We start from the raw sequence: 72,089 nt of genomic DNA on the forward strand, positions 1-72,089 counted from the left end.
GACACAGTGTGTAGACAGAAAAGGGAGAATGGACGCATTTTGGTGTAAAAAGTAAAGATAAAGGTGAAGTTATAACACTGAAACACCCTCAGGAAGAGCTGCTTTAAGACATGGCTAACTAGCTCGCAGCTAACACACATCCACAGTGTTTCAGCTACTTCTAAATCACTAATCCTGGCCTCCATGGCGACAAATAAAGTATGTTTTTTACAAGTAGCATTATCACTGGAGGACGAGGAATACCGAAACATGCTTCACTACACACCGTAGGAGGATACAATATCTCACCGCCGTCACAATGTAAACAAACGCCATGGGTGGATCTACACCTGACATCTACTGTAATGATACCAAGTACAAGAGCGTATCTAGTCGATACTACTATGATTACATCGATATTTTTTATCGTCACAAAATCTTTTTTCCTTTTTTTGTAAATGTATATTATGTTTATAAAGTCAGTAAATATGTCCCTGGACACATGAGGACTTTGAAAATGACCAATGTATGATCCTGTAACTACTTGGTATCAGATCGATACCTAAATGTGTGGTATCATCCAAAACTAATGTAAAGTATCAAAGAAGAGAAGAATAAGTGATTATTACATTTGAACAAAAGTGTAGATAGAAAATGTTGAAACAGAAAATAAGCAGATTTTAACAGCAAATGAACAAGTAGATTAATAAGCAATTTTTGCAGTTTGTCCCTCATAATGTGTATAAAATAATAGGTAGATAAATGACACAATATGTTAATGCATACGTCAGCAGACTAATTAGGAGTCTTTGTTTGTTTACTTATTACTAAAAGACAAGTTGTCTAGTATGTTCACTTTTTTATTTGAGGACTAAATGACAATAATAAACATATGTTTCATGTACACTAAGATGTTTTGTTCAAATAAAGCTAATAATGCAATTTTTTGTGGTACCCTTTTTTTTAGAAAAGTATCAAAATACATTTTGGTACCGGTACTGTTACGTAAGACGAAGGGGGAAGGAGACGGTACGACAGCAGGAGGTCTAGCTCAACGGGTTTTATTTGAGCTTGATGATTACGTCGGGTGTGTATGCTACTATGTGTGTGGATGCAGGGCTATGTGTAGAAGTTAACCAAATATAAGTTACCAGAGGTTATTGTAAGTGTGTGTTGGTTGTTGCAGCAAAGAAGTCCAGAGGGGCGAAGCAAAAGAGGTTCGTGATCCGAGCGAGGTCCGTGGGGGCAGGAGAGAGGCGTCCAGAAGTCCAGGTCCGAGTGCGGAGGTCGAGGAAGGCAGTCAGAGTCCAGGGGGAAGATCGGCAGGTGAGGCGCACGGCTCACTGCGGAGACACGGAGGTACTGTGGGAACAGGAGATGCCATTTTTAGGTTTTGTAGGGACTCCTGATGACGTTTTGAGACATCTCCTACAACTACAGCACCAGAATTGTGCTGCTGAAGCAAGTCTGTTTTTTGAATTTTTACGACAGGGTCCCCCCTTACGACATTTTAGCAAAAAATGTTTTTCTTAAAAAATGCATTTTCTTACATTTTCTTACATTTACAAGTTTAGTCGGGACTCCTGATGACGTTTTGAGACATCTCCTACAACTACAGCACCAGAATTGTGCTGCTGAAGCAAGTCCGTTTTTTGGAATTCTTACGACATTTTAGCAAAAAATGTTTTTCTTAAAAAATGCATTTTCTTACAGTTTCTTACATTTACGGGTTTAGTCGGGACTCCTGATGACGTTTTGAGACATCTCCTACAACTACAGCACCAGAATTGTGCTGCTGAAGTAAAGTCCGTTTTTTGGAATTCTTATGACATTTTAGCAAAAAAAAATTTTCTTAAAAAATGCATTTTCTTACATTTACGGGTTTAGTCTGGACTCCTGATGACGTTTTGAGACATCTCCTACAACTACAGCACCAGAATTGTGCTGCTGAAGCAAGTCTGTTTTTTGAAAATTTTTTTGTAAATAAAAAGTTTTCCCAAAAAAAGCATTTTATGCCATTTTTAGGTTTTGTAGGGACTCCTGATGACGTTTTGAGACATCTCCTACAACTACAGCACCAGAATTGTACTGCTGAAGCAAGTCCGTTTTTTGGCATTTTTACGACAGGGTCCCCCCTTAAGACATTTTAGCAAAAAATGTTTTTCGTAAAATATGCATTTTTTTACATTTACGAGTTTAGTCGGGACTCCTGATGACGTTTTGAGACATCTCCTACAACTACAGCACCAGAATTGTGCTGCTGAAGCAAGTCCGTTTTTTGGCATTCTTACTACATTTTAGCAAAAAATGTTTTTCTTAAAAAATGCATTTTCTTACATTTTCTTACATTTACGGGTTTTGTCGGGACTCCTGATGACGTTTTGAGACATCTCCTACAACTACAGCACCACAATTGTTCTGCTGAAGCAAGTCCGTTTTTTGGAATTTTTACGACAGGGTCCCCCCTTAAGACATTTTAGCAAAAAATGTTTTTCTTAAAAAATGCATTTTCTTACATTTTCTTACATTTACGGGTTAAGTCGGGACTCCTGATGACGTTTTGAGACATCTCCTACAACTACAGCACCAGAATTGTGCTGCTGAAGCAAGTCAGTTTTTTGGAATTTTTAAACGACATTTTGCAAAAAAAAATGTTTCCGTGAAATATGCATTTACTTCTAATTTCTTCCATTTTCGGGTTTTGTCGGGACTCCTGATGACGTTTTGAGACATCTCCTACAACTACAGCACCAGAATGGTGCTGCTGAAGCAAGTCCGTTTTTTGGCATTTTTACGACAGGGTCCCCCCTTACTACATTTTAGCATAAAATGTTTTTCTTAAAAAATGCATTTTCTTACATTTTCTTACATTTACGGGTTTAGTCGGGACTCCTGATGACGTTTTGAGACATCTCCTACAACTACAGCACCAGAATTGTGCTGCTGAAGCAAGTCCGTTTTTTGGAATTTTTACGACAGGGTCCCCCCTTACGACATTTTAGCAAAAAATGTTTTTCTTAAAAAATGCATTTTCTTACATTTTCTTACATTTACGGGTTTAGTCGGGACTCCTGATGACGTTTTGAGACATCTCCTACAACTACAGCACCAGAATTGTGCTGCTGAAGTAAGTCCGTTTTTTGGAATTTTTTTTACGACATTTTGCAAAATATTTTTTTTCCGTAAAATATGCATTTTCTTCTAATTTCTTCCATTTTCGGGTTTAGTCGGGACTCCTGGTGACGTTTTGAGACATCTCCTACAACTACAGCACCAGAATTGTGCTGCTGAAGCAAGTCCGTTTTTTGGAATTTTTACGACATACCCCCTTACAACATTTTAGCAAAAAATGTTATTCTTAAAAAATGCATTTTCTTACATTTTCTTACATTTACAGGTTTAGTCGGGACTCCTGATGACGTTTTGAGACATCTCCTACAACTACAGCACCAGAATTGTGCTGCTGAAGCAAGTCCGTTTTTTGGAATTTTTACGACAGGGTCCCCCCTTATGACATTTTAGCAAAAAATGTTTTTCTTAAAAAATGCATTTTCGTACATTTTCTTACATTTACGGGTTTAGTTGGGACTCCTGATGACGTTTTGAGACATCTCCTACAACTACAGCACCAGAATTGTGCTGCTGAAGCAAGTCAGTTTTTTTTTATTTTTTTTACGACATTTTGCAAAATATTTTTTTTCCGTAAAATATGCATTTTCTTCTAATTTCTTCCCTTTTCGGGTTTAGTCGGGACTCCTGATGACGTTTTGAGACATCTCCTACAACTACAGCACCAGAATTGTGCTGCTGAAGCAAGTCCGTTTTTTGGAATTTTTACGACAGGGTCCCCCCTTACGACATTTTAGCAAAAGATGTTTTTCGTAAAAAATACATTTTATTACATTTTCTTACATTTACGGGTTTAGTCGGGACTCCTGATGACGTTTTGAGACATCTCCTACAACTACAGCACCAGAATTGTGCTGCTGAAGCAAGTCTGTTTTTTGAATTTTTTTTTGTAAAAAAAAAGTTTTCCCAAAAAAAGCATTTTATGCCATTTTTAGGTTTTGTAGGGACTCCTGATGACGTTTTGAGACATCTCCTACAACTACAGCACCAGAATTGTACTGCTGAAGCAAGTCCGTTTTTTAGCATTTTTACGACAGGGTCCCCCCTTACGACATTTTAGCAAAAAAAATTTTCTTAAAAAATGCATTTTCTTACATTTACGGGTTTAGTCGGGACTCCTGATGACGTTTTGAGACATCTCCTACAACTACAGCACCAGAGTTGTGCTGCTGAAGCAAGTCCGTTTTTTGGCATTTTTTTCACGACATTTTGTAAAATATTTTTTTTCCGTGAAATATGCATTTTCTTCTAATTTCTTCCATTTTCGGGTTTAGTCGGGACTCCTGATGACGTTTTGAGACATCTCCTACAACTACAGCACCAGAATTGTGCTGCTGAAGCAAGTCAGTTTTTTGGAATTTTTACGACAGGGTCCCCTTACGACATTTTAGAAAAAAATGTTTTTCTTAAAAAATGCATTTTCTTACATTTTCTTACATTTACAAGTTTAGTCGGGACTCCTGATAACGTTTTGAGACATCTCCTACAACTACAGCACCAGAATTGTGCTGCTGAAGCAAGTCCGTTTTTTGGAATTCTTACGACATTTTAGCAAAAAATGTTTTTCTTAAAAAATGCATTTTCTTACATTTTCTTACATTTACGGGTTTAGTCGGGACTCCTGATGACGTTTTGAGACATCTCCTACAACTACAGCACCAGAATTGTGCTGCTGAAGTAAAGTCCGTTTTTTGGAATTCTTATGACATTTTAGCAAAAAAAAATTTTCTTAAAAAATGCATTTTCTTACATTTTCTTACATTTACGGGTTTAGTCTGGACTCCTGATGACATTTTGAGACATCTCCTACAACTACAGCACCAGAATTGTGCTGCTGAAGCAAGTCTGTTTTTTGAATTTTTTTTTGTAAATAAAAAGTTTTCCCAAAAAAAGCATTTTATGCCATTTTTAGGTTTTGTAGGGACTCCTGATGACGTTTTGAGACATCTCCTACAACTACAGCACCAGAATTGTACTGCTGAAGCAAGTCCGTTTTTTGGCATTTTTACGACAGGGTCCCCCCTTAAGACATTTTAGCAAAAAATGTTTTTCGTAAAATATGCATTTTTTTACATTTACGAGTTTAGTCGGGACTCCTGATGACGTTTTGAGACATCTCCTACAACTACAGCACCAGAATTGTGCTGCTGAAGCAAGTCCGTTTTTTGGCATTCTTACTACATTTTAGCAAAAAATGTTTTTCTTAAAAAATGCATTTTCTTACATTTTCTTACATTTACGGGTTAAGTCGGGACTCCTGATGACGTTTTGAGACATCTCCTACAACTACAGCACCAGAATTGTGCTGCTGAAGCAAGTCAGTTTTTTGGAATTTTTAAACGACATTTTGCAAAAAAAAAATTTTCCGTAAAATATGCATTTACTTCTAATTTCTTCCATTTTCGGGTTTTGTCGGGACTCCTGATGACGTTTTGAGACATCTCCTACAACTACAGCACCAGAATGGTGCTGCTGAAGCAAGTCCGTTTTTTGGCATTTTTACGACAGGGTCCCCCTTACTACATTTTAGCAAAAAATGTTTTTCTTAAAAAATGCATTTTCTTACATTTTCTTACATTTACGGGTTTAGTCGGGACTCCTGATGACGTTTTGAGACATCTCCTACAACTACAGCACCAGAATTGTGCTGCTGAAGCAAGTCCGTTTTTTGGAATTTTTACGACAGGGTCCCCCCTTACGACATTTTAGCAAAAAATGTTTTTCTTAAAAAATGCATTTTCTTACATTTTCTTACATTTACGGGTTTAGTTGGGACTCCTGATGACGTTTTGAGACATCTCCTACAACTACAGCACCAGAATTGTGCTGCTGAAGCAAGTCTGTTTTTTGAAAAAATTTTTGTAAATAAAAAGTTTTCCCAAAAAAAGCATTTTATGCCATTTTTAGGTTTTGTCGGGACTCCTGATGACGTTTTGAGACATCTCCTACAACTACAGCACCAGAATTGTACTGCTGAAGCAAGTCCGTTTTTTGGCATTTTTACGACAGGGTCCCCCCTTAAGACATTTTAGCAAAAAATGTTTTTCTTAAAAAATGCATTTTCTTACATTTTCTTACATTTACGGGTTGAGTCGGGACTCCTGATGACGTTTTGAGACATCTCCTACAACTACAGCACCAGAGTTGTACTGCTGAAGCAAGTCCGTTTTTTTGAATTTTTTTTACGACATTTTGCAAAATATTTTTTTTCCGTAAAATATGCATTTTCTTCTAATTTCTTCCATTTTCGGGTTTAGTCGGGACTCCTGGTGACGTTTTGAGACATCTCCTACAACTACAGCACCAGAATTGTGCTGCTGAAGCAAGTACGTTTTTTGGAATTTTTACGACAGGGTCCCCCCTTACGACATTTTAGCAAAAAATGTTTTTCTTAAAAAATGCATTTTCTTACATTTTCTTACATTTACGGGTTTAGTCGGGACTCCTGATGACGTTTTGAGACATCTCCTACAACTACAGCACCAGAATTGTGCTGCTCAAACAAATCCGTTTTTTGAATTTTTTTTTGTAAAAAAAAAGTTTTCCCAAAAAAAGCATTTTATGCCATTTTTAGGTTTTGTAGGGACTCCTGATGACGTTTTGAGACATCTCCTACAACTACAGCACCAGAATTGTGCTGCTGAAGCAAGTCCGTTTTTTTAAAATTTTTTTACGGCATTTTGCAAAATATTTTTTTTCCGTAAAATATGCATTTTCTTCTAATTTCTTCCATTTTCGGGTTTAGTCGGGACTCCTGATGACGTTTTGAGACATCTCCTACAACTACAGCACCAGAATTGTGCTGCTGAAGCAAGTCCGTTTTTTGGAATTTTTTTTACGACATTTTGCAAAATATTTTTTTTCATGACATTTTGCAAAATATTTTTTTTCCGTAAAATATGCATTTTCTTCTAATTTCTTCCATTTTCGGGTTTAGTCGGGACTCCTGATGACGTTTTGAGACATCTCCTACAACTACAGCACCAGAATTGTGCTGCTGAAGCAAGTCCGTTTTTTGGAATTTTTACGACAGGGTCCCCCTTACGACATTTTAGCGAAAAATGTTTTTCGTAAAAAATGCATTTTATTACATTTTCTTACATTTACGGGTTTAGTCGGGACTCCTGATGACGTTTTGAGACATCTCCTACAACTACAGCACCAGAATTGTGCTGCTGAAGCAAGTCTGTTTTTTTTAAAAAAATTTTTTGTAAAAAAAAAGTTTTCCCAAAAAAAGCATTTTATGCCATTTTTAGGTTTTGTAGGGACTCCTGATGACGTTTTGAGACATCTCCTACAACTACAGCACCAGAATTGTGCTGCTGAAGCAAGTCTGTTTTTTGAATTTTTTTTTGTAAAAAAAAAGTTTTCCAAAAAAAAGCATTTTATGCCATTTTTAGGTTTTGTAGGGACTCCTGATGACGTTTTGAGACATCTCCTACAACTACAGCACCAGAATTGTACTGCTGAAGCAAGTCCGTTTTTTGGAATTTTTACGACATTTTGGCAAAAAATGTTTTTCTTAAAAAATGCATTTTCTTACATTTTCTTACATTTACGGGTTTAGTCCGGACTCCTGATGACGTTTTGAGACATCTCCTACAACTACAGCACCAGAATTGTGCTGCTGAAGCAAGTCCGTTTTTTTGAATTTTTTCACGACATTTTGCAAAATATTTTTTTTCCGTAAAATATGCATTTTCTTCTAATTTCTTCCATTTTCGGGTTTAGTCGGGACTCCTGATGACGTTTTGAGACATCTCCTACAACTACAGCACCAGAATTGTGCTGCTGAAGCAAGTCCGTTTTTTGGAATTTTTACGACAGGGTCCCCCTTACGACATTTTAGCAAAAAATGTTTTTCGTAAAAAATGCATTTTATTACATTTTCTTACATTTACGGGTTTAGTCGGGACTCCTGATGACGTTTTGAGACATCTCCTACAACTACAGCACCAGAATTGTGCTGCTGAAGCAAGTCTGTTTTTTTTTTTTTTTTTTTTTGTAAAAAAAAAGTTTTCCCAAAAAAAACATTTTATGCCATTTTTAGGTTTTGTAGGGACTCCTGATGACGTTTTGAGACATCTCCTACAACTACAGCACCAGAATTGTGCTGCTGAAGCAAGCCTGTTTTTTGAAATTTTTTTTGTAAAAAAAAAGTTTTCCAAAAAAAAGCATTTTATGCCATTTTTAGGTTTTGTATGGACTCCTGATGACGTTTTGAGACATCTCCTACAACTACAGCACCAGAATTGTACTGCTGAAGCAAGTCCGTTTTTTGGAATTTTTACGACAGGGTCCCCCCTTACGACATTTTAGCAAAAAATGTTTTTCTTAAAAAATGCATTTTCTTACATTTTCTTACATTTACGGGTTTAGTCGGGACTCCTGATGACGTTTTGAGACATCTCCTACAACTACAGCACCAGAATTGTGCTGCTGAAGCAAGTCTGTTTTTTGAATTTTTTTTTGTAAAAAAAAAGTTTCCCAAAAAAAGCATTTTATGCCATTTTTAGGTTTTGTAGGGACTCCTGATGACGTTTTGAGACATCTCCTACAACTACAGCACCAGAATTGTGCTGCTGAAGCAAGTCCGTTTTTTGGAATTTTTACGACAGGGTCCCCCCTTACGACATTTTAGCAAAAAATGTTTTTCTTAAAAAATTCATTTTCTTACATTTTCTTACATTTACGGGTTTAGTCGGGACTCCTGATGATGTTTTGAGACATCTCCTACAACTACAGCACCAGAATTGTGCTGCTGAAGCAAGTCCGTTTTTTGGAATTTTTACGACAGGGTCCCCCCTTACGACATTTTAGCAAAAAATGTTTTTCGTAAAAAATGCATTTTATTACATTTTCTTACATTTACGGGTTTAGTCGGGACTCCTGATGACGTTTTGAGACATCTCCTACAACTACAGCACCAGAATTGTGCTGCTGAAGCAAGTCTGTTTTTTTTTTGTTTTTTTTTTGTAAAAAAAAAGTTTTCCCAAAAAAAACATTTTATGCCATTTTTAGGTTTTGTAGGGACTCCTGATGACGTTTTGAGACATCTCCTACAACTACAGCACCAGAATTGTGCTGCTGAAGCAAGCCTGTTTTTTGAAAAAATTTTTGTAAAAAAAAAGTTTTCCAAAAAAAAGCATTTTATGCCATTTTTAGGTTTTGTATGGACTCCTGATGACGTTTTGAGACATCTCCTACAACTACAGCACCAGAATTGTACTGCTGAAGCAAGTCCGTTTTTTGGAATTTTTACGACAGGGTCCCCCCTTACGACATTTTAGCAAAAAATGTTTTTCTTAAAAAATGCATTTTCTTACATTTTCTTACATTTACGGGTTTAGTCGGGACTCCTGATGACGTTTTGAGACATCTCCTACAACTACAGCACCAGAATTGTGCTGCTGAAGCAAGTCTGTTTTTTGAATTTTTTTTTGTAAAAAAAAAGTTTCCCAAAAAAAGCATTTTATGCCATTTTTAGGTTTTGTAGGGACTCCTGATGACGTTTAAAGACATCTCCTACAACTACAGCACCAGAATTGTGCTGCTGAAGCAAGTCCGTTTTTTGGAATTTTTACAACAGGGTCCCCCCTTACGACATTTTAGCAAAAAATGTTTTTCTTTAAAAATGCATTTTCTTACATTTTCTTATATTCACGGGTTTAGTCGGGACTCCTGATGACGTTTTGAGACATCTCCTACAACTACAGCACCAGAATTGTGCTAATGAAGCAAGTCCGTTTTTTGGAATTTTTACGACAGGGTCTCCCCCCTTACGACATTTTAGCAAAAAATGTTTTTCTTAAAAAATTCATTTTCTTACATTTTCTTACATTTACGGGTTTAGTCGGGACTCCTGATGATGTTTTGAGACATCTCCTACAACTACAGCACCAGAATTGTGCTGCTGAAGCAAGTCCGTTTTTTGGAATTTTTACGACAGGGTCCCCCCTTACGACATTTTAGCAAAAAATGTTTTTCTTAAAAAATGCATTTTCTTACATTTTCTTACATTTACGGGTTTAGTCGGGACTCCTGATGACATTTTGAGACATCTCCTACAACTACAGCACCAGAATTGTGCTGCTGAAGCAAGCCTGTTTTTTGAATTTTTTTTTGTAAAAAAAAAGTTTTCCCAAAAAAAGCATTTTATGCCATTTTTAGGTTTTGTAGGGACTCCTGATGACGTTTTGAGACATCTCCTACAACTACAGCACCAGAATTGTACTGCTGAAGCAAGTCCGTTTTTTGGCATTTTTACGACAGGGTCCCCCCTTACGACATTTTAGCAAAAAATGTTTTTCTTAAAAAATGCATTTTCTTACATTTACGGGTTTAGTCTGGACTCCTGATGACGTTTTGAGACATCTCCTACAACTACAGCACCAGAATTGTGCTGCTGAAGCAAGTCCGTTTTTTTGAATTTTTTTTACGACATTTTGCAAAATATTTATTTTCCGTAAAATATGCATTTCATTCTAATTTCTTCCATTTTCGGGTTTAGTCGGGACTCCTGATGACGTTTTGAGACATCTCCTACAACTACAGCACCAGAATTGTGCTGCTGAAGCAAGTCAGTTTTTTGGAATTTTTACGACAGGGTCCCCCCTTACGACATTTTAGCAAAAAATGTTTTTCGTAAAAAATGCATTTTATTACATTTTCTTACATTTACGGGTTTAGTCGGGACTCCTGATGACGTTTTGAGACATCTCCTACAACTACAGCACCAGAATTGTGCTGCTGAAGCAAGTCTGTTTTTTGAATTTTTTTTTGTAAAAAAAAAGTTTTCCCAAAAAAAGCATTTTATGCCATTTTTAGGTTTTGTAGGGACTCCTGATGACGTTTTGAGACATCTCCTACAACTACAGCACCAGAATTGTACTGCTGAAGCAAGTCCGTTTTTTGGAATTTTTACGACAGGGTCCCCCCTTACGACATTTTAGCAAAAAATGTTTTTCTTAAAAAATGCATTTTCTTACATTTTCTTACATTTACGGGTTTAGTCGGGACTCCTGATGACGTTTTGAGACATCTCCTACAACTACAGCACCAGAATTGTGCTGCTGAAGCAAGTCCGTTTTTTGGAATTTTTTTTACGACATTTTGCAAAATATTTTTTTTCCGTAAAATATGCATTTTCTTCTAATTTCTTCCATTTTCGGGTTTAGTCGGGACTCCTGATGACGTTTTGAGACATCTCCTACAACTACAGCACCAGAATTGTGCTGCTGAAGCAAGTCCGTTTTTTGGAATTTTTACGACTGGGTCCCCCCTTACGACATTTTAGCAAAAAATGTTTTTCTTAAAAAATACATTTTCTTACATTTATGGGTTTAGTCGGGACTCCTGATGACGTTTTGAGACATCTCCTACAACTACAGCACCAGAATTGTGCTGCTGAAGCAAGTCCGTTTTTTTGAATTTTTTTTACGACATTTTGCAAAATATTTTTTTCCCGTAAAATATGCATTTTCTTCTAATTTCTTCCATTTTCGGGTTTAGTCGGGACTCCTGATGACGTTTTGAGACATCTCCTACAACTACAGCACCAGAATTGTGCTGCTGAAGCAAGCCCGTTTTTTGGAAAAAAAATTTGTAAAAAAAAAGTTTTCCCAAAAAAAGCATTTTATGCCATTTTTAGGTTTTGTAGGGACTCCTGATGACGTTTTGAGACATCTCCTACAACTACAGCACCAGAATTGTACTGCTGAAGCAAGTCCGTTTTTTGGCATTTTTACGGCAGGGTCCCCCCTTACGACATTTTAGCAAAAAATGTTTTTCTTAAAAAATGCATTCTCTTACATTTTCTTACATTTACGGGTTTAGTCGGGACTCCTGATGACGTTTTGAGACATCTCCTACAACTAGAGCACCAGAATTGTGCTGCTGAAGCAAGTCTGTTTTTTGAATTTTTTTTTGTAAAAAAAAAGTCTCCCAAAAAAAGCATTTTATGCCATTTTTAGATTTTGTAGGGACTCCTGATGACGTTTTGAGACATCTCCTACAACTACAGCACCAGAATTGTGCTGCTGAAGCAGGTCCGTTTTTTGGAATTTTTACGACAGGGTCCCCCTTACGACATTTTAGCAAAAAATGTTTTTCTTAAAAAATGCATTTTCTTACATTTTCTTACATTTACGGGTTTAGTCGGGACTCCTGATGACGTTTTGAGACATCTCCTACAACTACAGCACCAGAATTGTGCTGCTGAAGCAAGCCCGTTTTTTGGAAAAAAAATTTGTAAAAAAAAAGTTTTCCCAAAAAAAGCATTTTATGCCATTTTTAGGTTTTGTAGGGACTCCTGATGACGTTTTGAGACATCTCCTACAACTACAGCACCAGAATTGTGCTGCTGAAGCAAGTCTGTTTTTTTTTTGTTGTTTTTTTGTAAAAAAAAAGTTTTCCCAAAAAAAACATTTTATGCCATTTTTAGGTTTTGTAGGGACTCCTGATGACGTTTTGAGACATCTCCTACAACTACAGCACCAGAATTGTGCTGCTGAAGCAAGCCTGTTTTTTGAAAAAATTTTTGTAAAAAAAAAGTTTTCCAAAAAAAAGCATTTTATGCCATTTTTAGGTTTTGTATGGACTCCTGATGACGTTTTGAGACATCTCCTACAACTACAGCACCAGAATTGTACTGCTGAAGCAAGTCCGTTTTTTGGAATTTTTACGACAGGGTCCCCCCTTACGACATTTTAGCAAAAAATGTTTTTCTTAAAAAATGCATTTTCTTACATTTTCTTACATTTACGGGTTTAGTCGGGACTCCTGATGACGTTTTGAGACATCTCCTACAACTACAGCACCAGAATTGTGCTGCTGAAGCAAGTCTGTTTTTTGAATTTTTTTTTGTAAAAAAAAAGTTTCCCAAAAAAAGCATTTTATGCCATTTTTAGGTTTTGTAGGGACTCCTGATGACGTTTTGAGACATCTCCTACAACTACAGCACCAGAATTGTGCTGCTGAAGCAAGTCCGTTTTTTGGAATTTTTACAACAGGGTCCCCCCTTACGACATTTTAGCAAAAAAATTTTTTTCTTTAAAAATGCATTTTCTTACATTTTCTTATATTCACGGGTTTAGTCGGGACTCCTGATGACGTTTTGAGACATCTCCTACAACTACAGCACCAGAATTGTGCTAATGAAGCAAGTCCGTTTTTTGGAATTTTTACGACAGGGTCCCCCCTTACGACATTTTAGCAAAAAATGTTTTTCTTAAAAAATTCATTTTCTTACATTTTCTTACATTTACGGGTTTAGTCGGGACTCCTGATGATGTTTTGAGACATCTCCTACAACTACAGCACCAGAATTGTGCTGCTGAAGCAAGTCCGTTTTTTGGAATTTTTACGACAGGGTCCCCCCTTACGACATTTTAGCAAAAAATGTTTTTCTTAAAAAATGCATTTTCTTACATTTTCTTACATTTACGGGTTTAGTCGGGACTCCTGATGACATTTTGAGACATCTCCTACAACTACAGCACCAGAATTGTGCTGCTGAAGCAAGCCTGTTTTTTGAATTTTTTTTTGTAAAAAAAAAGTTTTCCCAAAAAAAGCATTTTATGCCATTTTTAGGTTTTGTAGGGACTCCTGATGACGTTTTGAGACATCTCCTACAACTACAGCACCAGAATTGTACTGCTGAAGCAAGTCCGTTTTTTGGCATTTTTACGACAGGGTCCCCCCTTACGACATTTTAGCAAAAAATGTTTTTCTTAAAAAATGCATTTTCTTACATTTACGGGTTTAGTCTGGACTCCTGATGACGTTTTGAGACATCTCCTACAACTACAGCACCAGAATTGTGCTGCTGAAGCAAGTCCTTTTTTTTGAATTTTTTTTACGACATTTTGCAAAATATTTATTTTCCGTAAAATATGCATTTCATTCTAATTTCTTCCATTTTCGGGTTTAGTCGGGACTCCTGATGACGTTTTGAGACATCTCCTACAACTACAGCACCAGAATTGTGCTGCTGAAGCAAGTCAGTTTTTTGGAATTTTTACGACAGGGTCCCCCTTACGACATTTTAGCAAAAAATGTTTTTCGTAAAAAATGCATTTTATTACATTTTCTTACATTTACGGGTTTAGTCGGGACTCCTGATGACGTTTTGAGACATCTCCTACAACTACAGCACCAGAATTGTGCTGCTGAAGCAAGTCTGTTTTTTGAATTTTTTTTTGTAAAAAAAAAGTTTTCCCAAAAAAAGCATTTTATGCCATTTTTAGGTTTTGTAGGGACTCCTGATGACGTTTTGAGACATCTCCTACAACTACAGCACCAGAATTGTACTGCTGAAGCAAGTCCGTTTTTTGGAATTTTTACGACAGGGTCCCCCCTTACGACATTTTAGCAAAAAATGTTTTTCTTAAAAAATGCATTTTCTTACATTTTCTTACATTTACGGGTTTAGTCGGGACTCCTGATGACGTTTTGAGACATCTCCTACAACTACAGCACCAGAATTGTGCTGCTGAAGCAAGTCCGTTTTTTGGAATTTTTTTTACGACATTTTGCAAAATATTTTTTTTCCGTAAAATATGCATTTTCTTCTAATTTCTTCCATTTTCGGGTTTAGTCAGGACTCCTGATGACGTTTTGAGACATCTCCTACAACTACAGCACCAGAATTGTGCTGCTGAAGCAAGTCCGTTTTTTGGAATTTTTACGACTGGGTCCCCCCTTACGACATTTTAGCAAAAAATGTTTTTCTTAAAAAATACATTTTCTTACATTTATGGGTTTAGTCGGGACTCCTGATGACGTTTTGAGACATCTCCTACAACTACAGCACCAGAATTGTGCTGCTGAAGCAAGTCCGTTTTTTTGAATTTTTTTTACGACATTTTGCAAAATATTTTTTTCCCGTAAAATATGCATTTTCTTCTAATTTCTTCCATTTTCGGGTTTAGTCGGGACTCCTGATGACGTTTTGAGACATCTCCTACAACTACAGCACCAGAATTGTGCTGCTGAAGCAAGCCCGTTTTTTGGAAAAAAAATTTGTAAAAAAAAAGTTTTCCCAAAAAAAGCATTTTATGCCATTTTTAGGTTTTGTAGGGACTCCTGATGACGTTTTGAGACATCTCCTACAACTACAGCACCAGAATTGTACTGCTGAAGCAAGTCCGTTTTTTGGCATTTTTACGGCAGGGTCCCCCCTTACGACATTTTAGCAAAAAATGTTTTTCTTAAAAAATGCATTTTCTTACATTTTCTTACATTTACGGGTTTAGTCGGGACTCCTGATGACGTTTTGAGACATCTCCTACAACTAGAGCACCAGAATTGTGCTGCTGAAGCAAGTCTGTTTTTTGAATTTTTTTTTGTAAAAAAAAAGTCTCCCAAAAAAAGCATTTTATGCCATTTTTAGATTTTGTAGGGACTCCTGATGACGTTTTGAGACATCTCCTACAACTACAGCACCAGAATTGTGCTGCTGAAGCAGGTCCGTTTTTTGGAATTTTTACGACAGGGTCCCCCTTACGACATTTTAGCAAAAAATGTTTTTCTTAAAAAATGCATTTTCTTACATTTTCTTACATTTACGGGTTTAGTCGGGACTCCTGATGACGTTTTGAGACATCTCCTACAACTACAGCACCAGAATTGTGCTGCTGAAGCAAGTCTGTTTTTTGAATTTTTTTTTGTAAAAAAAAAGTTTTCCCAAAAAAAGCATTTTATGCCATTTTTAGGTTTTGTAGGGACTCCTGATGACGTTTTGAGACATCTCCTACAACTACAGCACCAGAATTGTGCTGCTGAAGCAAGTCCGTTTTTTGGAATTTTTACGACATACCCCCTTACGACATTTTAGCAAAAAATGTTTTTCTTAAAAAATTAATTTTCTTACATTTTCTTACATTCACGGGTTTAGTCGGGACTCCTGATGACGTTTTGAGATGTGTGAAAATGGAAAAAGATGAAGAACATTTTTATTTGAATATATTTTCTGTAGGAGAACAAACATGACACAAACCTTCCTAATTGTTAGAAGTCCCACTGTTTATGTTAAACATGCTTCACTGATGAGAGGATTTAGCAAGCACTGTTTTGTCCTACTAATTTCAGCGATCCTTGAACTCATTGTTGTTTGTTTACATGTACAACTTTCTCCGACGCTGCCACAGAAAGACGTGTTTTATGCCACTTCTTCTTTGTCTCATTTTGTCCACCAAACGTTCTACGCTGTGCGCAAATGCACAAAAGGTGAGCTTTGTTGATGTTATTGACTTGTTGGAGTGCTAATAAGCATATTTGGTCAGAGCATGACTGCAAGCTAATCAATGCTAACATGCTATTTAAGCTAGCTGTATGTACATATTGCATCATTATGACTCGTTTGTAGGAATATTTGAGCTCATTTAATTTCCTTTACTTATGTCCTCTGTGCATTTCATTTATATTTGCATGTCTCATGACACATTATCTGTACGTAATATTGGCTGCATTTCTGATAGTTGTTTGTGCGCCATGTTGTTCCAGACCACAGCAAACGTTACCCAGCTTGTAAAGATTGTAATAAATCCATTAGAAGAAGACAGCCTGCCTTTTCCTTTAACTTGGACACACACATTTATACCTTTGACCCTTATGAGCCAGTCATTTCCAGAAGTTATCTCATCATGTGAGAAGCCTCCATTTAAATAACATATTATTATTTGATCTTAATAGATTAAAAATGAACACCAATGAGTTGACTGATGAACATTATCACATCATTTAATCAGAAAGTATACATATCGACAAATAAAGGTAGAATACTATTAACCGCAACATGTAAGTGTAAAAAAAAAAACAACAACATTATGATTTGTACATTTTCAGAATGTGCTTGCTCTATTTTTAACAAAGAAAAAAACAAACAATCTGAAGTTGTCTTTATTTTTAAGTTATCGTGCCTTGATTTTACCAGTCCGGCCCACTTGGGAGTAGATTTTTGTCCATGTGGCCCCCGATCTAAAATGAGTTTGACACCTCTACATTAGAACTTACGAATAATGGATTGGTAGGTTCATCGTAGCCAGCCTTGTGTATTATTCTAATGACCCTTTTTTCAAGTTGAATTATTGAGCCTGTGTTTGTTCTATAAACATTTCCCCAAAGTTCAACACAGTATGTTAGATATGGAAAAATAAAAGAATAATATAACTACAGCTGCAGCTATCGAATATTTTAGTAATCGAGTATTCTATCGAATATCCCGATCGATTAATCGAATAAATCATAATTTTGTTTAATTATACACGTTAAGATGTGCCCTCAATTATTGTGGTTGGCCTAATCGTCTTATTTCCTAAACGCCTGTTTTCATTATTGAAGGCTGACACGCACAGCTAAAAATGTGTATGTGCTAATAAAAACAGGTGCGCTCACAGCCCTATGTGCTGTGTGGTGTGACCGCATAAAAGAAGTTCTTGTCTCTCGTGCGTTTTTGATGATTATCATACGGTGCCGTTTAAACGTTTTCTAAACTGGAGCGTACTTAAAAGAGCGGTGTCGTGCAGTGCAAGGGGGGGATGATCTGTGACGTAAACACGCTGTGCAACACCTAAACAGTCTGTGCGAAACGTGAGCTTTGACTACTGTTTAGTGAACCAGGCAAAATGCCGTAAAAAAAAATATGTACGACACCTCGAGGCAGCAACAATTCCTCGAATGTATTTTGTAATCGAATTACTCAAGGAATCATGTGCAGATATTTCTTATTCAGCATGTGTCTTACTTTATATAAAGAATAGCAATGGATTTTGATGTTTTTAGAATAGAATACAATAGAATAGAAAGTACTTTATTGATCCCTCGGGGAAATTCAGCACCACATTTCGCTCACAATAAAAATAAACACTAAGGTATTTTTTACATGTGAATAATATAAATACAGTCTATTATACAGCATTATTCACTTGTGAATAATATAAATACAGTCTATTATACACAGTGTTGGGTTAGTTACTGAAAACCAGTAACTAGTTACAGTTACTAGTTACTTTATTTCAAAAGCAACTCAGTTACTAACTCAGTTACTTACACCAAAAAGTAATGCGTTATTGTGAAAAGTAACTATTTAGTTACCGGTACTTGTTTTTTTCTTCTTCTTTTTTTAAAGCTACCATTAATGCCCTTTAAGCCTTCATTTAAGTACTGTTATTGTACTGGAGAATAATACAATCTGTTGATCAGCGCTAGGAATTGTCAAAATGGGGTCCCAGGGACCCCATCAAGTCATAAAAATGGGGTCCTACAGTAAATTTTTGGGGTCCCACTTTTTGGTAAGCGTTTTGACAACAAAAAAGATAAACGTATGCATTATCCTGTTATATCTCACATTATATATTGTGTTTTGGAAAAAGGTTGTCATAAACGTTACTTAATTCATTAAAAAAAATAATAAAGAAAGAAAACAAATTTGTATACATATGTAAATGTATTCAGTTATAAACATTCATTCACTTTCTTCTTTCCTTCATGGATCTAAACTTTACCGCTGCTGGTAGTTTTTTCTATGTTTTTATTGAATAAGTTGTAGGTGTATTTATTTCAGTATAAAAGTGTAAAAAGTGTTTTGCTTGGGTCATGAAATGATGATAATGGTGTGCCAGGGCATACAAACATTTTATATTTAACGCTTAAATCTCTGGAGTCTACATCAACTTCAGATCTATCCCTCATTTCAAAATGTTTTAGTTATGTTGTTTTTTTGTCTGTTTGTTTTCCGCCCTTTTTTGTCAAAAAAAACTATGTTTTTAATGGCAAACACACAAAATATGCAAAATCTTCCACCAAAAATATTTTTCAAAGTGGAATATTTGATGTGAAGTAATGGGAACCTTGGATAGGTCAATAATTCATAATAACATTGATTTTGATTCAATATTATGTTTTGAGCAATGACAGTTTGAAATAAATGGATTAATGTGGACCCCGATTTAAACAAGTTGAAAAACTTATTCGGGTGTTACCATTTAGTGGTCAATTGTACGGAATATGTACTGTACTGTGCAATCTATTAATAAAAGTCTCAATCAATCAATCCACTCCCTCGCTCTCTCTGTCCCTCCCTCACGAATGCTGCTGCGTGTGCACAATTAGTTTTGTTTTTAACCCCATCTTAACCCTGAACGTACATTGAAAATATACGCAACCCTGCCGGACATTTGAGGCATTTAAGAAACTCCGCCCGGACAGCCCCGCAAAAGAAGACACATGGTCAGTCTAGAATATCTCCATGTTAAGAAACTCGGCTTCAGCTCCACCATGATGTCTTGTAAGTAAACACAGACACGCCCCCCCCACCCACACAAACACACACACACACACACACACACACACACACACACACACACACACACACACACACACACACAGCGCCTCTTCTCTTGTCCCTGTTGTGACACAGGAAGAATTAAGTTAAGTTCAAGTTAAAGTACCAATGATTGTCACACACACACACTAGGCGTGGTGAAATTTGTCCTCTGCATTTGACCCATCCCCTTGGGGAGCAGTGGGCAGCAGTGGCGCCGCGCCCGGGAATCATTCAGAAGGACGACACTGCAACTCTCCAATAAAACACACTCAGATCTTCTGTTTTTAGCCGATACTACATAAGAAATGACATAAAATAACGCAGTAACGCATCATGTAGTAACGGTAACTGAGTTACTGAATATAAAAAATAACGCGTTAGACTACTAGTTACTTTGTAACGCGTTAGTCCCAACACTGATTATACAGCATTATTCACATGTCAATAACATAAATACAGTCTATTATACAGCATAATTCACATTTGAATAATATAAATACATTTAAGCACAGTTAAGTATTGTTTTCCCTTTAACATCACAAATGAGTTTGACATTTGAAGTTAATTGCTGACATGAATGGACTTTTCCAGCATATTATGTGTGTATGACTTTCACCTGTGTAATAGAATGACTTCATGCAACTTTTCTCGGAGGACAATTGAACACTCACCTACCGAAAATGCAAACTTCGTCGCTGCTCGGTGACCTTCGTCTAGCGGCAGAATGTCTCTCTCGTCGTGTTGATCTAAATGAGAAGGAATGAATGACATTGGAACAAATAACAGCGCTGACATGATAGGAGGCGTGTTAGTTAGCAAGCTGTTGTATTCTGATGACGTGCTAGCGTCACTTCCGCTGGGACGAGACCGGAGCGGTTAAAAAACGTGACTTTCATTTATAATAATTGAATGGTGTGTGTTCAAATAACCCTCCTCGGCCTTATAATTGTTACAAGTCGCGCTGTTGACATCTTTTCTTGGGAAATGGAGTCGACTCCAGGGGGTCTTTCCGCGGGCTCTGCCATTTTGAAATATGACGTCACGACGCGACGTCATCACCACCCGGAAGTGTGGATCTTCTTCTTCTTCTTCTTTTGTTTTTATAGCAGGTTGGCAAGCAACCTTCTGGTGTGCATTACCGCCACCTACTGACATGGAGTGTGGACCACTTTTAGAGCTCACCTTAGCACAGACCTGGGCAAATGAACGTCCGGGGGCCACATGCGGCCCCTTAAGCTTTTCAATCTGAATAATATGAATAACATCATTAAAAGTTCAGTTAAAGTGCCAATGATTGTCACACACACACACTAGGTGTGGCGAAATTATTCTCTGCATTTGAACCATCACCCTTGATCACCCCCAGGGAGGTGAGGGGAGCAGTGAGCAGCAGCGGTGGCCGTGCCCGGGAATCATTTTGGTGATTCAACCCCCAATTCCAACCCTTGATGCTGAGTGCCAAGCAGGGAGGTAATGGCTCCCATTTTTATATAATAAAATACATGAATAAATCTTATTCATACACTCTTATTCATACACTCTTATTCATCCACTCTTATTTATACACTGTTATTCATATACTCTTATTTATACACTCTTATTCATACACTCTTAGTCATCCACTCTTATTCATATACTCTTATTCATACACTCTTATTCATTGTCATGTCTGTGTTCATGTTTTTGTTTGGCCATGTGCTGTTTTGTTTTTTGGACACTTCCTTAGTTCCTTGTTTCACTTCCTGGTTTTGTTTGTCACCATAGCAACCATTAGTTTCACCTGTTCCACGTTTGTACTCACACACACCTGTCTCACGTTTTCACATTGTCATGTCACGCACCTGTTCACAGTTAAGTCACGCACCTGTTGTCACTATATAGGCTTTTCTGTTTCTGTTGTTCGTCCTGGCGACATCACCCATTCATGCCATGTCCACAGTTCCTTGTCACGTTAGTTCTTGTTTCATCTCTTGTCACGTAAGTTTTTGTTTGTTTAATGTTCATAGTTCTCCGCCATTGTGCGCGCCTTTTGTTTTCCTAGTCAAGTTTTTTTTTACCTCCTCTGTGAGCGCCTTTTGTTTGTACCTTTTGTTTGAGTTTATAGTAATAATTAAACTATGTCTTTACCTGCACGCCACGTCCGTTCCAATTCTTTTGCACCACGGGAGAGCAAACCACGCCATAGACCAAGTCTTGACAGATGTCGCCAGCATAAGAGCTCTCCCGCAAAAAATTTGGACAATTTTGACGAGGCAACGTGGGAGGTCCTCCGCGCGATGGAGGAAGAGACACTCCGCCATTCCCCCATGGAGCGCAGGGATCTCATGTGGGGTCCGACCGGCAAACTGGTGCCGATCAGCTCCCTTTGGCCCGGGGACGTTGGCACGTCATCCCTGTCCCGGAAGCGGCGCTCCAGACCGAGGATGTCAGGGAAGGTGAGCGGACAGCACGCTGCGCTCCTGCAGGCTCCTCCTCCTCCGGGCGGAAATGGAAATCAGCCAGCCTGGCAGCTCTAGGAGCACTCCACAGACCTGGAGATTGTTTTCCCAAATGCTTTACCGGTTCAATCCAAGCCACCCAAATTCCATGCCCCGCCCTCCAGGACTCATGCCACGCCCAAGTCAGAAATTTTTTTTTCACCCACAAAAGCCCAGGTGGGGGGGAACGAAAGACCTTTTGGACAATTTAGAGGGGAGGATTCTGCCCTCCTCCTGAACCCCCTCCGCCCACCCCAAAAGACGGTTCCAGACCGCGGGGAGCGCGTCTGGGATCCGCTCCTTGAGGGGGGGGCTAGGGCTGGGAATTGTTCAGGTGGGGTGGGTCAGCATCGTCACGCCAAGCCACAGCCTCCAGCACGACCACCACCACCAGTCTTTCGTCACGCCAAGCCACAGCCTCCAGCACGACCACCACCACCTGTCTTTCGACCTACCAAGCCACAGCCACCAGCACGACCCCCACCACCTGTCTTTCGACCTGCCAAGCCACAGCCACCAGCACGGCCGCCACCACCAGTTTTTCGACCATGCCAAGATCCACCTGCTCCACGCCCAGCTCCACGCCAAGCGCCACCAGTACCTGCTCCACGCCAAGCGCCACCAGTACCTGCTCCACGCCAAGCGCCACCAGTACCTGCTCCACGCCAAGCGCCACCAGTACCTGCTCCACGCCAAGCGCCACCAGTACCTGCTCCACGCCAAGCGCCACCAGTACCTGCTCCACGCCAAGCGCCACCAGTACCTGCTCCACGCCAAGCGCCGCCAGTACCTGCTCCACGCCAAGCGCCGCCAGTACCTGCTCCACGCCAAGCGCCGCCAGTACCTGCTCCACGCCAAGCGCCGCCAGTACCTGCTCCACGCCAAGCGCCGCCAGTACCTGCTCCACGCCAAGCGCCGCCAGTGGCTGCCCCACGACGCCAAGCGCCGCCCGTGGCTGCCCCACGCCGCCAAGCGCCGCCCGTGGCTGCCCCACGCCGCCAAGCGTCGCCCGTGGCTGCCCCACGCCGCCAAGCGCCGCCCGTGGCTGCCCCACGCCGCCAAGCGCCGCCCGTGGCTGCCCCACGCCGCCAAGCGCCGCCCGTGGCTGACCCACGCCAAGACCAAAGCCAAGACCAAGAACCGCCAAGTGACCAAGAACCGCCAAGTGACCAAGAACCGCCAAGTGACCAAGAACCGCCAAGTGACCAAGAACCGCCAAGAGACCAAGACCAACCACGCCAAGTCCAAGACCAAGACCAAGACCAACCACGCCAAGTCCAAGACCAAGTCCAAGACCAAGACCCAGACCCTCGCCAAGACCAAGACCAAGACCCACGCCAAGACCAAGACCCTCGTCAAGACCCGCCACGCCAAGCTTCGCCGCCTGACGCACCACGCCAAGCTTCGCCGCCTGCCACGACAACGCGCCCACCTCCTCGTCGGCCAAGGATGTGGCCATTCCATGGGCGTCCGCCACGCCAGGTGCGCCGACCTCCTCGTCTGCCACGAATGTGGCCATTCCCAGGTCGCCCACCTCGTCAGGTTCAGCGGCGGTCTACCCGCCGCCGCCACCTGACTCTGCCCCGGTGGATTCGGGGACACCTGGTCTGGCGACCCACCGCCATGTCCCCCTCCCTCCCTCCCATGACTCTTGATCCTGTTTTTTGTTTTTGGCCATCTGGGATCTGTCCGTAAGGGGGGGGTTCTGTCATGTCTGTGTTCATGTTTTTGTTTGGCCATGTGCTGTTTTGTTTTTTGGACACTTCCTTAGTTCCTTGTTTCACTTCCTGGTTTTGTTTGTCACCATAGCAACCATTAGTTTCACCTGTTCCACGTTTGTACTCACACACACCTGTCTCACGTTTTCACATTGTCATGTCACGCACCTGTTCACAGTTAAGTCACGCACCTGTTGTCACTATATAGGCTTTTCTGTTTCTGTTGTTCGTCCTGGCGACATCACCCATTCATGCCATGTCCACAGTTCCTTGTCACGTTAGTTCTTGTTTCATCTCTTGTCACGTAAGTTTTTGTTTGTTTAATGTTCATAGTTCTCCGCCATTGTGCGCGCCTTTTGTTTTCCTAGTCAAGTTTTTTTTTACCTCCTCTGTGAGCGCCTTTTGTTTGTACCTTTTGTTTGAGTTTATAGTAATAATTAAACTATGTCTTTACCTGCACGCCACGTCCGTTCCAATTCTTTTGCACCACGGGAGAGCAAACCACGCCATAGACCAAGTCTTGACATTCATACACTGTTATTCATATACTCTTATTCATACACTCTTATTCATACACTCTTAGTCATCCACTCTTATTCATATACTCTTATTCATACACTCTTATTCATACACTCTTATTCATACACTCTTATTCATACACTCTTATTCATACACTCTTATTCATCCACTCTTAGTCATCCACTCTTTCCATCCACTGCGGAGGTCGAGGAAGGCAGTCAGAGTCCAGGGGGAAGATCGGCAGGTGAGGCGCACGGCTCACTGCGGAGACACGGATGTACTGTGGGAACAGGAGATGACAAGGACAAATAAGGACTAGGCACGAGGGAGACAAAGCGAGCAAAAGAGAGAGACACAGGTGAGGAGCCAGAGACGTGAAGCTTACTGAATCAGGGCTTTGTTCCGGCGTGGAGTAGTCAGTGGAGTGAGCCTTTATGCTGCTGCTTCTCGTCAAGACCAGGTGCGTTGACTGATGATTGCCGCCGGCTGTGGAGGCGCGTGGCCGCGGTCTGCGTGGCGCGTGCGGGGGCGTGTCCTGCGGTGCTTGCAGCGTAGCTTCGAGGAGCTCCTGCCGAGGAGGGAGAAGCAGACTGCGCGAGCGCCGTAACAGTGCCCCCCCTCTTATGCGAGGCTCTCGACGAGCGCCGGAGAGCTCCAGGGTTGACCTGATAGAAGTCCTCCAGAAGGGTGGGGTCAGCAAGGTAGGAGGCCGACACCCAGGATCTATCCTCTGGACCATAACCCTCCCAATGTACCAAAAATACCAGGCCCCTACCTTGCCGACGGACCCCAAGGATCTCCTTGACGGTCCAAACTGGGTCACCGTTATCCAGAATTCTAGGAGGGGTAGGGTCAGGGGAAGAGAGTGGAGAACTGGAGACAGGCTTACTCTGGGATACATGGACCACCGGATGTCGCTTCACTGAGGGGGGTAGAGACAGACTAACAGATACTGTTGGATAAGCTCAGAGCAATCGGATTCAACAAAACCTCATGGAGCTGGATGCAATCCTACTTGGAGGGGAGGAAACAGGTTGTAGAGGTGAACGGCACCGTGTCCCCCCCCCCCCCTCTCAGTGAGCTGTGGAGTCCCCCAAGGCAGTATATTAAGGCCTTTACTGTTCCTGGTATACATTAACGACTTGTCATCGGCATGCGACTGTGAATTGTTTTTGTTTGCGGATGACTCGACCCTGCTGGTATCCGGCAAGGACAAGTCACAGGTGGAGAAAATCCTCAGTGCTGAACTCTGTAGAACTTGCACCTGGCTCGCTGACAACAAGCTATCCATACACTTGGGTAAAACAGAATCCATCCTGTTTGGGTCCCACATCAACCTTAAGAAAGTCAATGACTTCACTATAAAAGTGGGTGACGTTGTTCTCACCAGGAAAGATGAGGTCACCTACCTAGGTTCCATTCTAGAGGCTAATCTTTCCTGTGATAAAATGGCAACCAAGGTAATCAAAAAGGTCAACCAACGAACGAGATTTCTCTATAGAATCTCCTCTCTGGTCAACAAAAGCACCTTGAGGATTCTGGTGGGAACTCTCGTTCAACCCTTTTTTGATTATGCATGCACCTCCTGGTACCCTAGCACCTCTAAAACCCTCAAATCTAAACTCCAAACATCCCAGAACAAGCTAGTCAGATTACTTCTAGACCTCCACCCCAGATCCCACCTCACTCCTACCCACTTCTCCAAAGTGGGCTGGCTCAGGGTGGAGGACAGAGTAAAACAACTTGCACTGAGCCTAGTCTATAAAATCCGCTACACCTCCCTGATACCGAAGTACATGTCAAACTACTTCCATAACGTTAATGACCGCCATAACCACAACACCAGGGGGAGCTCCACTAACCACGTTAAACCCAGATTCCGATCTAACAAAGATCTTAACTCATTCTCTTTCTATGCCACATCAATGTGGAATGCACTCCCAACAGGTGTAGAAGAAAGCATAAGAAAAAGTATCTACATTTGATTCTTAACATTTGATTTATATATGTTTATTTTTTAAATATTTTTATGAATTTATTAATCAATCAACAAAACAATACACAACAATGCAATCCAATTCCAAAAGCAAACCCGCCCCAGCAACACTAAGAACAACAGTAAACAGAGCAATTGAGGACACACAAACATGACACGGAACAATCCAAATGTAGTGAAACAAAAATGAACATTATCGACAACAGCATCAATACTAGTAACAATTTCAAAACAGCAGTGATTAAAAATCCCTCATTGACATTATCATTAGACATTTATATATATAAAAAAAAGAACAATAGTGTCACAGTGGCTTACACTTGCATCGCATCTCATAAGCTTGACAACACACTGTGTCCAATATTTTCACAAAGATAAAATAAGTCATTTTTTGGTTCATTTAATAGTTGAAACAAATTATTCTTGAGACAAGATTTCAGGCCCCAATGACATATTTATTTGAGAAGCTGTCTCAGAAAATTTTGATATAAAACAATAACTCCCCAGCTGGAGCCTTCCTAGTCACTGCTGGACCATGACTTGGATTTGAACCTAGTACCCTTTGATTGGGAGCTAGCTGCTATAACCACTCAGCTATCTTTTGTCTGCCATTTCACAGTTTTCAGGCCCCAATGACATAACCTGTCCTAGTAAACTAGGATATAAAACAGCAACTCTTCCAGTTGGAGCTTTCCTAGTCACTGCACGACATGACGTGGATTTGAAACCAATCCCCTTTGAGTGACAGCTAGCTGCCTTAACCACTCAACTATCATTGGTCTGCTGGAGCCAAGACTTCGGGCCCGAATGACATATTTAATTGAGAAACTGTCTCAGTAAACTATGATACAAAAAAGTAACTCATCCAGCCGGAGTTTACCCAGTCACTGCTCGGCCATGACTGGGATTTGAACCCAGTCCTCTTTGATTGGAAGCTAGCTGCTTTAACCACTCCGCTGCCCTTGGTTGGCTGAAGATCAGATTTTGGTGCCCCAATGACATATTTAAATGAGAACCTGTCTCAGTTAACTACAAATGGACGTGTAAAAAAACACTGACTCTTTTGGCTGGAGTCTTGTAACCTGACCGGGATTTGTACCCAGTACCCCTTGGTGCACAGTTACCAGTGTTAACCACTCAGCTACATATATATACTGTACATACTGTATATGTATATATACATATACAAAAATTAACATTTACACCATATATCTAAGGGTTGTCAAGTGATTAATTTGTTTTAATCAGATTAATCACACTCTAGATCTGTGATTAATCACAGATTATTTTTCTAGCATTTTTTAAATTATATATATATATATATATATATATATATTAGGGGTGTGGGAAAATGTGACATACAATTACAACATCTCTCTAATCCTTCATGTTTTCCTCATTTGCTGTTTTGGAACAATCTGGAGTACCCACCGAAGGTCGGCCGGGATAATATAAGTGAGGCCTGTTATTAGGGCAAACGCGCTTAAGCCTCTCAAACCTCAAGTTCAAGAGCTTTTTTGATCTTTTTTTTTTTAGGCGATCAGAAAGATCCACTGAAGAGGAGCTGCAATTTACCAACAGCGACTGAGGAACAGCACGGTTGGAGAGGGGTTAGTGCGTCTGCCTCACAATACGAAGGTCCTGGGTTCGATCCTGCGCTCTGTGTGGAGTTTGCATGTTGTGACTGTGTGGGTTCTACTCCGACTTTCATATATATATATATATATATATGGGGTGACGGAGTGATATATATATATATATATATATATATGTACATATATATACATATATATATATATATATATATACATATATATATATATGTATATATATGTATATATATATATATATATATATATATATATATATATATATATATATATATATATATATATATATATATATACATATATATATAATGTGGGGTGAAGGAGTGATGCGTGGGATGATGCAACACTATGCCCAGATGTGGGATGTGAGTTCAGGATGTTGGTGTGGCTTGTGCAGCCCTTTGAGACACTCGTGATTTAGAGCTATATAAGTACTGTGAAGTCTGGGAAGCTAAATAAGGCACACTTGGAAATAATGAATTTCTTTGTGTGCAATTGCGGCAGAAGTCCACAGGAGGGCGCACGTTCCCTTCCAGAGTCTATTGCTGTCATTAAAAGACACTTGGGCAATAGCCGAGTAACCCCTGGCTGCAGCCCGCAGATCGAGGAGGGGCTTATTTTCCCTCAATGTGGGCGGGTCTCAACGTTGAGCCCGCGGGCTCCATCTGGTGGCGGAGATCCGGCAGCACACATTCTCAAACGTCAATAAAGCTACTTTTAACTTGTCAAATGTATTTTTTTTACCATGAAAAAACAATAAAATATATATATATATATAAACCATAGTATGAAAAAAGGTTCATGTATTTGATAGACTTAGACATTCCTACTTTTAACTTGTCAAATGTATCTGCCATCTTTTTTGTAGTTTTATTCCTTTTTTATTATCTTCATTATTTTCTGTATTGATCCTACACTATTATTGTGTTTTTTTTGTTACTTCTGATATGTCACTCAACTTCAATCAACTTTTGATTGAAAAGCACGCATAAACGCTTGGAACAAAGCCTGAACTGAATAAGGAAGAGGTTGGAACTTCAAATCAAAAAGTTTTCATAACAGGCTTAAACAGAACTGCCCGTCTCAAAACAGATAAATAGTTCTGTTTCCATCTGTTTAAGGAATCAAAATAGTCGGAATATGGAATGGAATATTTTAGATCAAATAAAAACAGAACCATTAATTAAAACAAACAAAGGACAAGTGGTTTAAAACAGAACTACCACTGTCCAGGAGGTGCCCTAAAAACCTGAATAGACTGGTTCTACTCTCATCTCTCCAAGACATGAGACAGCTAGTGGAAGAATACAAAGTCTTAATACATGTATGATTATATGAGTGACATTCATAGATAACCACAGTGGCACAATAGTTAACTTTACCAGTTGTTCCTGGCTGTCTTGGAGTTTCTGTCCCCAGTATGCTGTGTGTGCTGAAAACTTGTGGAGACTAGGGAAGTCTCCATGAGGTCTCTGCTCACTGTCATCATTTACTAGTGTAGAAAGCAACAACCGAAAAATAAAATCAAGTGTGAAATGTCACATTTCTCATTTGAATGATGTGCAAAATAGAGCCAAAACTTTTTGATTTGAAGTTCCAACCTTTTCCTTATTCAGTTCAGGCTTTGTTCCAAGCGTTTATGCGTGCTTTTCAATCAAAAGTTGATTGAAGTTGAGTGACTTTTATTTGGCTTATTATTTGTACAGACACGTTGGTCACAGCCTCTCTTCTGGCCCCTGGAGAGAGCTTGGTGTGAATGATGTCCAGGTGAGACATTACATAATAGCATTTGCTAACTTTTTACTATTTTCTTGCCATACTTTTATTAAAATACATTGTTCACACCTCAGGGCCTAACAAAGCAAGGGTGCTCCAACAACTGTGGCGTGTTTGTTTTGATGCTAAGACCAAATCAGCATGTTATAGCATTGCTGTTGTCTGTCAAAATGTTTGCTTGCTACATTAAAACCACATTAATTTGTATTGAAAAAAATGTATCCTTGGGACTACGCCTGACATTATATTAAGCAGTACCTCTTGGCTTACAGTACACTCTGTACATTGTAATGGGAGCCAATTGTGATTTCAGAGAGGTATGTGTAAATCGTGACACATTATGCTTAGTGTACAAGGTGTTATTTTTTTTACAACATATTAACATCTCTGCGATGAGGTGGCGACTTGTCCAGGGTGTACCCCGCCTTCCGCCCAATTGTAGCTGAGATAGGCTCCAGCGCCCCTCGCGACCCCAAAGGGAATAAGCGGTAGAAAATGGATGGATGGATGGATATTAACATCTTCCTGCATTTCCTCCTTCAAAGGAAAACATGCTGCAAATTAGGAGATGGTGGTGTCTCGCTCTCCTGCAGAACTTCCCCATGCCGTAAGTGCTTTGAATATCACAAATCACAAAAAAAATGTTTTACTCACGGTCAACAGACCAACATGAATGTTTTCATAGTGAATGTATGTTGTCATTAAATCACTAAGGTCTGAAGAAGACCGATTGCAGGACAGAAAACGGCGACGAGTGCAAGGAGGGCTACAGGTGAGAGGTCATGTGATTAATTAGTCTTGTAGTCAACTATTGCTAGACTAAAGCGTAATTCCTCCACTTATTTCAATTACCTTAGTTTTACATCTTGCATTGATATTGTGCCTATAAGAACCGCAATCTGTTTCCTTTCTAGACAGTGGAAAATTAACAGAACTGGAAACAAGGAACAGGGTTGCTTGTTATGGGCCAGAAAAATACCTTGATACTTGCCATTGTTAAACATTTATGGGAGCTTAAGGAATGTATTTGGCTAGGCTACAACATTTTTTTTTCTTTACAGATCAAACATTTTTAGCCTGGGGTGAAAAATAAAATCAATGATGCAAAGTCTTCTGTCTTTGGTTTATTTGACTTTGCTAATATAATTGAGTGTGCAAAATAATATGTGTCTATACTCTTATGGAAATGCTATGGTTTAGATATATATTTTTTTAAATTGTTTTTTCATGGTAAAAAAAAATACATTTGACAAGTTTTTTTTGTGGTTTTTTTTGCAAATATTTGTATTGAATTTTACAGTTAAAATCGCATTTAACAGTCATACTTTGGTCACGCAAAACCTTCATACAATCGCACATCCACTCATACCCACTCACATGCACACTTGAGGAGAGAGATGCACTTAAACTTTAACAATTCAAGGTTTACAGTATAAACAGTATTAGAAAAGATACCCAGATATTGTATATATATATATATCCATTCATCCCGCTCTGGCTCAGGATCAGCTACAGGCTATCCAGACCATAGTGGATTAACATTCCTCGGCATCAAGGATCCTCAGGAAGTGATCCCAAGATCACCTCTCGAGGACCTCTCCACCGTTCACACTTAAAAAAGAAAAGGAAAGTCACAGAAGTTGATCAGATGTAAAACAATACAAAATAAAAAGACACAAAAAATAAATAAATAAATAAGCAAATAAACCGTGGCAAGGCCATATCAGAAGTAACAAAAAAAAACACAATAATAGTGTAGGATCAATACAGAAAATAATGAAGATAATAAAAAAGGAATAAAACTACAAAAAAGATGGCAGATACATTTGACAAGTTAAAAGTAGGAATGTCTAAGTCTATCAAATACATGAACCTTTTTTCATACTATGGTTTGTATATATATATATTTTTTATTGTTTTTTCATGGTAAAAAAAAATACATTTGACAAGTTAAAAGTAGCTTTATTGACGTTTGAGAATGTGTGCTGCCGGATCTCCGCCACCAGATGGAGCCCGCGGGCTCAACGTTGAGACCCGCCCACATTGAGGGAAAATAAGCCCCTCCTCGATCTGCGGGCTGCAGCCAGGGGCTCTCAACGTTGAGCCCGCGGGCTCCATCTGGTGGCGGAGATCCGGCAGCACACGATCTGCGGGCTGCAGCCAGGGGTTACTCCAAGATGCAGAGCCTTCAAAGGCGGCATCAAAATGGCGCCGGGTAGTCACGTGAGGAGCTTTTGACCAATCATATAGAAGATCTTCTAGCCATAGTCTCTCTTATTGGTCAGAATCCCCTTAGTGAAAATAGGGCGCCATATTGAGGCAACTATGAAACCAAGATGGATAAGAACGCTGTTCCTTATAAGACCCAGGTATGAATACATTTATACATATTAGTCTATTCAGGGTTTTAAAAGTGTATTTTAAACATACATATTATGTATTTGAATTTGTGGACCCATCTCGATGTAAAGAAGTAATGTACCGCCATACTAGAAGTGTTTGACCAGATAGCTTGAAAAGTGAGTTTATGGATCCATTCCATTCCACTTAGCTCTTTTGTGACGTTATCCGACTTGTGAATTCACCATTAAACCTTTCACATTCACTCACCTAAGTAAACGGTAGCTATGTTGAATGTGTAAATAAATAGTCGCCATGTTGAACGTTTGCCCATCTGGGAGGAGTGGCGGTCTCTAGGCCGGTGTTTTTCAACCTTTTCTGAGCCAAGGCACATTTTTTTCATTGAAAAAATCTCGAGGCACACCACCAGCAGAAAACATTAAAAAATGAAACTCAGCAGCCAATATTGACAGTAAAAAAAGTCGTTCTCGCAATTGTTGGATATAACGGGAAGCAATATGTGAAGATGGGTGAAAATATGTCAACACAGCTAGATATATCCTGTGGTGTATCCCAGGGATCAATACTGGGACCAAGATTGTTTAATCTTTATATAAACAACATTTGTAAAGTTATACAAAGGACTTAAAGTTAGTTTTATTTGCAGACGACACAACTGCTTTCTGTTCATGAGAGAACACACAAAAGATAATACAAATAATAACAGAAGAAATTAACAAATTAAAAAGATGGTTTGACAAAAACAGACTGTCTTTGAATCTCAGTAAAACTAAAATAATGCTATTAGGTAATAGTAAAAAAGAGCATCATACACGAATACAAATAGACGGAGTATTAATAGATGATCAAATGAACTGGAAAGCTCATATACAAAATATACAACATAAGGTGGCAAAAAACATTTCAATAATGAATAAAACAAAAATACGTCCTGGGCCAAAAATCACTTCATATTCTCTACTGCTCGCTAGTGTTACCATATCTGAGTTATTGTGCAGAAATTTGGGGAAATAACTACAAATGTGCGCTACATTCGCTAACCATGTTACAAAAAAGATCAGTTAGAATAATACATAATGTCGGATATAGAGAACATACAAACCCTTTATTTATTAAGTCAAAAATATTAAAGTTCGGTGATTTGGTAAAATTGCAAACAGCTAAAATTATGTACAAAGCAAACTATAACCTGCTACCAAAGAATGTACAACAATTCTTCTCAACTAAAGAGGACAAATATAACCTTAAAGGGAAAAAATAATTTAAAACATTTGTATGCACGTACAACACTTAGAACTTTTAGCATATCAGTATGTGGAATTAAATTATGGAATGGATTAAGTAAAGAAGTTAAAAATTGTACTGATATGATCCAGTTTAAGAGGTTGTTCAAAATAATAGTGCTTACAAAGTACAGAGAAGAAGAATTATGAGAAATACTTCCAACCTTATTGAAAATAAGATATTCTTCATCTCGGTATGTTAATAATGACTGAATTAATTAATTACATATTACAAAACTGTTGTGTATACTAATTCATAGATGTTATTTTATTATATAAAAAGGTCGGTAAATGATTCTATATAATTGTAAACGCTTGAAGGGGAAAGGGGTAGGATTAAATAAGCTTTGCTTCTTCCTACTCCTTTTCGGGCATGATGTAAAATGAAATGATATGAAATTGTGTGATGTATTATGATGTAAGTGTGTTCATGTTCGAAATAAAGTAAAGAAAGAAAGAAAGAAAAATTCAAAGCATAACTATAGCATCACTTTAGCGCTTGTCTCAAAGTACACTGCAAAAACTGAAATCTAAGTAAGATGAAATATCTCAAATAAGGGTGATATTTGTTTATTTTCTGTTTGATAAGATAATTCTTCTCACTAAGCAGATTTTATGTTAGTGTTTTACTTGTTTTAAGGGTTATGGTCCTAAATGATCTCAGTAAGATATTACAGCTTGTTGAGATTTTATGACCTATATTGAGTAAAACATGCTTGAAACCAGAATATCAACTGTTGTAAAGCTGTGTCATTAACACTCACAAGTATAAAACTACTTTTTTAAAGTAATAATTTCTTACATCAAGTATGAAAAAAAAATCATGATGTATTCATATCATTATGTCAAGACAATGGCACTAGCACTTACTTAATTTAAGAATATTTTTCAACATATTGAGCAAAAAGGTCTCTTTTTTTATACCGAGAAACATGCACTTGTTATTAGTGAGAATATACTTATTTTAAGGTATTTTGGGTTCATTGAGGTTAGCTAATTTCACTTGTTTTGGAAAGTCTTGACAAGCCAAATTTTCTTGTTCTATTGGCAGATAATTTTGCTTAGTTTAAATAAAATACCCCTAATTTTTGTATTTTTTTTTCTTGTTTTTGAACACTGACTTTTTGCAGTGTAGGTGTACTGTCACCACCTGTCACATCACATCCTGACTTATTTGGACTTTTTTGCTGTTTTCCTGTGTGTAGTGTTTTAGTTCTTGTCTTGCGCTCCTATTTTGTTGTTGATTGTCATGTCATGTACGGATGTACTTTGTGGACGCCGTCCGCTGCTCCACACGCTGTAAGTCTTTGCTGTCATCCAGCATTCTGTTTTTGTTTACTTTGCAGCCACTTCAGTTTTAGTTTAGTTTTGCATAGCCATCCCTAAGATTTAATGCCTGTCACTTGGCTTTTGTTTATTTTTGGCTTAAGCATTAGATACCTTTTTACCTGCACGCTCCCTCCCACTGTCGTCTGCATATTGTGATCTCAACAAACCATGTTTCTGACATCTACAGAGCAATTAGCTGCCGGCTGCCACCTACTGATATGGAAGAGTATTACACGGTTAATCTGCCGAGCTCTAGACAGTACAGACAACAATGGCATATTTTTAACCCAATTAGGGGAAATTACATAATCTCCTACGCAAACCAGACTGTATCTCACGGTATACTAGTGTGCCACGGCACAGTGGTTGAAAAACACTGCTCTAGGTCACGTGGTAACAATACTAGCAGGGGGAATACATAGATAAGGAAGTCAGTGTGGGAAGAAAAGTTGACGAACTTGTCCTTATTCTCTCTTTTTTTAAATGTTTTAATTTCCCTTACTCTCATGTCTATTTTTGTAACTGTTTTACATCTTCTCTCTTTCAGCTATAATTTTCACCTGAGGCATTCTGCTCTTGTTTTACCTGCTCCCTTCTCCAGTACATGATCCATTACTGTCTACTCGGGCAATGAATCTTTGGGCACGATTCGATTCTTGTGAGTAAAGATTTGATTCAGAATTTATTCTTGATTCCAAAACAATTCTCGATATTTTAATAACATTGGGTGCCAGTTCTATGATTAACTACCTTCCTCCATAAACAAAAAAAACCCCAGCTGCGATACATTTTTATATTACTGAAAAAAAAAACTGGTTTTGTTTAATAAAATTCTACCCAAAGGTTTAATAAAGTCAAATACAAATAAGTTTCCCACACTTCTCTTTTCCAAAGTAAATATGTAGATATACCGTATTTTTCGGAGTATAAGTCGCCCCGGAGTATAAGTCGCTCCGGAGTATAAGTCGCACCGGCCGAAAATGCATAATAAAGAAGGAAAAAAACATATATAAGTCGCACTGGAGTATAAGTCGCATTTTTGGGGGAAATTTGTTTGATAAAACCCAACAACAAGAATAGACATTTGAAAGACAATTTAATATAAATAAAGAATAGTGAACAACAGGCTGAATAAGTGTACGTTATATGACGCGTAAATAACCAACTGAGAACGTGCCTGGTATGTTAACGTAACATATTATGGTAAGAGTCATTCAAATAACTACAACATATAGAACATGCTATACGTTTACCAAACAATCTGTCACTCCTAATCACTAAATCCGATGAAATCTTATACGTCTAGTCTCTTACGTGAATGAGCTAAATAATATTATTTGATATTTTACGGTAATGTATTAATAATTTCACACATAAGTCGCTCCTGAGTATAAGTCGCACCCCCGGCCAAACTATGAAAAAAACTGTGACTTATAGTCCGAAAAATACGGTAAGCATCTACATCAGCAACATGATTTGCCTGAGTGGCTGGACAGGACAGGTTAATTGTTGGGTTTTTTTAAGAATCAAATTTGTTTTTAATCTATTAAAAATCGTTACAAGTTAGAATCGCAATTTATTCATTCCAAAATCGATATTTCTTTTGGCACCCCTACTTGTCTGTATTACATTTGTTGTTATTACATTGGGGTTTATTTAATTATTGACCATATAGCAAGAGTTTGTGTGTGACTCAATTTTAGGATTTATCATATTATTTATCAAACATTGTGTACAGATCCTAAAAAACAATCCAATGTAGGTCAATGTGCTGACTGAACAAAACATCCAGGATTCAAGACACTTTATTGTCATACCACCATGATCACATGAGAAATTTAGTACCTGAGTTGCCAGATTTAGCCCAATGAGTACCACAAGAACGACTTTGTGTACATAATACTTTACATATAATACAATTCAAATAGAGTAGATTATAAATAGGTTAATGGGAATTATGCTGGTGCTCATTACACATCTAAGCTCCTATATCATTACAACAGTGAGCATGTTTATTGTTCTTCTGCAGTGTTCAAAGGTAAAAATATTGCAGTGTTTATTATCTAATACTGTTTATTATGCTGCAGTGTTTATTTAGTTGGGATGGAGCGCTGGCTTTTAACAACACGTGTGTTCTATAAAGAGAAAAAACTGTTTTAGTTTATTAGTCAATGCTAATATGGCAGTAATACAGTGCAGACACGCACAACAAAGCAGCTCTTTAGTCTGAAAGATTAGTTTCTATTACATGTTGTGTTTGTATTATACATTTTTGCTTTATCCTCCACTGCTTAATTATCCTACTACATTTGTATTATGCCTTAACTACACAACTAATTTTCTTGTAAAAAGATGGACCATATGCCCAGGTAAGAAATATGCATCTTAGTGCAAATCTGGATATAACGCAAACAACAAGTTTTCACTCATTCTCCATGAACTAGGAAGTTGCTTCATGCTGACTTTTTGTGTGTGTTCCAGATGATCAAATATATTACAAATGTTTTAACTGATCCATTCTAGAATCTTTATTCTGTGCGCCCACATTTTTTGCAATCGTTGATGTTTTTGTAATACGCGAAACGCCTTTCTGATATCGCAGGCAACCAAAAATGTTTGACAATTTCCTCGAGACCACATTCCATGTGTAAACCTTTCATCTCTTAGCAAAATGTTAAGACAACATCCACACACCTGCAACATCTCAAAGTTTTGGGCATTACCCTCAAAAAACAATGAATGAGCAGAAAAATGTGTTCGTATTACATCTGAGCCACTATTATGTATAAAATATGTTGTATTTGAAATAAAGTAAACATACATTTTTACTAGACTGCCATTGAGTGAATCTGGTGGAGATTACAGGATGAGACACATGAACATGTTTAAACAGTAATTTTGCTAATGACCGTGATCAAAAAACACACATCATCCATTTTCTATCGCTTGTCCCTCACATTCATTTTATAAATTAAGGTAGGAGAAGTAGAATGTTTTCACAGTGCCAACTAGGCAATATGGTGAAAAGCATGGTTGCTAATAATGCGAATGAAAAGAGTGAAAGAGTTGTAATTTGTATTTTTATTTTCAATATTAAAAATAATCATTAACTTTTTTTGTATGGTAAATAGGTTGTACATGTATTGCGCTTTTTATTTTTATTTTTTTTTTACCTTCAACGTTCTAAAAGCACTTTGACACTATTTCCACATTCACCCATTCACCCATACACTGATGGCGGGAGCTGCCATATAAGGCCCTAACTACGACCCATCAGGAGCAAGGGTGAAGTGTCTTGCTCAAGGACACAATGGACGTGACTAGGATGGCGGAAGCCAGGGATCGAACCAGGAACCCCACGGCCACTCTACCAACCGAGCCACGCCGACCATATGGAAAATGATGTAAAACCATTAATTTTCCAGAATGCATTACTTTATCCAAGTACTCATAATGGTAAAAATGTGTGTTAGTTAGCATGTTAAGTAGTTAACATTTTGGCCATTTGGCCCGGTTTTCACTGTTCAGAGTAGATGACAGACAGCGTGTGCGGCGTCTTGTGGGAGAGTAGTTTACATATGTTTCGGACAACAAACGCAAGGGCTTTTTATTGATGGCCTTTTGAATGGACAAAGATGTCGTGACGAGATCCTGAGGCCCATTGTCGTGCCATTCACCCGAGATGATCATCTCATGTTATTATAAAAACTTTGTTTGTACGGAAAACTCTGCCTCTTTTGCTTCTGGATCAATTTTGCTCCAAGAGCGTAACACTACCTCTGAGACAGTTGGGATAATTAACAGATCAAGCGATGTGTTTAGAGCAGAGGGCTGGGAGTTGCTGCTTACATAGCAGAAAGAAGCCTTGTGGTTGGGGCAACAAGGAGCGAAAGGAAGCATGGCTGCTGGCAGTAGAGGGACCGCAGGTCTGAGGGCCGTTGGGTCTGAGCAGAGACCGCGGCTACTCCTCTGCCCGCAGCAGAGATCTGAGGAGAGCGCCGCTGACTGAGAGTAAGAAGTGGACCGCAGGAGGAACAGGCCAGCCACAAGCGAGAGTGACATGCAAAGAAAATGGAATGTGCTTTGCAAACCTACTGTAGAAAGAGGAAAAGGACTGGAGTGAGGACGGACGGCAGGTGGCCAGAATGAGAACGCGCCGAATGGCAACATCGGCTCAAGGCTTGCAATGCACTAACAGTGGGGACTGGTGTGAGGATCTGCAGGGCCGTAGAGTCAAGCCTAAGGGATAGACGTGCTCGGAAAGCCTTTCTAATCTTTATTGCACATGTTTACCATTATCTATGTTTCTTGACTTTTAGCTGTTGTATTAAATTAATTACGGCTGTTGGTATCTATTTCTTAACAGTGGAATTTTGCTTTTTAATTACTTGTATAAGCATAAAAAGAACTTCACCTTTCCCGACATATTCAAACTAGGTTTGTACGGTATACCGGTATTAGTATAGTACCGCGATACTAATGTATCACATTCGGTACTATACCGCCTCCGAAAAGTACCGGTCGGCATTCCCCAAATGTAAACAAACGCCATTGGTGGATCTACACCTAACATCCACTGTAATAATACCAAGTACAGTCGATACTACTATGATTACGTCAATATTTTTTGGCATCACAACATCTTCTTTCGTTTTTTTTAAATTTACATTATGTTTATAAACTCAGGACATATGTCCCTGGACACATGAGGACTTTGAATATGACCAATGTATGATCCTGTAACTACTTGGTATCGGATTGATACCCAAATTTGTGGTATCATCCAAAACTAATTTAGAGCTTTAAACAACAGAAGAATAAGTGATTATTACATTTTAACAGAAGTGTAGATCGAACATGTTAAAAGAGAAAGTAAGCAGATATTAACAGTAAATGAACAAGTAGATTAATAATTCCTTTTCTACCACTTGTCCTTAATAATGTTGACAAAATAATAGAATGATAAATGACACAATATGTTACTGCATACGTCAGCAGCTAAATTAGGAGCCTTTGTTTGCTTACTTACTAATAAAAGACAAGTTGTCTTGTATGTTCACTATTTTATTTAAGGACAAACTTGCAATAACAAACATATGTTTAATGTACTGTAAGATTTTTTGTTAAAATAAAGACAATATTGCAATTTTTTGTGGTCCCTTTTATTTAGAAAAGTACCGAAAAGTATCGAAATAATTTTGGTACCGGTACCAACATATTGGTATCGGGACAACACTAATTGAAACATACATACTATATATATTTAGTTATTCTACAATGTGGAGCCTCAGGGGTTACATTTTTCCTCAATCCTCAGTGTTTTGTTTTTGTTTTGTTATTGTCAATAGTGCTGTGTGTGTGTATGTGTGTGTGTGTGTGTGAGTGTGAGTGTGTAGATAGATAGATAGTACTTTGTGTGTGTGTGTGTGTGTGTGTGTGTGTGTGTGTGTGTGTGTGTGTGTGTGTGTGTGTGCGCGCGCACATTTGTTTTTGTGTTTTCTTTCTTTTTTTGTGTAAAGTACTTTAATTGCCACTTGCCCGTTTATGATAAGTGCTGTATGAATAAATAGAGATTCATGTGATAGGATAGACTTTTATTAATCCCACAATGGCTAGATTACTTGATGTACATAGAGGGACAATGGATGGCTGGATAGATGGACACATGGGGGAATTGTAACTTTTTTTAAAAAATCTAAATGGAGAATATGAAAGCCTTCTAACAACATTTTTGTTGGATAAACCCACCTCACCAGTATGGTTATCATGTAGTCATCACTTTGTACATCATCTTTTTTGTCAAAAGGGTAACTTTAAAGCTTCAAACGTAAGTTTATGACCTATGCATCTCTTTATGCATCATCTTTTTATATGTAAAGGGAACCTTTAAACTTCAAACGTAAAATTGGGACATATGTACCGCGTTTCCCTTGTGGGATGTGTTATTGACACTGAATAGGTTTGCTGCTGCCCATGTCAAGGAATCCAACTGAGTCTTCTTGTGTCGGTAAGTAGCTTTTACAATTTGTAAATCAAGGCTCAATCTCCAAGGAGCACTGTTAGTGTTAGCAGAGGTAGCCTATACAGTACATTGCAGCCGCCCATTGGTCTCGTATGAAAATAAATCCTCATATCAGCTGCCTCAAGCGTAGTTATAAGACACATATCAGGACTGCTCGTTAGTAGTGCTAACATGAGAGCACAGTGATAAAACTTAACAGACACTAAGCTAAGATTTGGATGTTCTGACAGATATCCTCATATTTTGACCTACATTAGATTTCTTTGAGCATCTTTAATGTACAGAATGTATCAAAGAGTGACTTGCTACCCTAGTGTTTGTGGTGTCTTATAGACAGAATTCTGATCATACTTGGTTATAGTCAGGATTCATCTGTTTCAAAAATGTTTAACAGTTTACAATAAGGAACGTCACTTGGTCATATTTGCTTAACTCTGAATTGGAGTGGGAAGAAGCAAACCTTAATTAATCCTACTCCTTCCATGTATTTTATTGATAATTCATTCACACCATAACATTAAGTTCACGTTCTCTGTGAAAGGAAGAAACGTGTTGGAAAAAATGTATAAATAGCATTAGGTATAAAAAGAGCAAGCGCATTGAGGCTATATGTAAATTCTGGTCTACAAATGTATACTTAATCATTATTCCATAAAGTAATAACTTAGCGGCGAGTGTCAATGAATATAATATATTAATATTGTTATTGTTGACTTCAGAAACATTGGGTAAGTTGTGTCTTTTATGTTCTTGTATTATGATGTCGTATATGTGCAGTCTTTTGATGTTTTTGACAACAAGCACGTAACCTGAAGCTGGTGGAACAAAAGAGAACACATTTTTGGGTGTATTAATAGATGATAAAATGAATTGGAAATCTCATGTAAAAAATATACAACAAAGTAGCAAGAAACACATAAATGATAAATGGGTTATACTTGTATAGCGCTTTTCTACCTTCAAGGTACTCAAAGCGCTTTGACAGTATTTCCACATTCACCCATTCACACACACATTCACACACTGATGGCGGGAGCTGCCATGCAAGGCGCTAACCAGCAGCCATCAGGAGCAAGGGTGAAGTGTCTTGCCCAAGGACACAACGGACGTGACTAGGATGGTAGAAGGTGGGGATTGAACCCCAGTAACCAGCAACCCTTCGATTGCTGGCACAGCCACTCTACCAACTTTGCCACGCCGTCCCTAATCAATAATGAATAAAGCAAAACATGTTCTAGACCAAAAATCACTTCATATTTACTGCTCACTAGTGTTACCATATCTGAGTTGTTGTGCAGAAATATGGGGACACTACAAATGTGCGCTTCATTCACAAACTGTTACAAAAAAGATCAATTAGAATAATACATAATGTTGGATATAGAGAACATACAAACCCTTTATTTATTCACAATTACTGAAATTCAACGATTTGGTGCATTTGCAAACAGCTAAAATGATGTACAAAGCAAACTATAACCTGCTCCCCAATAATGTAAAACAATTATTCTAAAGAGGAGAAATATAACCTTAGAGGAAAATGTAATTTAAAACATGTGTGTGCTCGTACAACACTTAAAACCTTTAGCATATCAGTATGTGGAATAAATTATGGAATGGATTAACCAAAGAAATCAAACAAAGCACCAATGTGATTCAGTTTAAGAGACTGTTCAAACTACAAGTGTTCACAAAGTACACAGAACAAGAATTGTAATGAACATCTTGAACCCTTTTTTTCCTTTCGTTTATTGAGAAAGATTATTTATGTTTTTAATATTTGTTTGCTCACTATGGTATATTATTTATTAATTATTTATTTGTTCACTGTTCTGTAACAGAGAACGAGGAAATTAGATAAAATAAATACGGTATGAAATAACATGCTTCTTTCTACTCCTTTTCGTACGTGCTGTAATGAAACAACTGGAATTGTGTGATGCATTACATTGTATCGTATGCATGTTTGAAATAAACTGAACTGAACAATGTCATTTCTGTTTCATTTTACAGCAGGCTCCTGTCCAACAGTCCAATGATGATGTCTGTGCTGTGGTATTTTGCAGCTGGGCTGGCGTTTTGCACCAAAAACCCAGCTTGGGCTTTTGAAATCATCCCCCCCAAGGAGGACTATTACGCAGTCCAAGAATCAAACGTCACACTTTCCTGCAAATTCACACAGGACATCGATGACATCTCAAACAGAATTATAATTAGGTGGTATTTTAAGTCTCCAGAAGAAAAGAAGACAGAGATTTTAATGTATCATGGAGGCCAACTTGATATTGACCCAAACTACAGCAGGGTTCACTTCACAACTCCTGAACCCGGCCATGGAGATGCTTCCATAGAGATTAGTGACCTGCGTATGTCAGATGAGGGGATCTACCAGTGCAGCCTAGAGTGCGAGCTGAATGCGTATTATGGAATCATAGAAATCCTAGACTGGGACATGAACCTGAAAGTCATGGAGAAACCGAGCGCACGAGTTTGTGCCATGGAAGGCGATCCTGTGTGGGGCAATGAGGTGACGCTCCAATGCGAATCCTCACAAGGCACCCCCCCGCTGAATTACAGCTGGAAAAAGACAAGTGAAAGATGTTGGCTCCTAACGCCAGTGGGGACGCCATAGGAGGGAACTTGACTGTAAAAAGGATCTCAGAGGACAACTGTGGAAGCTATCGCTGTACGGTGAAAAATCTGGTTGAGACCCAACTCTGTGAGATCCTACCGTGTCCAAAGGCACCATTGGTGGCGAGAAGAAACAACAAAATAACAAAATAAAAGTTTTTACTGCAGCGGCAATGTCAATCTTTATCCTTTTGGTGGTCTTTGTTGTCAGTGCTTACGCAAGAAACAAAACTGAACAATAAAGAGTTAATATTTTGTTACAAGTTGTTGTTCATGCTTTGTTTACATAAGAAACATTGATTCAACTGTGTGTGTGTGTGTGTGTGTGTGTCGTGTGTGTCGTGTGCGTGCGTGCGTGCGTGCGTGCGTGCGTGCGTGCGTGCTGCTTAGATCAATATTAGCACTCCAACCATCGGAAATAAAAGTTAGTGTGAAGGAGGAGAAACAGACAATCCGGACCGTGTACCTTCCGTTCATTCTAATTCCAATTGTTAAATGCAAATCAAAAACAAATTTCGGGCCATTTTTTCTATTTCTGAAACATTTAAAACGACAGGACTCCTGCTGAACAAAGATGTTACCGTTATGCTGAAATCATGCTAAACGCAATGGAAAAGCTAAAATACTGCTTCCGGTTCAATTTGTCATTTAACAGATAAACACGCATTTTTGCAATTTGGATGAATGTATATTAGAATTTTGTGTTTATCTGGAAAAAAAAATCCATCAAAGGAAAACAGCATACAATCCAATTTTAAAATCAACCCCTTTTTGTTTGTTTTAAAATTTGCCATATATATAAAAAATAACGTCCCTAATTTCGTTTTTTGATTTGCGTTTTAAGAATTGGAAATAGAGCCCTGCGATGAGGTGGCGACTTGTCCAGAGGCTCCAGCGCCCCCCACGACCCCAAAGGGAATAAGCGGTAGAAAATGGATGGATGGATGGAAATAGAATGAACAGAAGGTACACGGACCCAAAAAAGGGTTGATTTTCATTAAAATATAGCCATAAAATTGGATTTTGTGCTGTTTTCCTTTTATGGATTTAAATTTTTCAAGATAAATAGAATTTTGTCCAAAATGCATCTGTGTGATGACAAATTGAACCTGAAGCAGTATTTTAGCTTTTCGGTCCATGTACCTTCCGTTCATTCTATTTCCAATTCTGAAACGCAGATCAAAAAATAAAATGATATACGTTTTTCGAATTGTATTATATATGGCAGATTTTAAAACAAAACAAAAGAGGGTGGATTTTCATTAAATTATTGCCATAAAGTTGGATTTTGTGCTGTTTTGCTTATATGGATTTGAATTTTTCCAGATAAATGCAATTTTTTTTTACAATTATCTGTGTGATGACAAATTGAACCGGAAGCAGTATTTTAGCCTTTCCTTTGCGTTTAGCATGTTTTTAGGACAACGCTAACATATTTGTTCAGCAGGAGTCCTATTGAGTCCTATATATAAAAAAAGTGTAATTAAATAGTTGTCCAACTTTTGTTTCAGAAATGAAACTAGAAAAAATGGTCCGAAACTTGTTTTTTAGGACTTCTGCTGAACAAATATGTTAGTGTTGTGCTAAAAACATGCTAAAAGCAAAGGAAAGGCTAAAATACTGCTTCCGGTTCAATTTGTCATCACACAGATAACTACGCATTTTTGCAAATTTTTGTGTTTATCTGGAAAAATAAAAATCCATAATAGGAAAGCAGCACAAAGTTTAATTTTATGGCAATATTTTAATGAAAATCAACCCGTTTGTTTGTTTTAAAATCTGCCATATATAATAAAAATTGAAAAACGGCCCTGATTTTATTTTTTAATTTGCATTTCAGAATTGGAAATAGAATGAACGGAAGGTACACAGACCCTTTTCCTTTGCATTTAGCATGTTTTTAGCATAACGGTAACACCTTTGTTCAGCAGGATTCCTATTGTCGTTTTAAAAAAGTGGACACATGGGGGAATTGTAACTTTTTTTAAAAAATCTAAATGGAAAATATGAAAGCCTTCTAACAACATTTTTGTTGGATAAACCGACCTCACCAGTATGGTTATCATGTAGTCATCACTTTGTACATCATCTTTTTTGTCAAAAGGGTAACTTTAAAGCTTCAAACGTAAGTTTATGACCTATGCATCTCTTTATGCATCATCTTTTTATATGTAAAGGGAACCTTTAAACTTCAAACGTAAAATTGGGACATATGTACCGCGTTTCCCTTGTGGGATGTGTTATTGACACTGAATAGGTTTGCTGCTGCCCATGTCAAGGAATCCAACTGAGTCTTGTTGTGTCGGTAAGTAGATATACATTTTTTTTCACTTCCTCCAGGTTTGCAAAGGTTTTTTGGATGGTTAATTAACATGCTCTCAGCTTTTACAAGTTGTAAATCAAGGCTCAATCTCCAAGGAGCACTGTTAGTGTTAGCAGAGGTAGCCTATACAGTACATTGCGGCCGCCCGTTGGTCTCGTATGAAAATAAATCCTCATATCAGCTGCCTCAAGCATAGTTATAAGACACATATCAGGACTGCTCGTTAGTAGTGCTAACATGAGAGCACAGTGATAAAACTTAACAGACACTGAGCTAAGATTTGGATGTTCTGACAGATATCCTCATATTTTGACCTACATTAGATTTCTTTGAGCATCTTTAATGTACAGAATGTATCAAAGAGTGACTTGCTACCCTAGTGTTTGTGGTGTCTTATAGACAGAATTCTGATCATACTTGGTTATAGTCAGGATTCATCTGTTTCAAAAATGTTTAACAGTTTACAATAAGGAACGTCACTTGGTCATATTTGCTTAACTCTGAATTGGAGTGGGAAGAAGCAAACCTTAATTAATCCTACTCCTTCCATGTATTTTATTGATAATTCATTCACACCATAACATTAAGTTCACGTTCTCTGTGAAAGGAAGAAACGTGTTGGAAAAAATGTATAAATAGCATTAGGTATAAAAAGAGCCAGCGCATTGAGGCTAAATGTAAATTCTGGTCTACAAATGTATACTTAATCATTATTCCATAAAGTAATAACTTAGCGGCGAGTGTCAATGAATATAATATATTAATATTGTTATTGTTGACTTCAGAAACATTGGGTAAGTTGTGTCTTTTATGTTCTTGTATTATGATGTCGTATATGTGCAGTCTTTTGATGTTTTTGACAACAAGCACGTAACCTGGAGCTGGTGGAACAAAAGACAAAAGGGTAAAAGAAAACACATTTTTGGGTGTATTAATAGATGATAAAATGAATTGGAAATCTCATGTAAAAAATATACAACATAAAGTAGCAAGAAACACATCAATAATGAATAAAGCAAAACATGTTCTAGACCAAAAATCACTTCATATTTACTGCTCACTAGTGTTACCATATCTGAGTTATTGTGCAGAAATATGGGGAAACTACAAATGTGCGCTTCTTTCACAAACTGTTACAAAAAAGATCAATTAGAATAATACATAATGTTGGATATAGAGAACATACAAACCCTTTATTTATTAAATCACAATTATTGAAATTCAACAATTTGGTGTATTTGCAAACAGCTAAAATGATGTACAAAGCAAACTATAACCTGCTCCCCAAGAATGTACAACAATATTCTAAAGAGGAGAAATATAACCTTAGAGGAAAATGTAATTTAAAACATTTGTATGCTCGTACAACACTTAAAACCTTTAGCATATCAGAATGTGGAATAAATTATGGAACGGATTAACCAAAGAAATCAAGCAAAGCACCAATGTGATTCAGTTTAAGAGACTGTTCAAACTACAAGTGTTTACAAACTACACAGAACTAGAACTATAATGAACATCTTGAACCCTTTTTTCCCCTTTTTTTTTATTGAGACAGATTATTTATGTATTTAATATTTGTTTGCTCACTATGGTGTATTATTTATTAATTATTTGTTCACTGTTCTGTAACAGAACGAGGAAATTGGATACAATTGCTACGATATGAAAAGCAGTAGGATTAAATAAACTCTGCTTCTTTCTACTCCTTTTCGTACGTGCTGTAATGAAACAACTGGAATTTTGTGATGCATTACATTGTATCGTATGCATGTTTGAAATAAACTGAACTGAACAATGTCATTTCTGTTTTATTTTACAGCAGGCTCCTGTCCAACAGTCCAATGATGATGTCTGTGCTGTTGTATTTTGCAGCGGGGCTGGTGTTTTGCACTAAAAACCCAGCTTGGGCTCTTGAAATCATCTCCACCAAGGAGGACTATTATGCAGTCAAAGAATCAAACGTCACGCTTTCCTGCAAATTCACACATGACATCGATGACATCTCAAACAGAATTATAATTAGGTGGTATTTTAAGTCTCCAGAAGAAAAGCAGACAGAGATTTTAATGTATCATGGAGGCCAACTTGATATTGACCCAAACTACAGCAGGGTTCACTTCACAACTCCTGAACCCGGTCATGGAGATGCTTCCATAGAGATTAGTGACCTGCGTCTGTCAGATGAGGGGATCTACCAGTGCAGCCTAGAGTGCCAGCTGAATGTACATTCTGGAATCACCGTAATCAAAGACAGGTACATGAACCTGAAAGTCATCTAGAAGCTGAGTGCACCGGTTTGTGCCATGGAAGGCGATCCTGTGTGAGGCAATGATGTGACGCTCCAATGCCAATCCTCACACCCCCCCCCCCCCCCCCCCCCCCCCCCCGGTTGAATTACAGCTGGAAAAAGATGAGTGAAAACCAGATGTTGCCTCCTAACGCCAGTGGGGACGCATAGGAGGGAACTTGATTGTAAAAAGAATCCCCGAGGACAACTGTGGAAGCTATCGCTGTACGGTGGAAAATCTGGTTGAGATCCTACTACCGTGTCACTGCAGCGGCAATGTCAATCTTTATCCTTTTGGTGGTCTTTGTTGTCAGTGCTACTCAAGAGACAAAACTGAACAATAAAGAGTTAACATTTTGTTACATGTTGTTGTTCATGCTTTGTTTACATAAGAAACATTGATTCGACAGTTTTGACGCGCGTGCGTGCGTGCGTAGTGGATTGTCCGAAGCTTAAGCAGGCAACAAAGGTAGTTTAGTACAACAAATTTATTTACCCATTATCAGAAGTGCAGGTTGAATTGAGTTGTCCGTGCAGACAGACCACATGTACTCCGAGCACACAAGACACACACAAGCCAAAATCACTCTCTAGTCCCGGTCTTCTGCCATTTTTTATATGTCTCTTGTGCGTCACTGTTTTTATCTCGTGCGTCATGATTGTTTTGTTTTGGTTTGTCTGTTCCAAAACAACCTCGTATCTCTTAGTCATATTGGAATATCTAAACATTCTGTAGACAGGTTGGCATAACTCCATATTCACCTTTGTCCCACAACTGGTCCATTCAATGGCACAAAATAGAAGAGAAATTAAAATGAGCAGACATTCTTAATAGACAAGAAATATAGGTCAAAAGGTCAGAAATTCTACGACATACCCTCCTTCCAGGGTCCTAAGACCCTGGACCATACCAATTTCTGACCACTAACTTAAATCTCTACCACAGATAGAGGCAAAAACCTCATGTTTTTATACGAGGCAAAAATTCCGTCTATGACCCTCCTTCAGAGCGATCGCTGTTACCAGCCTGCAGTAAAACCATCTCACAGAACACAATTAGTGGCCTACCCTTTGATTTAGTAAGGAATAACAAATACTTTGATCATGAACATAATTAGATGAATGTATATAGACTTATGACTAAGACATTTGCAAAAATATTTTTTCCGGCATTTGCAATGAATGTAGTTACCAATATTGTTAATTACCAATTGATTTTGAACACACAACTGAATTTCGTATGAGTCCATGTTCGATTAGTGCTCGTATAGATGGCTCGGTGGTGCCTCAGGCTGGTGGCCTGCCGACACCTCGTTGGGCTTTTGGCTGCCTTGGTGAAGAAAGAGATCCACTCAAACAGTCTCTCTGTCTCTTCTTGGGGTGTGGCCCAGTCCATTTGGCAGAATGTGCAGTGGCATGTCCGTGCTGGCCGAAATTGGGGAAAAGCTGAGAAAAAGTATGGGGCGTTGGGGCTTTGGTCCAGGCCCTTGGCTTGCTTCAAGGCCTCCTTGCCGCTTCGGCACTCCCGACACCTCCTTCCACAGCTGCTGGAGTCCCGACGGACACATTGGCTGGCAACCTTAGTCGTTCTCGTCATCGCTGGCAAGGTGTTGTCTCCCCTCTCGGTTCCTTCCAGTCAGGTATCGGGTGTTAGTCCTGGATTGGCTTTGACCGTGCCCCTCTTAGCGAGTGCAAGGGAATCTGGGGTGGCTGCTTTCATCCTCAAATCTGCACAGAGGAACTGGCACACAAATTCTACATTTTGCAAACATACCATTTTGGTCTCATGGTCTTTCCGCCTTCCTAGGAAGCTGCTGGTCCTGAGAAGTGCTGATCTTGTGACTGAAGATGATAACCTGTTTTCTTAAAATAGGTGCCGTTGTTTGACCTAATCTTTTTGGGAAACCATGTCGGGATATTAGATCATTCACAAAACATTTAATTACTGAATTGGCATCCTCCTTCGAGGTTGGAGTTGCTTCCGCCAACCACTGCAATTGTCAATCTAAATCATTACGTTCCCTTATTCTTGTACCGGATTGATCATATCGATTAAATAAAATCTCAACACGCTCAAACTTGACCCAATCCAAACTCACCTCCCCCCTCTGTCCCTCTCACAGGTCATGTTTGAGGTCACTGTTCGCTTTTGCAATAGTAATTTGATATTTTACCTAGTGAATTATTGTGGCCTCAATAATTCACTAAATAGTTGTATTTAATTTAGTCTATCTATGATGCACAGAAACATTAAGTTCAGAAACAGATATGTTCTGTACCAGATTATATCTAAATAGCTACTTTCCATCTGCAGTCCCTGGCTACCTAAATTAAAGGGATCCAAAAATCAAGCAATAAATTTATGACACTAATTAACCATAATTAATAATATATATACATTCATAATAATTAATAATCAACAAATAATCATACTATAGCATGTAATCAAATTAAGAAAAGTCATAAAAGGCCCCTTTATGGACACATTCTTAATATACAATACAACCACACCCTTATTTACAACATCACACAAAGACAATACATGCTCTTGTTCACATCTGTCATCACTTTTAAAAACTAAAAACAACCATGATTTTAACAGCCATACCTCACATTTTACAACAAAATTGCTCTCATGGATAAATATAATACACATTAAGTTGATTTGTCAACATAATGCCCCTCTTTGTGACCGTGTGAGCAGCCTGATTGCTCCAAAGCCACTTTTTAACTTCAAATTTTCTATTCCTTTGGATATAACGGGGAGAAGGCTAATTGGTCTGTACTTGTTCTGGTCTTCTTTATTTCCTGCTTTATGGATTTAATTATAGTAGCAGTTTCTCGACGTGGTAGGGAAAGTGTTTTCCGTTATTAATTTATTTATCAATTGTTGTTATACGAGCAATAATACAATCCTTATACGTTTTTAGGAAGATAGTGTCCAACCCGTATATATCTCTAGATCGTGAGTCTGATAATGCAGCGAAGATTTTGTTTAACTTTGTTTCATTTGTTAATTCTAAAATTAGTCCATCCTGAATAAACAACAATTATTTGCACTGATTTTGAGGGACTTTTTATTCAGGGTTTGTACAGACTGGATGAAATGTTCATTAAAATTATTACTTATGTCCAGACTGTCTGCAATAGTAGCGCCATTGATATTTAATGTTATAGTGTTGATTCTTGTTTGCTCTCTTCCGTAAGTTTGTACATGGTTTTCCATAACTGTTCTAATGTTCCCTTTGCAGCTTTGATTAATTCTAAATGAAAGTCAGCCTTAGACTTCCGCATAAACATTGTAACTTTGTTCCTCAAAACTTTTAAAATCATACGATCTGTATTTAGACCTGTTATAATTGCTCTTATGAGAGCTGAGTCCTGATGTCTTATTAGAATCCAAATTGTTTTTATTAATCCAAGGTACTTTTATTTTAGCACTCTTCTTTCTGGTTTTGTATTCGTGTATTTACAGATGATCTCTTTGATTTTTGTCATCCAATTGTAATTCTAGTAGGTCTGCTTATCATTTGTATCATGTAGAAGCCGTTTATAATATCCTTAAGTTTCTTTCTACGCGTCTTATTTAACCAGTCCAGATTAACGTCCCCCATGACGTTACTTCTTTCATACTATGCTGTTTGAGGATGTCTGAAAATGAATTTAAAAAAATGTCTTTAGCTGTGGTCGGTCGGTATACTACAATTACCGTACCTTGAAATACATTTCTGAGGAAAATGTGATTTAAATTTTAACATACTCAAATTGATCTATATTTAATGTTTTCCCTTTCATAAATCATAATTCCTTCCCCCCTTTGTCACTCGATCTGTCTTTTCTGTAATCTTGTCCCCCGGGACATTAATTAGAACGAAAGGTGTTGTGGGTTTTAACCATGTCTCTGATAGACAAGGTATCCCATATTATAGTCTGACATTAACTGCTGTATTTGTTCAGTATGTTTCCTGTGGTAGAAAGTTTAATGATGCGGACACGTTTGTTACTGAATACTTTCTACAGACTTCTGTCTCTAAGCGACTTTGTGTATGTAATAAGCAACTACAATTATTTGATATGCTTAAATGTTATTTTAGCTCAGCTGTTGTGTAGCTGCTGGCTCCTTGTAGCCTACAGCAGGAATGTCCAAACTGCAGCCAATAGTTATGTTTTTAACAGACAACCGAAATAATTGAAAATGTGGTATTTGCGTATCGGTTCAATCAGCGGCAGCTTACGCCCTGTTTTATCATTTGACCTACATTTTTGGTTTCGTAGGCAGGACAGAGATCAAAGGAACAATGTGGGTCATTAGTTGTCCATCTTATACCATGCTAATTGTTGTAAGGATAGTTCACATGAGCGGCCATACCTTGAGTCCCACCATATATAAGAGTCAAAAGGCTCCTATTATGAGTCGTCTAATTGGTGACCATACACTTTGGCGGTTTGGGTGGCAGGGCACACGGACGCACCTCAGTCAGCCAGTGCTAGGACAGTTGGAGCAGTCCCCGTCCTCCATTCGTTCCTGGGAGGCGTCCCTATTAGTTGTCAGCTGATGTCGTGCTGTCAGGCAACATCAGGAAGTTCCTTCTGTGCAGTATTGAATTGCCAGGGCACAGTTCGTAAGCAGGTCATTACAAGGTGTGTGCAGGTTGACCACAAAGGAATGCTTCAAAGATTGTGTTGAACATTGTCCGTGGACACTTATGTCCAGCAGGGGTCTGTTTGTATCCTGCTGTTCGTCCTGCTGTCACACCTGTATTTTTTGTGAGCATGTTCTGGCTACAACTTTGGAGCTTGTCTTGTTCAGATTGGCAGTCCCCCGGCTGCACATCCTTTCCACCCTCGCTTGACCTAGCACAACCGTGGCTACCACCCAAGTCCGTCTGAATGGTTTTACGTTTTGTTGAGGTTTTTTCCTCCAGAATTTGGAACTCAAAACATGTACACCCATCGTTTTCATATCCTCTCGGTTAGTTCAATTTGCATATCACGTTTTAAAATTACAGTCTTAACTATCCCATTAATTGCTAATCAAAAACCTTAATTCAAAGATTGTACGTACTACTTCATGCGTATTTAAGTACCTTTTTAATTCACTTAAGATTATGTATAAGTTAATTTAAACTATCATTTGTCTATCAGTAGGCGCGAGCAAGCTGTCATGCTTGCACTCTGACCTCCCACTGTGCGTGATACTCTCCAAAACAAAGGAATATTTGTATTCACGTTTCTCCTTATCTTTCAGCTAAATCTTTTAATCTTTTAACTTTTAACGTCCGCACTGTGTTTATTTTTATTGTCTGCATTTTAATTTTGCTTTTATTTTCTTTCATTTCACTTTGTTGCATGAAAAACGCCGCACAAACATATCCTTGCCTTGCCCGTCTCCGACTGGTTATCCAACTTAGTCATAACAAACACACAAGGCCATGCTCTAAGCGCCATGCCTAATCACACTTCTCCTCTTTTTTTCTTTTTTTTTTTTAACTTTACATATCGGCTCTTATTCTAATTATTAATGTAGGCTGTTATTTGTAATTATTATTCAACACTATTCACAGCAAACAGTTGTAAAGTTATAGTTATTCGCATTATACTCTCAAAATCTATAGCTAACTGAAAGCTGTTGAGATTTGGTTTGCCTACTTCATCTCAGTGGCCTAGTGGTTAGAGTGTCCGCCCTGAGATCGGCAGGTCGCAAGTTCAAAACCCTGGTCGAGTCATACCAAAGACCACAAAAAACTTGGGAGCCAAATCATCAAACATGATTCCCGGGCGCATGGTATGGTGTACTGCAATGTCTAAATAAAACTATAAATTACTCCAAACTAAAATGTCAGACTGCACTTCAAAGTTACTTTTATTAAATTAATTTCCAAACTAACCACCACCACAGCAGACATCTTCCTCAATCCTATCCCAATACTCCCATAAATTAGAAAGGTGTTTCACAACAGTGGTTAAGTAGTTATTTTAAGTAATAGATCTCAATATGTAGAAATTAATAAGACTAAATTTGCCCTAGTGTGTGAATGTTGTCTGTCTATCTATCTGTGTTGGCCCTGTGATGAGGTGGCGACCTGTCCAGGGTGCATAGTCAAATTGTGAAACAAAAATTAAAGTTAAATCAAGTGGAAATTGACAGAGTATATGAACTACATTCTTGAGAATAGTAATTGATCATTAATATGTTGGAAGCCACATATTGAACGTATTAAAGAAAATATCCAAATCCATTGCTATTCGGTATAAAGTTAAACACATGCTGAATAAGAAATGTCTGCACATGTTATATTATTCATTTATTTTTCCATATTGTTTTGAAGTTTGGGGAAATGTTTATATAAGAATTATAGACCCAATACTTAAAATTAAAAGGCTCATTTCAATAATACACAAAGCATTATTATTATGATCATATCAATCCATTTTTTAAGTCATAATGTGTTAAATGTTCAGATAATTTAATTTTAAAACAATGGCAATTATGTTTCCAAGTAAAGAACAACAGCCTTCCAGTTTGTATTCTTAGCTTGTTTACATTATGAGGAGAAAACTATCATTTATGGGGGGTATTGATTTTTGAAATAGGTCAAGTAAAATAAAATAAAAACACAAATGTATTTCAGTTTTAGGAGTTAAATGATGTACCATCCTCAGTGATGAGCTGAACACATGTAGTTTTTTGTTATGGTTTAAGAGACCCTTGAAAAGTAAAGTTTTTTAACATTATACAATATAGTAACAATTACTTTCATCTTTTAACGTTGATGTTCTAGGCAATTTAATGTTCAGTAATTGTATATCATAGGCCAATATAAGCTTTGGCTTCCGCCTATTCTTTTTTCGGTCATTCTTTTTTCTTTTCTTTTCTGTGTGTAAATGTGTATGATTGTTAATATGTCTAATTTACTGTTAAACTGCTCACACAAATTGGTTGATGGTTGATTACATGACCAAAATAAACTTATTTCATCTATTCATTCATTATCTATCGCACTCATAGTTTTATTCCATTTTGCATGTAATTATTCCTATTGATTTCTTCCCATTTCACTCAAGCAACTAAACAAACAAATAAACAAACTTGCAGCTAACCACAATCAACAGCATACTATTTACGAATCCAAAATAATCAGTCTTATAAAATAATTTTAGCTTTAGATATGATTTAGGGCAGTGGTTTTCAACCTTTTTTTCCAGTAAATTAAAGAAATAAAATACAGCATAATGTCATTATTTTCTGATTTATTAAATTGTATAACAGTGCACCATATTGCTCATTTGTTGTGGTCTTACTTGACTTATTTGGACAAACAAAAAAATTAGAATAACTAAACGTTTTTTTTTTTTAATTAAACAAGTGATTGAATTATAATAAAGATTTCTATACATATAATCAATCATCAACCTTCTTTGGATATTGCAATAGAGATCCATCTGGGCTCGTGAACTTAATTCTAAATATTTATTTTGTTGAAGAATTATTCTTCTATAATTATATTTAGAAAGGATTTTGAATTGTCGCTATTTTAAAATATTTAAAATCTCAGGTACCCCTTGGCATACCTTCAAGTACCTCCCTTTTTTGTCCGGGCGGAAACACCATACCCTCATTTGAGAACTACTGGTTTAGCCTATAAAAAATCCTTTGTCTCATACATCATTACACTGTACAACTCCTCTTTGGGGGGCTAGGATGACAGGGAATGCAAAACAATAACAGTGCAATACTTTTTTATATCATGGTCGTTAATGCCTAGTTTCTCTTTTAATAGAATCTATTTTGTTTCCATTTATACCCTTATTAGTTACTGTTTACTTTTTAGTTCTTCTTCCAAAGGGAACTCTCCTGAAGGAATCAATAACGTTTTATCTGTCTATCTATCTATCTATTACTAACCCGAGCACAATTCATGACGTCATGCTCATCTTGCAGACAGTTATTTCCATTTAGTTTTATTCTCTATTTGTAATTCTACATGCACCAATGTCACATAAAAATTTGCTTTCTTTGTTATTTATTTACATTATTATTTCTGGTTTACTTAAGTTCTCATATTTTGGTCTGTCTTCCTTCTGATTAGAATTTGTTTAACGCTTCTCTACGTTTTGTTTTGACAATGGCGCTGAGTGGCTCTTATCTGTACTTCTTCAGACTCTATGTTTCACAAAAGCCTTTAGATGTATTAGAATATAAATTTAACTTTTATTTTATTGTGTTTATTCCTAAAAAAATTAAAATGTCAATGTATGATCAATTTATCTTTATCAAATTTAAATTCAATATTATTAATTTATTTGTTGTATAACTATTAATTGAAAGTTACAATGTGTCCTAAGCTATGATGTTCGTGCGTGTGTGTTTGTCTCAACTTCCACACAGAAACTGGATGGATCAGATAAGCAACAAGACTGTACCAAAAAAAAATACTAGACATATAAATGAATGATGAATTAAACAATGTTTCAATGTCCCACAATCCGTATTTATTTATTGATATTTAAACGTGTAATTTTCCATATATCTATTATTTTACTGGACTTAGCAAGCACCTACTACTAGCACACTCTACAGACCGAGAATAACTGTTCAACCACACTTAGTAATGCCAAGCTAGATGCTAACCTAGCCTTACTATGCCTCAGTAAGCAAACTTTTGCTAACCTAGCCCAATGCTATGCTAACACAATGCTAACCCAGCTCAATGCTATCAGTGTCACTCCTCTTCGAACCAATGCCTCACGCAGCTGTCACTCACACAGCCTCGTCACACGCACACACTCTTATCTCAAAATGTCTCCCAGCTTTTTTTTTTTTTTTTTTTATATGCGTCACACAGTCACTCACACACAGAGAATTTACCAGCACAGTTAAAAGTAAATGCAATAGACAACTATTTTTCTCATCCAGAAGCACAGCTGTATCATATCAGAACCTTAATAATAAGAACAACATTTATCATTCACTCTTAGATGGACAAATAGTCAAGTTTAAGGAGGGTATTCTGGACTTCCCTGCTTAGGCTGCTGCCCCCGCGATCCAACCTCCGAGAGCGGAATAAGATAATTAAATGGATAAATCATTCACTCATATGTTTTCTGTACATAAACTTTGTCTACTTTCTCACACGCACACACATTTTAGACAATTTCCAGACTTTTACAGATAGCGGGGCTGTGAAAAAAGCGTGAGGGGAGGTTGCGGGAGGGGGGGAAAGGAAGGGGAGGGTTAAACCAGACAAGAAACCAGGTGCTACACAAAAGTTATTAAAATACGCAGATATATATATATTAATTAAAAAAAAACACACACATTTTCCCCACAAACCACGCCCCCCTGGTCCGGACCAATATAAACAACTAATGCACGCGTGCTTTTGTGGAATCGGCCGTCTCATTAACAAACACAGGTCCCATCATTACTCATACAACGGCGATTAACCCGTTCCAGCGGAGCAGCTCCTGGTTTTACTCCCTGACCAATACACGGCAACAGCATAAAAGCACCATAGAGTCACTGATAATCACCCAATGCTCTACAGTCATCATGTTTTGGTCAGTTCCATACAGTTTCACCAAAGCTCCACCAAAGCTCCACCAAAGCTCTACCATATGCAGCCCGATCAATATCCATCTATACTGCAGCCAATTAAACAGAACGTCGTGACAAATACAGCTCAGTTGATCTCCTTTACCGGAGTCACCAAACGGTCACCCAAAATGAGGCTTTTCCAACGCTGCAGTTTCCACATAGAGAGATATGTCGCACATTCATAGACTTCATAAATTTGTATGGGCCAAATGTCACATCAGTTAGCAAAACCCTGCCTTAAATTTAGCTGTATCCAACTCTGGCTAATTCTGATGCACTTGCAGAAAGAAGCATCCTCTGCCAGCAACGACAGAGGATGAAGAGGTTAAGAGAAATTTTTCGTCTCACATAGTCTATGCTTCTACACTCCAAACCACCAAAATTCTATCAACAATCCCCTCATGTTAAAAACAAGAAATCACAAGTTTTCAACAAACACACAGACAAATGATCACATATAAAACAACTCAATCCAACCATAATTTACCCCATTCCAGGTTGTTTTTGGAGAACCTGACTAAACCTATCTTTTATCAAAAATAGATTCAGCAATTAGTCTTATCGATCTGGCTCTCTCCAGGCAGAAAATGTTTACACTTTAAGCAAAACGCTTACCTTGTATTAGATGCGCGCGTGCAGCACACTGTCTGTCTGACAGAGAGAGCGAGAGCGGCTGTCGACCTGCAGCTTCTAAACCATCCTGTTCGTGACGCCAATTTGTGTAGTGGATTGTCCGAAGCTTAAGCAGGCAACAAAAGTAGTTTAGTACAACAAATTTATTTACCCATTATCAGAAGTGCAGGTTGAATTAAGTTGTCCGTGCAAGCAGACACAATGTACTCCAGAGCACACAAGACACACACAAGCCAAAATCACCCTCGAGTTCCAGTCTTCTGCCATTTTTTATATGTCTGTTGTGCGTCATCGTTCCTTATCGAGTGCGTCAATGTCGTGTTTTGCTTTTCCTATCTGTTCCATAACAACTCGAATCCTTTAGACAGTCAAAACATTCTATAGACAGGTTGGCACGACTTAATATTCACTTTTGTCCCACAACTGGTCCATTCAATGGCACAAAAATACAAGAGTATTGAAAATGAGCGGACATTCTTATAAGACAAGAAATATAGGTCAAAAGGTCAGAAATTCTACTACACAGACTTGCTTCAGCAGCACAATTCTGGTGCTGTAGTTGTAGGAGATGTCTCAAAACGTCATCAGGAGTCCCGACTAAACCCGTAAATGTAAGAAAATGTAAGAAAATGCTTTTTTTAAGAAAAACATTTTTTGCTAAAATGTCGTAAATGTCGTAAAAATTCCAAAAAATGAACTTGCTTCAGCAGCACAATTCTGGTGCTGTAGTTGTAGGAGATGTCTCAAAACGTCATCAGGAGTCCCGACTAAACTCGTAAATGTAAGAAAATGTAAGAAAATGCTTTTTTTAAGAAAAACATTTTTTGCTAAAATGTCGTAAATGTCGTAAAAATTCCAAAAAACGGACTTGCTTCAGCAGCACAATTCTGGTGCTGTAGTTGTAGGAGATGTCTCAAAACGTCATCAGGAGTCCCTACAAAACCTAAAAATGGCATAAAATGCTTTTTTTGGGAAAACTTTTTTTTTACAAAAAAAAATTCAAAAAACAGACTTGCTTCAGCAGCACAATTCTGGTGCTGTAGTTGTAGGAGATGTCTCAAAACGTCATCAGGAGTCCCGACTAAACCCGTAAATGTAAGAAAATGCATTTTTTAAGAAAAACATTTTTTGCTAAAAAGTCGTAAGGGGGGACCCTGTCGTAAAAATTCCAAAAAACGGACTTGCTTCAGCAGCACAATTCTGGTGCTGTAGTTGTAGGAGATGTCTCAAAACGTCATCAGGAGTCCCTACAAAACCTAAAAATGGCATAAAATGCTTTTTTTGGGAAAACTTTTTTTTTACAAAAAAAAATTCAAAAACAGACTTGCTTCAGCAGCACAATTCTGGTGCTGTAGTTGTAGGAGATGTCTCAAAACGTCATCAGGAGTCCTGACTAAACCCGTAAATGTAAGAAAATGTAAGAAAATGCATTTTTTACGAAAAAAAATTTTTGCTAAAATGTCGTAAGGGGGGACCCTGCCGTAAAAATTCCAAAAAACTGACTTGCTTCAGCAGCACAATTCTGGTGCTGTAGTTGTAGGAGATGTCTCAAAACGTCATCAGGAGTCCCGACTAAACCCGTAAATGTAAGAAAATGTAAGAAAATGCATATTTTACGAAAAACATTTTTTGCTAAAATGTCGTAAGGGGGGACCCTGTCGTAAAAATTCCAAAAAACGGACTTGCTTCAGCAGCACAATTCTGGTGCTGTAGTGGTAGGAGATGTCTCAAAACGTCATCAGGAGTCCCGACTAAACCCGTAAATGTAAGAAAATGCATTTTTTAAGAAAAACATTTTTTGCTAAAATGTCGTAAGGGGGGACCCTGTCGTAAAAATTCCAAAAAACGAACTTGCTTCAGCAGCACAATTCTGGTGCTGTAGTTGTAGGAGATGTCTCAAAACGTCATCAGGAGTCCCGACTAAACTCGTAAATGTAAGAAAATGTAAGAAAATGCATTTTTTAAGAAAAACATTTTTTGCTAAAATGTCGTAAGGGAGTATGTCGTAAAAATTCCAAAAACGGACTTGCTTCAGCAGCACAATTCTGGTGCTGTAGTTGTAGGAGATGTCTCAAAACGTCATCAGGAGTCCCTACAAAACCTAAAAATGGCATAAAATGCTTTTTTTGGGAAAACTTTTTTTTTACAAAAAAAAATTCAAAAAACAGACTTGCTTCAGCAGCACAATTCTGGTGCTGTAGTTGTAGGAGATGTCTCAAAACGTCATCAGGAGTCCCGACTAAACCCGTAAATGTAAGAAAATGTAATAAAATGCATTTTTTAAGAAAAACATTTTTTGCTAAAATGTCGTAAGGGGGGACCCTGTCGTAAAAATGCCAAAAACGGACTTGCTTCAGCAGTACAATTCTGGTGCTGTAGTTTTAGGAGATGTCTCAAAACGTCATCAGGAGTCCCTACAAAACCTAAAAATGGCATGAAATGCTTTTTTTGGGAAAACTTTTTTTTTACAAAAAAAAATTCCAAAAAACGGACTTGCTTCAGCAGCACAATTCTGGTGCTGTAGTTGTAGGAGATGTCTCAAAACGTCATCAGGAGTCCCGACTAAACCCGTAAATGTAAGAAAATGCATTTTTTACGAAAAACATTTTTTGCTAAAATGTCGTAAGGGGGGACCCTGTCGTAAAAATTCCAAAAAACGGACTTGCTTCAGCAGCACAATTCTGATGCTGTAGTTGTAGGAGATGTCTCAAAACGTCATCAGGAGTCCCGACTAAACCCGTAATGTAAGAAAATGTAAGAAAATGCATTTTTTAAGAAAAACATTTTTTGCCAAAATGTCGTAAGGGGGGAACCCTGTCGTAAAAATTCCAAAAAACGGACTTGCTTCAGCAGCACAATTCTGGTGCTGTAGTTGTAGGAGATGTCTCAAAACGTCATCAGGAGTCCCGACTAAACCCGAAAATGGAAGAAATTAGAAGAAAATGCATATTTTACGGAAAAAAAAATATTTTGCAAAATGACGTAAAAAAAATTCAAAAAAACGGACTTGCTTCAGCAGCACAATTCTGGTGCTGTAGTTGTAGGAGATGTCTCAAAACGTCATCAGGAGTCCCGACTAAACCCGTAAATGTAAGAAAATGCATTTTTTAAGAAAAACATTTTTTGCTAAAATGTCGTAAGGGGGGACCCTGTCCAAAAAATATTTTTCTTAAAAAATGCATTTTCTTACAATTTCTTACATTTACGGGTTTAGTCGAGACTCCTGATGACGTTTTGAGACATCTCCTACAACTACAGCACCAGAATTGTGCTGCTGAAGCAAGTCCGTTTTTTTGAATTTTTTTTACCTCATTTTGCAAAAAAAAATTTTTCCGTAAAATATGCATTTTCTTCTAATTTCTTCCATTTTCAGGTTTAGTCGGGACTCCTGATGACGTTTTGAGACATCTCCTACAACCAAAGCACCAGAATTGTGCTGCTGAAGCAAGTCCGTTTTTTTGGCATTTTTACGACAGGGTCCCCCCTTACGACATTTTAGCAAAAAATGTTTTTCGTAAAAAATGCATTTTATTACATTTTCTTACATTTACGGGTTTAGTCGGGACTCCTGATGACGTTTTGAGACATCTCCTACAACTACAGCACCAGAATTGTGCTGCTGAAGCAAGTCTGTTTTTTGAATTTTTTTTTGTAAAAAAAAAGTTTTCCCAAAAAAAGCATTTTATGCCATTTTTAGGTTTTGTAGGGACTCCTGATGACGTTTTGAGACATCTCCTACAACTACAGCACCAGAATTGTGCTGCTGAAGCAAGTCCGTTTTTTGGAATTTTTACGACATACTCCCTTACGACATTTTAGCAAAAAATGTTTTTCTTAAAAAAAGCATTTTCTTACATTTTCTTACATTTACGAGTTTAGTCGGGACTCCTGATGACGTTTTGAGACATCTCCTACAACTACAGCACCAGAATTGTGCTGCTGAAGCAAGTTCGTTTTTTGGAATTTTTACGACATTTACGACATTTTAGCAAAAAATGTTTTTCTTAAAAAAAGCATTTTCTTACATTTTCTTACATTTACGGGTTTAGTCGGGACTCCTGATGACGTTTTGAGACATCTCCTACAACTACAGCACCAGAATTGTGCTGCTGAAGCAAGTCTGTGTAGTAGAATTTCTGACCTTTTGACCTATATTTCTTGTCTTATAAGAATGTCCGCTCATTTTCAATACTCTTGTATTTTTGTGCCATTGAATGGACCAGTTGTGGGACAAAAGTGAATATTAAGTCGTGCCAACCTGTCTATAGAATGTTTTGACTGTCTAAAGGATTCGAGTTGTTATGGAACAGATAGGAAAAGCAAAACACGACATTGACGCACTCGATAAGGAACGATGACGCACAACAGACATATAAAAAATGGCAGAAGACTGGAACTCGAGGGTGATTTTGGCTTGTGTGTGTCTTGTGTGCTCTGGAGTACATTGTGTCTGCTTGCACGGACAACTTAATTCAACCTGCACTTCTGATAATGGGTAAATAAATTTGTTGTACTAAACTACTTTTGTTGCCTGCTTAAGCTTCGGACAATCCACTACACAAATTGGCGTCACGAACAGGATGGTTTAGAAGCTGCAGGTCGACAGCCGCTCTCGCTCTCTCTGTCAGACAGACAGTGTGCTGCACGCGCGCATCTAATACAAGGTAAGCGTTTTGCTTAAAGTGTAAACATTTTCTGCCTGGAGAGAGCCAGATCGATAAGACTAATTGCTGAATCTATTTTTGATAAAAGATAGGTTTAGTCAGGTTCTCCAAAAACAACCTGGAATGGGGTAAATTATGGTTGGATTGAGTTGTTTTATATGTGATCATTTGTCTGTGTGTTTGTTGAAAACTTGTGATTTCTTGTTTTTAACATGAGGGGATTGTTGATAGAATTTTGGTGGTTTGGAGTGTAGAAGCATAGACTATGTGAGACGAAAAATCAGAATTAGCCAGAGTTGGATACAGCTAAATTTAAGGCAGGGTTTTGCTAACTGATGTGACATTTGGCCCATACAAATTTATGAAGTCTATGAATGTGCGACATATCTCTCTATGTGGAAACTGCAGCGTTGGAAAAGCCTCATTTTGGGTGACCGTTTGGTGACTCCGGTAAAGGAGATCAACTGAGCTGTATTTGTCACGACGTTCTGTTTAATTGGCTGCAGTATAGATGGATATTGATCGGGCTGCATATGGTAGAGCTTTGGTGGAGCTTTGGTGGAGCTTTGGTGAAACTGTATGGAACTGACCAAAACATGATGACTGTAGAGCATTGGGTGATTATCAGTGACTCTATGGTGCTTTTATGCTGTTGTCGTGTATTGGTCAGGGAGTAAAACCAGGAGCTGCTCCGCTGGAGCTGGTTTAACCCTCCCCTTCCTTTCCCCCCCTCTCGCAACCTCCCCTCACGCTTTTTTCACAGCCCCGCTATCTGTAAAAGTCTGGAAATTGTCTAAAATGTGTGTGCGTGTGAGAAAGAAGACAAAGTTTATGTACAGAAAACATATGAGTGAATGATTTATCCATTTAATTATCTTATTCCGCTCTCGGAGGTTGGATCGCGGGGGCAGCAGCCTAAGCAGGGAAGTCCAGAATACCCTCCTTAAACTTGACTATTTGTCCATCTAAGAGTGAATGATAAATGTTGTTCTTATTATTAAGGTTCTGATATGATACAGCTGTGCTTCTGGATGAGAAAAATAGTTGTCTATTGCATTTACTTTTAACTGTGCTGGTAAATTCTCTGTGTGTGAGTGACTGTGTGACGCATATAAAAAAAAATTAAAAAAAAGCTGGGAGACATTTTGAGATAAGAGTGTGTGCGTGTGACGAGGCTGTGTGAGTGACAGCTGCGTGAGGCATTGGTTCGAAGAGGAGTGACACTGATAGCATTGAGCTGGGTTAGCATTGTGTTAGCATAGCATTGGGCTAGGTTAGCAAAAGTTTGCTTACTGAGGCATAGTAAGGCTAGGTTTGCATCTAGCTTGGCATTACTAAGTGTGGTTGAACAGTTATTCTCGGTCTGTAGAGTGTGCTAGTAGTAGGTGCTTGCTAAGTCCAGTAAAATAATAGATATATGGAAAATTACACGTTTAAATATCAATAAATAAATACGGATTGTGGGACATTGAAACATTGTTTAATTCATCATTCATTTATATGTCTAGTATTTTTTTTTGGTACAGTCTTGTTGCTTATCTGATCCATCCAGTTTCTGTGTGGAAGTTGAGACAAACACACACGCACGAACATCATAGCTTAGGACACATTGTAACTTTCAATTAATAGTTATACAACAAATAAATTAATAATATTGAATTTAAATTTGATAAAGATAAATTGATCATACATTGACATTTTAATTTTTTTAGGAATAAACACAATAAAATAAAAGTTAAATTTATATTCTAATACATCTAAAGGCTTTTGTGAAACATAGAGTCTGAAGAAGTACAGATAAGAGCCACTCAGCGCCATTGTCAAAACAAAACGTAGAGAAGCGTTAAACAAATTCTAATCAGAAGGAAGACAGACCAAAATATGAGAACTTAAGTAAACCAGAAATAATAATGTAAATAAATAACAAAGAAAGCAAATTTTTATGTGACATTGGTGCATGTAGAATTACAAATAGAGAATAAAACTAAATGGAAATAACTGTCTGCAAGATGAGCATGACGTCATGAATTGTGCTCGGGTTAGTAATAGATAGATAGATAGACAGATAAAACGTTATTGATTCCTTCAGGAGAGTTCCCTTTGGAAGAAGAACTAAAAAGTAAACAGTAACTAATAAGGGTATAAATGGAAACAAAATAGATTCTATTAAAAGAGAAACTAGGCATTAACGACCATGATATAAAAAAGTATTGCACTGTTATTGTTTTGCATTCCCTGTCATCCTAGCCCCCCAAAGAGGAGTTGTACAGTGTAATGATGTATGAGATAAAGGATTTTTTATAGGCTAAACCAGTAGTTCTCAAATGAGGGTATGGTGTTTCCGCCCGGACAAAAAAGGGAGGTACTTGAAGGTATGCCAAGGGGTACCTGAGATTTTAAATATTTTAAAATAGCGACAATTCAAAATCCTTTCTAAATATAATTATAGAAGAATAATTCTTCAACAAAATAAATATTTAGAATTAAGTTCACGAGCCCAGATGGATCTCTATTGCAATATCCAAAGAAGGTTGATGATTGATTATACGTATAGAAATCTTTATTATAATTCAATCACTTGTTTAATTAAAAAAAAAAAACGTTTAGTTATTCTAATTTTTTTGTTTGTCCAAATAAGTCAAGTAAGACCACAACAAATGAGCAATATGGTGCACTGTTATACAATTTAATAAATCAGAAAATAATGACATTATGCTGTATTTTATTTCTTTAATTTACTGGAAAAAAAGGTTGAAAACCACTGCCCTAAATCATATCTAAAGCTAAAATTATTTTATAAGACTGATTATTTTGGATTCGTAAATAGTATGCTGTTGATTGTGGTTAGCTGCAAGTTTGTTTATTTGTTTGTTTAGTTGCTTGAGTGAAATGGGAAGAAATCAATAGGAATAATTACATGCAAAATGGAATAAAACTATGAGTGCGATAGATAATGAATGAATAGATGAAATAAGTTTATTTTGGTCATGTAATCAACCATCAACCAATTTGTGTGAGCAGTTTAACAGTAAATTAGACATATTAACAATCATACACATTTACACACAGAAAAGAAAAGAAAAAAGAATGACCGAAAAAAGAATAGGCGGAAGCCAAAGCTTATATTGGCCTATGATATACAATTACTGAACATTAAATTGCCTAGAACATCAACGTTAAAAGATGAAAGTAATTGTTACTATATTGTATAATGTTAAAAAACTTTACTTTTCAAGGGTCTCTTAAACCATAACAAAAAACTACATGTGTTCAGCTCATCACTGAGGATGGTACATCATTTAACTCCTAAAACTGAAATACATTTGTGTTTTTATTTTATTTTACTTGACCTATTTCAAAAATCAATACCCCCCATAAATGATAGTTTTCTCCTCATAATGTAAACAAGCTAAGAATACAAACTGGAAGGCTGTTGTTCTTTACTTGGAAACATAATTGCCATTGTTTTAAAATTAAATTATCTGAACATTTAACACATTATGACTTAAAAAAATGGATTGATATGATCATAATAATAATGCTTTGTGTATTATTGAAATGAGCCTTTTAATTTTAAGTATTGGGTCTATAATTCTTCTATAAACATTTCCCCAAACTTCAAAACAATATGGAAAAATAAATGAATAATATAACATGTGCAGACATTTCTTATTCAGCATGTGTTTAACTTTATACCGAATAGCAATGGATTTGGATATTTTCTTTAATAAGTTCAATATGTGGCTTCCAACATATTAATGATCAATTACTATTCTCAAGAATGTAGTTCATATACTCTGTCAATTTCCACTTGATTTAACTTTAATTTTTGTTTCACAATTTGACTATGCACCCTGGACAGGTCGCCACCTCATCACAGGGCCAACACAGATAGATAGACAGACAACATTCACACACTAGGGCAAATTTAGTCTTATTAATTTCTACATATTGAGATCTATTACTTAAAATAACTACTTAACCACTGTTGTGAAACACCTTTCTAATTTATGGGAGTATTGGGATAGGATTGAGGAAGATGTCTGCTGTGGTGGTGGTTAGTTTGGAAATTAATTTAATAAAAGTAACTTTGAAGTGCAGTCTGACATTTTAGTTTGGAGTAATTTATAGTTTTATTTAGACATTGCAGTACACCATACCATGCGCCCGGGAATCATGTTTGATGATTTGGCTCCCAAGTTTTTTGTGGTCTTTGGTATGACTCGACCGGGGTTTTGAACTTGCGACCTGCCGATCTCAGGGCGGACACTCTAACCACTAGGCCACTGAGATGAAGTAGGCAAACCAAATCTCAACAGCTTTCAGTTAGCTATAGATTTTGAGAGTATAATGCGAATAACTATAACTTTACAACTGTTTGCTGTGAATAGTGTTGAATAATAATTACAAATAACAGCCTACATTAATAATTAGAATAAGAGCCGATATGTAAAGTTAAAAAAAGAAAAAAAGAGGAGAAGTGTGATTAGGCATGGCCTTGTGTGTTTGTTATGACTAAGTTGGATAACCAGTCGGAGACGGGCAAGGCAAGGATATGTTTGTGCGGCGTTTTTCATGCAACAAAGTGAAATGAAAGAAAATAAAAGCAAAATTAAAATGCAGACAATAAAAATAAACACAGTGCGGACGTTAAAAGTTAAAAGATTAAAAGATTTAGCTGAAAGATAAGGAGAAACGTGAATACAAATATTCCTTTGTTTTGGAGAGTATCACGCACAGTGGGAGGTCAGAGTGCAAGCATGACAGCTTGCTCGCGCCTACTGATAGACAAATGATAGTTTAAATTAACTTATACATAATCTTAAGTGAATTAAAAGGGTACTTAAATACGCATGAAGTAGTACGTACAATCTTTCAATTAAGGTTTTTGATTAGCAATTAATGGGATAGTTAAGACTGTAATTTTAAAACGTGATATGCAAATTGAACTAACCGAGAGGATATGAAAACGATGGGTGTACATGTTTTGAGTTCCAAATTCTGGAGGAAAAAACCTCAACAAAACGTAAAACCATTCAGACGGACTTGGGTGGTAGCCACGGTTGTGCTAGGTCAAGCGAGGGTGGAAAGGATGTGCAGCCGGGGGACTGTCAATCTGAACAAGACAAGCTCCAAAGTTGTAGCCAGAACATGCTCACAAAAAATACAGGTGTGACAGCAGGACGAACAGCAGGATACAAACAGACCCCTGCTGGACATAAGTGTCCACGGACAATGTTCAACACAATCTTTGAAGCATTCCTTTGTGGTCAACCTGCACACACCTTGTAATGACCTGCTTACGAACTGTGCCCTGACAATTCAATACCGCACAGAAGGAACTTCCTGATGTTGCCTGACAGCACGACATCAGCTGACAACTACTGGGGATGCCTCCCAGGAACGAATGGAAGACGGGGACTGCTCCAACTGTCCTAGCACTGGCTGACTGAGGTGCGTCCGTGTGCCCTGCCACCCAAACCGCCAAAGTGTATGGTCACCAATTAGACGACTCATAATAGGAGCCTTTTGACTCTTATATATGGTGGGACTCAAGGTATGGCCGCTCATGTGAACTATCCTTACAACAATTAGCATGGTATAAGATGGACAACTAATGACCCACATTGTTCCTTTGATCTCTGTCCTGCCTACGAAACCAAAAATGTAGGTCAAATGATAAAACAGGGCGTAAGCTGCCGCTGATTGAACCGATACGCAAATACCACATTTTCAATTATTTCGGTTGTCTGTTAAAAACATAACTATTGGCTGCAGTTTGGACATTCCTGCTGTAGGCTACAAGGAGCCAGCAGCTACACAACAGCTGAGCTAAAATAACATTTAAGCATATCAAATAATTGTAGTTGCTTATTACATACACAAAGTCGCTTAGAGACAGAAGTCTGTAGAAAGTATTCAGTAACAAACGTGTCCGCATCATTAAACTTTCTACCACAGGAAACATACTGAACAAATACAGCAGTTAATGTCAGACTATAATATGGGATACCTTGTCTATCAGAGACATGGTTAAAACCCACAACACCTTTCGTTCTAATTAATGTCCCGGGGGACAAGATTACAGAAAAGACAGATCGAGTGACAAAGGGGGGAGGAATTATGATTTATGAAAGGGAAAACATTAAATATAGATCAATTTGAGTATGTTAAAATTTAAATCACATTTTCCTCAGAAATGTATTTCAAGGTACGGTAATTGTAGTATACCGACCGACCACAGCTAAAGACATTTTTTTTTATTCATTTTCAGACATCCTCAAACAGCATAGTATGAAAGAAGTAACGTCATGGGGGACGTTAATCTGGACTGGTTAAATAAGACGCGTAGAAAGAAACTTAAGGATATTATAAACGGCTTCTACATGATACAAATGATAAGCAGACCTACTAGAATTACAATTGGATGACAAAAATCAAAGAGATCATCTGTAAATACACGAATACAAAACCAGAAAGAAGAGTGCTAAAATAAAAGTACCTTGGATTAATAAAACAATTTGGATTCTAATAAGACATCAGGACTCAGCTCTCATAAGAGCAATTGTAACAGGTCTAAATACAGATCGTATGATTTTAAAAGTTTTGAGGAACAAAGTTACAATGTTTATGCGGAAGTCTAAGGCTGACTTTCATTTAGAATTAATCAAAGCTGCAAAAGGGAACATTAGAACAGTTATGGAAAACCATGTACAAACTTACGGGAAGAGAGCAAACAAGAATCAACACTATAACATTAAATATCAATGGCGCTACTATTGCAGACAGTCTGGACATAAGTAATAATTTTAATGAACATTTCATCCAGTCTGTACAAACCCTGAATAAAAAGTCCCTCAAAATCAGTGCAAATAATTGTCATTTATTCAGGATGGACTAATTTTAGAATTAACAAATGAAACAAAGTTAAACAAAATCTTCGCTGCATTATCAGACTCACGATCTAGAGATATATACGGGTTGGACACTATCTTCCTAAAAACGTATAAGGATTGTATTATTGCTCGTATAACAACAATTGATAAATAAATTAATAACGGAAAACACTTTCCCTACCACGTCGAGAAACTGCTACTATAATTAAATCCATAAAGCAGGAAATAAAGAAGACCAGAACAAGTACAGACCAATTAGCCTTCTCCCCGTTATATCCAAAGGAATAGAAAATTTGAAGTTAAAAAGTGGCTTTGGAGCAATCAAGGCTGCTCACACGGTCACAAAGAGGGGCATTATGTTGACAAATCAACTTAATGTGTATTATATTTATCCATGAGAGCAATTTTGTTGTAAAATGTGAGGTATGGCTGTTAAAATCATGGTTGTTTTTAGTTTTTAAAAGTGATGACAGATGTGAACAAGAGCATGTATTGTCTTTGTGTGATGTTGAAAATAAGGTGTGGTTGTATTGTATATTAAGAATGTGTCCATGAAGGGGCATTTTATGACTTTTCTTAATTTGATTACATGCTATAGTATGATTATTTGTTGATTATTAATTATTATGAATGTATATATATTATTAATTATGGTTAATTAGTGTCATAAATTTATTGCTTGATTTTTGGATCCCTTTAATTTAGGTAGCCAGGGACTGCAGATGGAAAGTAGCTATCTAGATATAATCTGGTACAGAACATATCTGTTTCTGAACTTAATGTTTCTGTGCATCATAGATAGACTAAATTAAATACAACTATTTAGTGAATTATTGAGGCCACAATAATTCACTAGGTGTTGTAAAATATCAAAGTACTATTGCAAAAGCGAACAGTGACCTCAAACATGACCTGTGAGAGGGACAGAGGGGGGAGGTGAGTTTGGATTGGGTCAAGTTTGAGCGTGTTGAGATTTTATTTAATCGATATGATCAATCAATCAAGAATAAGGGAACGTAATGATTTAGATTGACAATTGCAGTGGTTGGCGGAAGCAACTCCAACCTCGAAGGAGGATGCCAATTCAGTAATTAAATGTTTTGTGAATGATCTAATATCCCGACATAGTTTCCCCAAAAAGATTAGGTCAAACAACGGCACCCATTTTAAGAAAACAGGTTATCATCTTCAGTCACAAGATCAGCACTTCTCAGGACCAGCAGCTTCCTAGGAAGGCGGAAAGACCATGAGACCAAAATGGTATGTTTGCAAAATGTAGAATTTGTGTGCCAGTTCCTCTGTGCAGATTTGAGGATGAAAGCAGCCACCCCAGATTCCCTTGCACTCGCTAAGAGGGGCACGGTCAAAGCCAATCCAGGACTAACACCCAATACCTGACTGGAAGGAACCGAGAGGGGAGACAACACCTTGCCAGCGATGACGAGAACGACTAAGGTTGCCAGCCAATGTGTCCGTCGGGACTCCAGCAGCTGTGGAAGGAGGTGTCGGGAGTGCCGAAGCGGCAAGGAGGCCTTGAAGCAAGCCAAGGGCCTGGACCAAAGCCCAAACGCCCCATACTTTTTCTCAGCTTTTCCCCAATTTCGGCCAGCACGGACATGCCACTGCACAGTCTGCCAAATGGACTGGGCCACACCCCAAGAAGAGACAGAGAGACTGTTTGAGTGGATCTCTTTCTTCACCAAGGCAGCCAAAAGCCCAACGAGGTGTCGGCAGGCCACCAGCCTGAGGCACCACCGAGCAATCATTACGAGCACTAATCGAACATGGACTCATACGAAATTCAGTTGTGTGTTCAAAATCAATTGGTAATTAACAATATTGGTAACTACATTCATTGCAAATGCCGGAAAAAATATTTTTGCAAATGTCTTAGTCATAAGTCTATATACATTCATCTAATTATGTTCATGATCAAAGTATTTGTTATTCCTTTACTAAATCAAAGGGTAGGCCACTAATTGTGTTCTGTGAGATGGTTTTACTGCAGGCTGGTAACAGCGATCGCTCTGAAGGAGGGTCATAGACGGAATTTTTGCCTCGTATAAAAACATGAGGTTTTTGCCTCTATCTGTGGTAGAGATTTAAGTTAGTGGTCAGAAATTGGTATGGTCCAGGGTCTTAGGACCCTGGAAGGAGGGTATGTCGTAGAATTTCTGACCTTTTGACCTATATTTCTTGTCTATTAAGAATGTCTGCTCATTTTAATTTCTCTTCTATTTTGTGCCATTGAATGGACCAGTTGTGGGACAAAGGTGAATATGGAGTTATGCCAACCTGTCTACAGAATGTTTAGATATTCCAAATATGACTAAGAGATACGAGGTTGTTTTGGAACAGACAAACCAAAACAAAACAATCATGACGCACGAGATAAAAACAGTGACGCACAAGAGACATATAAAAAATGGCAGAAGACCGGGACTAGAGAGTGATTTTGGCTTGTGTGTGTCTTGTGTGCTCGGAGTACATGTGGTCTGTCTGCACGGACAACTCAATTCAACCTGCACTTC

General features: G+C 37.9%; 3 protein-coding genes across 6 annotated transcripts; 2 read left to right on the top strand and 1 right to left on the bottom strand.

Moving 5' to 3' along the window:
- Window positions 1-853: 853 nt before the first annotated feature.
- LOC133632037 (uncharacterized) lies at window positions 854-25,058 on the bottom strand. 3 transcript variants are annotated; one of them, XR_009821648.1, is made up of 2 exons: window positions 20,108-20,516; window positions 854-1,341 (listed from the first exon to the last, which is right to left on the bottom strand). XR_009821648.1 is itself a non-coding variant. In XM_062024271.1 (2 exons), exons 1-2 carry the CDS (start codon window positions 25,045-25,047, stop codon window positions 1,099-1,101), a joined length of 759 nt encoding a protein of 252 aa, XP_061880255.1. In that variant the 5' UTR covers window positions 25,048-25,058; the 3' UTR covers window positions 854-1,098. The 3 variants fall into 3 exon arrangements, 1 of the variants encoding a protein (XP_061880255.1); XR_009821647.1 differs by having other exon boundaries at window positions 20,104-20,516; XM_062024271.1 differs by lacking the exon at window positions 20,108-20,516 and adding an exon at window positions 24,532-25,058.
- A 15,303-nt stretch (window positions 25,059-40,361) lies between these two features.
- On the top strand, window positions 40,362-43,406 carry LOC133632939 (coxsackievirus and adenovirus receptor homolog). Its single transcript, XM_062025787.1, has 2 exons — window positions 40,362-40,508; window positions 42,537-43,406. Exon 2 carries the CDS (start codon window positions 42,559-42,561, stop codon window positions 43,153-43,155), a length of 597 nt encoding a protein of 198 aa, XP_061881771.1. The 5' UTR covers window positions 40,362-40,508; window positions 42,537-42,558; the 3' UTR covers window positions 43,156-43,406.
- Window positions 43,407-45,330: 1,924 nt separating this feature from the next.
- On the top strand, window positions 45,331-47,844 carry LOC133632038 (coxsackievirus and adenovirus receptor homolog). 2 transcript variants are annotated; one of them, XR_009821649.1, is made up of 2 exons: window positions 45,331-45,459; window positions 47,300-47,844. XR_009821649.1 is itself a non-coding variant. In XM_062024272.1 (2 exons), the coding sequence occupies exons 1-2, from the start codon at window positions 45,426-45,428 to the stop codon at window positions 47,757-47,759; spliced, it is 441 nt and encodes a 146-aa protein (XP_061880256.1). In that variant the 5' UTR covers window positions 45,357-45,425; the 3' UTR covers window positions 47,760-47,844. The 2 variants fall into 2 exon arrangements, 1 of the variants encoding a protein (XP_061880256.1); XM_062024272.1 differs by having other exon boundaries at window positions 45,357-45,459; window positions 47,353-47,844.
- The last annotated feature ends 24,245 nt before the right edge of the window (window positions 47,845-72,089 follow it).

Source organism: Entelurus aequoreus, linkage group LG17, assembly GCF_033978785.1.
Source record: "Entelurus aequoreus isolate RoL-2023_Sb linkage group LG17, RoL_Eaeq_v1.1, whole genome shotgun sequence".
NCBI lineage: Eukaryota > Metazoa > Chordata > Actinopteri > Syngnathiformes > Syngnathidae > Entelurus > Entelurus aequoreus.

Bases quoted from the DNA above. Each gene is read 5' to 3' on its own strand.
- LOC133632939 (XM_062025787.1), top strand. From the start codon at position 42,559: ATGATGATGTCTGTGCTGTGGTATTTTGCAGCTGGGCTGGCGTTTTGC.
- LOC133632037 (XM_062024271.1), bottom strand. From the start codon at position 25,047: ATGTATCCCAGAGTAAGCCTGTCTCCAGTTCTCCACTCTCTTCCCCTG. The intron at 1,342-24,531 runs GTAAGCTTCACG...CTGTTCCCACAG, and splicing joins CGGAACAAAGCCCTGATTCA to TACCTCCGTGTCTCCGCAGT.
- LOC133632038 (XM_062024272.1), top strand. From the start codon at position 45,426: ATGTCAAGGAATCCAACTGAGTCTTGTTGTGTCG. The intron at 45,460-47,352 runs GTAAGTAGATAT...TGTATTTTGCAG, and splicing joins AACTGAGTCTTGTTGTGTCG to CGGGGCTGGTGTTTTGCACT.